Source organism: Vanessa cardui, chromosome 14 (assembly GCF_905220365.1).
Source record: "Vanessa cardui chromosome 14, ilVanCard2.1, whole genome shotgun sequence".
In the NCBI taxonomy this organism is placed as follows: Eukaryota; Metazoa; Arthropoda; class Insecta; order Lepidoptera; family Nymphalidae; genus Vanessa; species Vanessa cardui.
In genome coordinates, this window is record NC_061136.1 from 8,088,005 (window position 1) to 8,160,093 (window position 72,089).

Sequence of the window (72,089 nt, forward strand, 5' to 3'; positions counted from 1 at the left end):
TATAAACAAATAATTAAAAAAATACGCTCATGTGCGTATTTTAGTAACTTATTACGCTTTCATTTATATATCCCAATAAAACGAAACATGTTATTTGTATGTATTACTTGTAATTCGCGTCACCATTAAAAATAGATATTACAGGAAAAAAAAAACATCAACAGAAGCATAAATATGTAAATCTCACGATAAAACTGTTATTTGAGGCCACCTTTATAGAGCTTTTGGCCCAAGACGGCGCGTGCCTCTACTTTACATTATTGTCGGCGTGCATTAACAAATATAATCACTCACATAAACACACACACACACACACACACACACACACACACACACACACACACACATTGCAGTACCTAAGAATAATTAACATGAAGGCATTTCATTACACAAAATAACAATTTAAAAATAATCACTACGCAAATCGTCACCCGGTGGATTGTTGGCATGAATGCTAGCAATATTTCCCCGGTTAATCGGAATTCCGATGCTCTGGGCGTAAATAAGGGAAGGCGCTATGCTTTTAATAAAGATTTGAATATAAATTTTATTGTATTTTCTCGTTATTAACCGACTTCAAAACAGGAGGAGCTATTCGACTGTTTTTTTATTTGTTATATACTATAAAAATATACCTCATATATTCGACAGGGCGAACTTGATGATTGTCGGATAAAAGTTAATTTCAATTTCTATACTAGTAACATTTTTTGCTAAATATATTGTTACGAGAGTAACCTTAGCCTTCAATATGGTTTTATGAAATTTGATTCTATATCATAATTTATATTACATTATTATTGCATATTATTAATTGCGAGAAGCTACGCCCTGCGATCGCCAACCCGCCTGCCCAGCGTGGCGATTATGGGCACAACCTCCACATACAGCACACACGCAAGCCACGGCCCCCAGTTCCCGGCAGCCCCGCTATTCCTCGTCATGGTGGCGACGATGGTAACGGCGGGACGGGGGGTGCTAAGAATCACCGGGCTACGGGAGGCCACCACAACCGACTGACCCTTGCGACGTACAACGGACGCACGCTACGGCTTGACTCGCATCTAGCGCAACTTGAGGTAGAACTTGGGAAAATTAGGTGGCACATATTAGGGCTATGTGAAGTCCGTAGAGAGGGAGAGGACACCGTAACCCTCGAATCAGGCCACCTAATGTACTTCCGAGAGGGTGACCAACAATCCCAAGGTGGCGTTGGGTTTCTGGTAAATAAGTCCCTAGTTGACAACGTGGTGGAAATCTCCAGTGTGTCGAACAGGGTAGCGTACCTCATTATAAAGCTCACCGAGAGGTACAGCCTCAAGGTGGTGCAAGCGTACGCACCGACCTCGACACACTCGGACGATGAAGTGGAAGAATTATTCGATGACATATCGAGGGCCCTCCACTTCACCACGAAAACCCACTACAACGTTGTCATGGGGGACTTCAACGCTAAAGTGGGAGTACAGAACTGCAGCGAATCGGTAGTAGGACCCCATGGACTTGGAAGCAGGAATCATAGGGGGCAAATGCTTGTCAACTTCCTCGAACGGGAGGGGCTCTTCTTGATGAACTCCTTCTTCAAGAAGCAGCCGCAAAGGAAGTGGACGTGGCAAAGCCCCGACACTATGACGAAAAACGAGATCGACTTCATAATGACGGACAAGAGGCATATATTCAGAGACGTCTCAGTGATTAACAGGTTCAATACCGGTAGTGATCACCGACTCCTCCGAGGCTCTCTGAATATCAATTTTAAGGCCGAGCGCGCCCGTCTGATGAAGTCCACGCTCCGACCAAAGCTGCTCCAAACCATTGCGGGATCTGAAACATTCCAGTCAATCCTGGAGAACCGATTCGCTGCCGTGGAAACCACAACGGACGTAAACCAGAACCTCGAAAATGTAGTTCGAATTCTCAGGGAAGAAGGCACGAGATATTGTGGCATGCAGCGTAAGGGCAGGAAGTCGAACCTTTCGGAAGAGACTTTGGGGCTCATGAAGAAACGACGTGAAAACCCACCTGTCACTTCGTCAGAGAAACGGCAATTAAACCAAGAGATCAGCAGGCGCGTACGACACGACCTCCGGTGCTCCAATACTCTTGCAATAAAAAGAGCTATTGAGCAGAATCGGGGGTCTAAGGTGTTCGTACAATCTCTTGGAAGGAGCCACCTGACGAAGTTGACCACAGCAAGTGGAGAAGTCGTTTCTTCTAAGCCGGCAGTACTTTCGGAAGTAGACTTCTACGGCCGGTTATACGCATCGCATGCATCTCGACCTGATCCCGAAAATGAGGATCCTAGAGCTACATTAACACGCCATTTCTCCGAAGACCTGCCTGAAGTCAGTATTGGCGAAATCGAGACTGCTCTTGGACAGCTTAAAAATGGAAAAACCCCTGGAGAGGACGGCGTTACCACAGAGCTATTAAAAGCGGGAGGTAAACCGGTACTTAGGGAACTTCAGACGCTTTTTAACTCTGTCCTCTTCGAAGGGAGAACTCCGGAGGCGTGGAGTAGGAGTGTGGTCGTCCTGTTCTTCAAAAAGGGAGACAAAACCCTGCTGAAGAACTATCGTCCCATATCCCTACTGAGCCATGTCTATAAGCTGTTTTCAAGAGTGATCACGAACCGTCTTGCGCGAAGATTCGACGAATTCCAACCCCCGGAGCAGGCCGGGTTTCGGACCGGATACGGCACCATAGACCACATCCATACAGTGCGGCAGATTATACAGAAGTCCCATGAGTATAATCGGCCCCTGTGTCTTGCATTCGTGGACTATGAGAAGGCCTTTGACTCGGTTGAAATCTGGGCTGTTCTGGAGTCCCTGCAGCGTTGCCAAGTTGATTGGCGATACATCCAAGTGATGAGATGTCTCTACGAAGCTGCCACCATGTCCGTCCGAGTACAAAATCAGCAAACAAATCCCATACCATTGCATCGAGGAGTGAGACAAGGGGACGTTATTTCCCCCAAATTGTTCACTAATGCAATGGAGGATATATTCAAGACGCTGAACTGGAAAGGACGTGGCATTAACATCAATGGCGAATACATCTCTCACTTGAGATTCGCAGACGACATCGTCATCGTGGCAGAAACGCTGCAGGACCTACAACAAATGCTGAACGAGCTGGCTGATTCTTCTATGCGTATCGGCCTACGGATGAACTTGGATAAAACCAAGGTCATGTTCAATGAACATGTTCTACCGGAACCGACTACGATACACGGTACCGTTCTCGAAGTTGTTCAAAAATATGTCTACCTCGGGCAGACTCTGCGATTAGGTAGAAACAACCTTGAGGACGAGGTGAATAGAAGAATTCAGCTGGGTTGGGCAGCGTTTGGGAAGTTACGTCGAATCCTAACATCGTCGATCCCACAGTGCCTTAAGACGAAAGTCTTCAATCAGTGCGTCCTACCCGTCATGACATACGGAGCCGAAACGTGGACACTCACGACAAGGCTGGTCCACCAACTTAAAGTCGCTCAGCGTGCTATGGAAAGGGCTATGCTCGGCGTTTCTTTGAGGGATCGCATCAGAAATGAGGTTATCCGTCAAAGAACCAAAGTCATCGACATAGCCCACCGGATTAGTAAGCTGAAGTGGCAGTGGGCTGGTCATATTTGTCGTAGAACCGACAACCGTTGGGGAAAACGTGTTCTAGAGTGGAGACCGCGTCTCGGCAAACGTAGTGTAGGACGTCCTCAGGCACGGTGGAGTGACGATATACGCAAGGCGGCAGGCAGGAGCTGGATGCGAGTAGCCGGAGAAAGACCACAGTGGCGTGCACTGGGAGAGGCCTATGTCCAACAGTGGACAAAAATAGGCTGTTGATGATGATGATGATTATTAATATAGCAGGAGCTATTGAATTTACTTTATTATATATAACGCAGCAGGCATGTCCGAGCCCGTTTTTAAAAAACATGACGTCAGTATAGCTGACTTCACGAGTGTCAGAGTTTCGATCTTTAACCATCTTTGGTGGTATGAAATAAAACTCAGGAAATAATCCTCTCTGATTTATTCCAATATGAGACGGTCCGATCGCTCCGACGGCTCGACCAAGTCTATCGATACCGGCGGGCGCTTATTCTTTTATAACAAAAATAGGTGGCTAGACTTATTCACTCAACATAACAGCTGTTTACAAATACTAAAATATTTCAGACTAATTTGACATTTCAAAATTCATTATAAATTATTAATTTAACAATGAAACAGTTTTAAATTATTAAAATAATCATTTTTGGACACGTGTTTTTCTTAAATTCGTGGTTTCGCGCCGACATATACAATTATTATTGTAATTAATTGATAAATAATTGATAATAAAATAAATTGTAAAACTGTAATTAATATTATTTTATATGGCATAGCATTTATATACTGGCATGTAACACTATTTCTTATGTTAAATATTATTGAGCTGTCATTATTAAACAATTGGACTTTAGCATGGGGCATTCTAACAAAAGATAGAGACATTGAAGCATCATTGTAAAACGATAATATTATTTTGGCCATCCCGAACTACTGAAATTACAATATAGTAGTTTTTCCTTGGCGCCGTGTCCAAAAATAACAATAATTCTAACTAAATTAAAAATTATTTTGAACACACAAATATTTTTTACTACTAAAATAGTGCATATTAATTTGTTTTGAAATAGTGTTTTGATTGAAGTCGTTTTTTTTAACAACATTTTTGTTTCTACTCACATGAGTCTATACATGAATTGAGACATCATGTAAGCACATGAACTACTAATACTAATGCCCGCTGATGATTAAAATTGCGTGCATGCGCCTTCGTTTGTGCTGAGATGGCCCAGTGGTTAAAACGCGTGCATCTTAACCGATGATTGCGGGTTCAAACCCAGGCAAGCACCACTGAATGTTCCAATGCGAATTGGTGGAATATATACTCTCTCAAGGAAGAGGAGATATTAGCCCAGCAGTGGAAAATTGTTGTTGTTATTGTTATTGATATCTAATTATTTGTATAAAAAAAATTAAGCCTTATCTTAAAGTCTTGGTTTAACTTGTGCACAGAATTTAAATGCGGGCTTTACTGGGAAGGAATCTTGTTAGTAACTTAACTCAGCGGCAACATGCAAAGTTTGGTCTACAAGTAAGGGGATTTATTTGCGATTAGTTGTGATGCAATGCGGTCAATAGTTTGTATTATACTTTTCTATGTACCTGTACATGGACTTCGAATAAAGTTTAAGAATGACAAATGTTAGACGAACCAAGTATAATTCTGTTTAAAATATAAAGTCTGATCGCTGCTTAAGGCGTTGCCTGTGATTCAGTAAATTAAGGCTTGCAATATTTGATCGAAGTTCAGAATAGTGGAAATCGTATCTCTTCATGAGTTTTAACACAGGTATTCCATTATACTAACTAAAGAGCCCAGTGAAAGGTTTCTTTGACGACTCGCAATATTTTATGAGAAATCGAATTTTGAAAGTCATTTTCTCGCACGGACGAGTATATTCAAATAGTATCGTTTTCCTCGTGGATCTTATTTCTACACTTTGTCCCATCACACACACATTCACATACACACAAAAGCGCGCGTGTAATGTTACGAATGTATTTGACTATTGTAAGTATATGTCCGTTGAGTTTTTGAAGTATGAATATTATAAATTAAAAAAAAAGAATTATATAAAACAAACACACATAATTAAACTTAAGATACCATTTCATCATCTTCATTATAATATTAAGCTAGACGAATACTAACAGATTATGCCTATAAATATGCTGTATTATGCAACAGATACAGGTCTTGGTCAATATATCATTAGATATAATACGACATTATTCCTTTTCACAACTTATAATAACTCAATTTTAATTCCACCCCGACAGCTTCGCTGTCATTTAAAACGCCATTTTTTCACAAATCCTGACGCAGATAATTAAGATCTCGACCTACGATATCGGATCAATTAAATGTTAAAGTTGATCATTTTGCCTTATTCCTCTTGTTATTGGAATATACTAAAATTTATAGATATATAGACTAATCGATAGAAGAAAATACTATACATAAATTTAGCATATTAATTTAATTTCATGACGAAATTCGGTTTCTGCTTGTTATATAAATAATGCCGTACTTTCAAAATTCGATATCTCGTAACATATTGCACGTCGCCAAAAATCCTTTAAATTAAACTTTGAGATATTTTAGTGAAATACCAGTGCCAAATTTTATGACAGAATTCAGTGTTCACTATTCCGTAGTGTATTCTATATTCTTAGATTTGTTATTATAATGACATATTTGTTTTTATATTACTCATATAATTATGTATATACACATCAAAATATACTTTATTTAATAAGGCCTTTTTGAATCATCATTTTTCAAAATATATTTAGTAAATCTACCATCAGTTCGGAATGTAGATTCTACCGAAAAGAACCAGCAACAAACTCAGTAGTTTCTCTTTTTCAATATTTAAATTCAATGTCATGATGGCCAAAATATAATTACATGAGAATTAATAATGTTAAATGCTTGGATATATACAAATATGAATTAAAAATATTTCCTATATAAATCTTGACGGTGTGGAATGGTGGCAACAATACTAGCAGCATTTCCCATTTAAATCACAATTCCGATCCTGTGGGCAAAATCAAACCAGCTTTCCCGTCACTAGTGGAGGCAATATGTTTGGTTATCAACAAGTATTAGCTCCACGCCTTTCTATCATCAATATAAACCTGTAGATATTGAATAATTTGCTTTTTAAAAATACATTTTTACAAATCATTTGAATGAATATATCGGATGATTTAAAAATGTATGCGGATTTTATTATGAATACGGTTGAGTTATGAGTACCTTGCCCAAGAAGAATCTATTGACTTTGCAGAGTCGGAAACTTGACGTTATAACTTTATCCTTAAGTCTCGTACACATACAATGATTATCACTGATTTAATCAAAGTGATCAATGTTACTATGAATATGACAATGATGTTATATATATATAGCTTGATATATATATATATATATATATATATATATATATATATGTATATCTCAAGCTTATGAAGTAACAGTAAGGCCAAATCCGGACTTTACTTAAATATTTTGTAAATCTTATATGAATATACATATATATCATTCATATTAATTGAATGTTAATACTATAAGATTTACAAAATATTTAAGCAAAGTCCGGATTTGGCCTTACTATTACTGCATCACTACATCTTATAAAACAAAGTCGCTTTCTCTGTCCCTATATCCCTTTGTAGGCTTAAATATTTAAAACCACACAACGTATTTTGATGCAGTTTTTTTAATATATAGAGAGTGATTTAAGATTAAGGTTTTTGTATATAATTGTCCATGACAATATAGTAAAGAAATACTGATAATTTTAGAAGTTTGTAATGTGATATCCTCCTAATGTTATATCCAAATTCAGTAGTATATTTAGTATGAGTATTGCACGCGTGCGAAGCCGGGCTGATCGCTAGTTTATAAATAAAATAGGAGCTGCACACAGCTTGCTAAGATTACGTCTGTTTAAATGTACCTTTTGTTTGTATTGGAAGATAGATCTCGATTGAATCTTAAGTTAATTCCGTAATGTTGTTCCTCATAGCAATATAAATAAAGCACCAGCTATTTTCCTTATTAATATGTAACAGACATGATGATGTTATATTACGATTGCTAACATCAAATTATATATAAAATAAAATCATGGTGTATACCGCATTTAGACATTTTTTTTTTCGTAAATTCAAAACAAAATTGATTGCTCAGAAATAAAAGTTTTTACATGTTTATTTGTCTCTTCTCTTTTAAGATTTAAATACGCAATAGAATATTAATTTCATAATGCAACATAAATCTTAAGCATTCATTTTCTATTTTATGCAGCGCTACAACTTCTGCACAACACTTCATAAAATACTACTTAAAATATATAGTACCTACATATTTATATAACAGATTTATATTAAGATCATAATTACGAAATATTAGGAGAAGCCGTTATTTAAGAGAAACAATTATACTAACTGGTTCTCAGGGATAGGAATTTGATAAGTTTGTATCATTAGTTTATATTTTAAAAAGTATCACTATCAAAACGTATCCTTTAATACATAATGAAAGAGGAGCAAATATTAAATATAGTGTTTCTCTTTTATTTATTTTTTTTTTTATTTATTTATAATTCTTTATTGCACACCACACACAGAAACAAAAAAGAAAGTAACATAAAATTAATAAAATACAAAAAAAAAAGGATTAAAAAAAAAAAAAAACAAAACAAAAGAAGTACATTAAAAGTGTTGTACAATGGGCGGACTTATGGCTTTTTAGCCATCTCTTCCAGACAACCCAATCAAAGGGAGAATCCAAAACCATCGGCGTAGGCGGTGCAGTCATAAACTTACATACAAATAGTTACACACTAATACTTATACTTCTTATATATATATATAAATATATATACATATATATTATATATAAATAATATATATCTCTATCATACACTAATACATACTTAAGATAATAAAATGATATAAAAATACATAAAATTACATAATAAATGTTGTATAAAATAATTAATTAAAGTCGTCTGAATTATTATTTAGGTAATAGTTTTTAACGGCTCTTTTAAAAACTGAAATAGATGGAGCCTTTTTAATGTTTACTGGAAGGGCATTCCATAACCTTATGGCCTGTACAGTAAACGATTTGTTTAGAAATTTAGTTTTGTGTACAGGCATTTTAAGTGTTAGGTACCGCTTAGATCTTAAAGACAAAGGATCACCAAGAAATTCAAATTTATCTTTTAAATATGTAGGAAAACTATAGTTAAATAGCGCACAGTACAGAAGAGAAAGAATATGTAAGTTCCGGCGAAGACGTATAGGAAGCCACTTGAGTTTTGAACGATATTCGGAGACATGGTCATATTTTCGTAGGCAAAATATGAATCGAATAGCAATATTTTGAAGTCGCTCAAGTTTATTCAGTTGGTCCTCGGTGAGATCAGGATAGCTTGCATCTGCGTAATCTAGAATTGATAAAAGGAGAGAGTTTGCTAGCATAATTTTGGTAGGAATTGGAAGTACAGATTGGAGTCGTCGCAATGAGCTCAACGCAGCGAATATTTTCCTACTGACCTCTTTTATTTGTACTGACCATGATAGCGTCTGGTCTAAATACACACCGAGATCTCTAACGTTAGAGTAGTAGGCTATTGTAGTACCTCTGTATTCCACAGGTGGTAAATTTAATAAATCTACCCTAGAGATCATGCCTGGACTACCAATTATGATTGCCTGCGATTTACTTGGATTGATGTTAAGTCCGTATCGCTTGCTCCACTCAGAGATTGAAACAAGATCGTCATTAATAGCATCAATCGCTGCAGGAAGATCTTGAAGTGATGCATGTCGATAAATCTGGATATCGTCTGCATACATATGGTAGAGAGAAGAAATGCTTGAAGTGATAGAATTAATAAAAATTGAAAAGAGTAAAGGAGATAAGACGCCACCTTGAGGAACCCCTGCCTGAACATCACACCATGAGGAGAAAGACTCATTATGGCGAATACGATGTCGTCGGCCTTTGAGGTAACTTTGAAACCAATCTACCACTGATGGAGATATGTTAATAGAACTTAACAAACTCAAAAGGATGTCATGATCAACACAATTAAATGCGTTGCTAAAATCCAATAAAATTAAAATTGTGAGTTGTTTATTATCCATGGCTGCACGAATGTCATCAGTAACCTTCACCAGAGCAGAGACCGTACTATGACCCGCGCGGAAGCCCGATTGGAGAGAGTTGAGGATGGAGTGATTGTTAAGGAAAGTGTTTATTTGTTGAAAAACTATTTTTTCTAAAATTTTGGAAAGAAATGGAAGAATGGAAATCGGTCTGTAATCGGAGTTGTTAATAGGATTAGGTTTTTTGGGAAGTGGTATGATATGAGCACCTTTCCAAGCATCAGGGAATGTGCTACGGGTGATGGAGTAATTTAGGATGTGCACTAAAGTAGGAGCAATAATGTCAAGGATGGGAATAATCATTTTACGGCTTATGCAGTCAGTACCAACGGCATTCGAAGACGTGGATAATATGTTCTTCTTAACATCACATTCAGTGATAGAGGAAAATGTAAACGGTGGAAATATAGAAGTTGGTTGCGAGGAAAGAATATTAAGCGTGCAATGCTTATCAACACTATCAAGTACAGAATGTGAAGAGAAATGCTTATTTAAAAGCTCAACGTCAATTTTAATGGGAGAGTTATGTGCTGATTTACCAACTCCTAGTGTTTCAAGAAATTTCCAGATTTTTGAAGTGTCGCCGTTTTCGACAGATTTGTGAATGTAGCGTCGTTGAGCGTCTCTACATGCTGTATTGCATCGATTCCGAGCTTTCCTATATTTGTCGCGATTGATGTCTGTGTCATGCATCTTAAATTTGTTTTTAGCATGGTTTTTTTTTTCAATCATCTTTTTTAAGTCGTCTGACAACCACGGCGCTGGAAGGTGTTTCAACTTAACCGGTCTCAAAGGGGCATGGGTGTCGTATAATTGAGTAAGCAGCCTATTAAATTTATCTATTTTGTCATTAATTGACTCAGCAGAGAGTACCGACGACCAATCCAACTGGCGAGCATCATCACAGAGTCGAATCTGATCCATTCCTGCAAAATTACGATACAGAAGTGTTCTAGATTTAGCTTTAGGAGGACGAATTTTATACGAAAGAAAGATCAGGTCATGATAGGAAAATGCATCAGCAGGGCATTGGCCATATTTTGAAATAAAATCGGGAGAAGAAATCATAATAAGATCCAGAAGGGATGGAATACACCCAGGAGAATGGTGTGTAGACTTAAGAGGTAAAACATGTAAATTGTAGGAATCAGTTATTTCTAATAATTTCTTACACCGAGAGTCATCTTTAAGTAAACAAGTGTTAAAATCACCCATAATAATGGAGTGACTGTAGGTAGGGATAAAATTATGTAAAACGTTTTCAAAAGTGGTAAAATAATTAGACAGAGAAGAAGGGTTGTAAAATACACCTAGGAGAAGTTTAGAACAGGACAGACTTACTTCGATAAGCAAATGTTCGATCGCATCGGGCGAAGGTGGTTGGGCAGACGAGCTGAGTACTGAGAAAGGGATACAGGTGCGTAAGTAGATTGCAACGCCACCACCCCTCCTCCCGCTACGATCATTGCGAATCAGTTGGAAGCCGGGCAACGAATAAGATGTCGATGGTAAGCAGGGCTTTAACCAAGATTCAGAGATGAGGATGGCATGAATATTGCGGGAGTCAAATGATGCAAGCATATCAGGATAATGAGCCGGAACACTTTGGGCATTGATGTGAATGACATTAAAATTTTTTACACAGTCGGAAAAACATGAATCGAGGGTGACATTTAATGAAGGATAAGATGTACTGTGAAAGCTATCATCACTAGAGTATCCATCAGAGGATGGGGAGAGGAAAATATCACTATGAATACTACCATTAGACGACATACCAAAAAAAAAAAAAAAAAAAAATTAAGAATATAAATAATAAATAAAATAGTCTGATACTAAAAAAAATAGAAATAAATAAATATAATAAGATTAATATATAAAATTATAAATTATAATATACTAAATAAAACGACCTACTAAACCAAATAACCACAAAGCTAATATAGCTGCCAGCCATGATAGTTGTTACACTTAAAGCATAAATATACGTAGAACGAATTCAAGAATATGAAAGTAAACATATTGTAAAAAAAAAAAAAAAAAAGATAAACGTAAAATACAAGAACTGTAACAAGTATTATTGTAATTTAAGTAAAAAGATAAAATAAAAACAAGAAAAAACTATAATAATTAAGTAATATAACTTAAAATAAGTGAAGATAATGTTATTATATTTAAGGACTTAATATTACAGTGAGTACTCACTCCCTATTATTTAAAAACGTACTTATAAATTAGAATTGAAGCATACGTCAGCTGTCAAATGCCAGTGTAACATGAAATTATTGAATTATAATTTCTATCATTAAAACAAAAGAAAAAAAGAAATGTGGGTAAAACGAAGTTGTATACAAAAGGAATATAAAATATCTAATGAAAAGGAGGAGTTCTACAGATATAGAAAAAATATTGCTCTTACTAATATATAATATATATAATGATTCTTAGAAATAACGAGTTGATAGCTACTAAACATAAAAATAACGAGGCTAGTGCCTTGTTTTACTCGAGGATTGAATACAAATTACTGGTTAATGCGGTTTCCAGTAAATAACAACAAAAACTTAACAAAAATCGAGTCGATTCCATGGCGGTACTTCAATAAATAGATCTAGATTGCTTGAAACGATTACAAATATCGATTACAAAATATATCGAGTAAGATATTCGTTAAAACTTACGTCAACTTTATAAGATTGTCCTGTCAATTTTCATGAAAGCTTAATCAAATATTAAATCCAACACATCACAACAAAAAAAAATTAACTCACGTTGTTGTAGTATAACCAACATACATATATTACATCTCACACAATTCTACAGTCCTTAATACAGCGCAATCTGATAATTATAGTGGTAAGGCTTCAACCTGGAGCCATTTACAGGAAAATCTTGATAAACTAATGAAAAGGGTCAGCATTGAACCCTTCTATGTAATATAGTTCAGATTTTAATTAAATAATTTGTAAATTCATGATTAATTCGTTTCAGCCTTCAGTCGGGTTATTAAACTTGTATACAATTATTTGGAGACAAAGGAAACACTCACAAACGTGTAACGTATCTTAAAAATATGAAAGCTTGGACCCATAGATCAATATGATAAATATATGTATTTTTGTGGCTTTTATTTGTACAACAAAGGCACTGATTATTTTGGCAATGTCACGTGCGATGGAGAAGACACGATAGAGATATATAAAATATTATAGTGGAACGAAAAATTAGTGACGCCACCCTTGAGGCGTAGAAAAAGAAAGGTGCATCCATCTTAAATTGCTTTCTTTATTATTACATAATATTATGTTGGTATATATGTATAATTAAAGATTAGTTAATCAGTTTCAATTAATATTAATTTTCAATGTATTAGTAAATATACATATAGGTATGTATACTTATAGTACACTACACTAATCTTATAAGGTACCTAAACAAAATAGGAGTACAGTAGTGAACACTTTAAAGAGGAAAATTCCCCTCTTTAGATTTTCCCTCGACCTTGAGGACGAAAACGACTGAAGAACTTGTTATTTAATTTCGTTGTCACACGTACTTGTCGTTGTAAACGTAATTGTTCCTTTTTACAATTTACGAGAAAACTAATAAATGTCCTATTTAAAACGCATCTGTTTTATATTACTTTAGTATTAACTAAATTAAATTTCTAGGCTATGTCACCCGTCCAGGAGCAGGCTCGTCTTGGTGGGTACGAACTACTTAACAACTCAATCTCAAATAACTTTATTCAATATAGAATTACACTTTCTTATTGATGGTCAATTGAAATAGTACCACCGGGTCGGAAAAGAAAACACGCTGACCTGAGAAGAACCGGCGAAAGAAACTCAACGGGTTTTTTCTTGTCTCATATATTATATAAACAATTTTATATGAAATGAAATAGCCAGGAGTCGATTGTTTCATTCCCAAGGTGTGCGATCGATCATAAACTCATTATAACCTTTTGCACACAAGCGTTCCTTAATATATATTTTTTAATTTGGCAACAGAGGCATTTTGAACACTTTCCGAGATCCTATTGTAAAACCATATACATTGCCCAACAAAGGAGTTACTGAGTCTATTCAGTCGAGTAATAGAAGTAACAAGTTTGTGTTTGTTCGTTGTACCAATGCTATGGATATCCATTTTCTCATAAAACCATTAATATTTTTTCTTACATACATAACATTGCAGAATATATATAGAGAAGCAACAGTTAATATCTTGATTTCTTTAAATTTATTCCTCAACGATTCTTTAGCTGGGTTATAGATTGCGCGAATAGCCCTCTTCTGTAGCACAAATATAGTATGAATAGCGGCTGCGTTTCATCACAGCACAATGCCGTATGACATTATACTGTGAAAGTAACTGAAATATACTAAGCGAGCCGTATCAACATCGGTAAATAATTTAATTTTTTTGACCGCAAATGCCGCAGAACTCAGTCCCGCCAATCCGCTAATATGGGGGCCACATTGCAACTTAGCATCAACAGTAAGGCCAAGAAACTCAGCAGAATCATTTGGATCCATCGATTCCCCGTTGATGAGTACATACATAATGTACATTCGGTGTACTAAATTTCACAATTTTTGTTTCATTATTAGTTAGCCTGAGAGTTTTATTACGAAAAGGTATAGTTTTCAATGCGGGATGCACGTTTTAAATTGGTCCTGTTTTTTTAGATTTTTGTGGATGGCTGTAGTCCATTGTCTATGAGCGAAGTTAATAACAAAGTTAAACTTATCTGTCGCCTGCAAATCTAAAAAAATGTTTGAATTTTGAATAAGTGGACTTTTAAACGATCTTTAATTGACTTTTTTACCGGTTCAGAAAGTACCTTCTGTCGTGATAATCAACAAGAAAGTCTCAATAATGATTCTATATTTATTAAACGCGATAAAAATGTTCGTATTATTATCACGTTCAAAGATCCGTCTGATTTTATGGTAAAGCTACATACAAGATATCAATAACGAAGTTAATAATTTAGCATGATTGGAATATTAAAAAATACACAAATAATATTTCACAAATGATATGTCATGAATATGTTCCAAACCTTCTCCTCTAAGGGAGAGGAGGCCTTTAGCCCAGCAGTGGGAATTTACAGGCTGTTGTTGTTGTTGTTGTTGATAAGTCATGTCATGTCTTTTTATTAATTTTTAGTTAGTTATCAAGTATTTCATTTAGAATTTTGTATCACTTTGAGACTTGAATTTACCGAAATTAGTTTTAAATGCGGAAACGCAGGTGTTGCCATTAATTCTAATAAGCCTGGACTGTATCTGTACGGTTTCGCTTTAAATTTCAGGTAGTATATTTTGGAAAATAGCTTGACTATTTCTAATAATTCAAATATTTAGTGTTTAAGCAATATTTTGTGTTTAAGCAATATTTTATTTATTAAGAATTAAATTATTAACAAGTGTTAAGTTATTTTTTCAAACATTTAATTATCTTTACTACTGTTTATAAGCTATTCGAATCTGTGAAATAATAAGATTATTAGAAAAAAATAAACAGATTTATTGAAACTTTAACAATTATTTATTTCAGAAAAAGTTCAAATACATACAGAAAAAAGCATTTATATCTAAAATATCTACATATATTTTATATTGAAACATGTAAATGTAATGTAAACTTGACTGGTTGTCTATTTATTAAAAAAATATTGACAATTCTTTATTTCTATTTACTCACACACATTGTACTATTTGTTACAGATTAAATAAATTAAGTATATGAAATAAATTTTGTTTTCTGTTTGAACAAATGTATCTAAATTGTTGTAGTAAATATATTTTATTTTAGTCAAACCTCGTTATAATATTATATACAATTAGAAGAATAAAATATTTAACAAATTGTTTATTTTATCTTTATATTTAAATCTTAATCTATCAGTTTTCAAAACTGGCCTACATATGATACATTTTTAATCAAAATTTTAAGAGTTTAACCCTTGATACAAAAATAAGTATATACAAATGTTAAGTTTACATTAAAGTTAATTTATTTACAAAAAGGTTAAGTGATCTGCCGTATTAGTTTAATGACTTACTCTCTATAGAGTCATTAGCTTAAGATCAATGACTAATTACAGTAATTGGACTATTGTTTTACCTTTGAAATAGTTTTAACATCGCATAGCATGATAAGCGAATGACATAAAACCAATTAGGACATAATTAATGAATACACTTCAACATATTAGATATGAATTATCAAAATTAAAGTTCATACACACCCTTATAAGCCAAACCCCGTTTACAATTTATCTTCACAAACGCGATAATGTTGGTCGTCCGAGTCGCAACGGGGATTCGTTTTAACACCAAGACCATTTGTGAAAATCGATGTACCATTCGATTGATCTATTATGGAAAAAACAGATAAAAAATAATTAATAAAAAAGTATATAGTAATACAGTTAGAAATATTTAAATAAGATTGCGTCGTGTTGACCCAATCGATAAAAGTGAATCTAAACCATTGTGAGTTGTGCAAGAACTAATTAATTTTCAATTGCTTAATCTGTAATGTTGCTGTGAAGGCAAATATCGACGGAAAACCAGCATGCGTCATATGTAGATCTGCCACATATATATATATATCAATCAATCTGTATTGGAGCAGCGTGGTGGTGTAAACCTATAACCTTCTCTCATGTGAACATTAGCAGACTTATAAGTTGCTAAATGTTGGATGTGGTGGCGTTTGAAGATAAACATTTACATAAAAAATTTCGTAGGCTACGCTAAAGTCGTTAGAGAATATTAAGCCCTTGCCTTTTAAATGAAATATTATTTCGGGTTGTTCTTTGGTCACAAAGTATATTTTGATCGTTGAATAAAAATATAATCGTAACATATACGTCATGTTCAATCAGGATAAACAACAATGATGTATTGTATGGAGTGGGGTATTTTCTTTCTTCGATCTTTATGAATAAAATCTATATCACCTTTATTTTCTTTTATATAAGTCACCAGGCCGTGAAAGTACTGAAACGAATAAGAATTTTCTGTGTACAGTCGAGTATGTCTACAGTATACTTAAGTCCCAAGTTTTTAAGATGGAAATTCTAGTTCAGCAGCTACCTATAAATTCTAGTATGGTTAAATTTTCAAAATGTTTTTTTTTTTTTTTATTTGAACAAGATATGTTTATGTTGGCAATACTAGGAGACTACTTTTCGGACAGTAATATAGCAATTCTCTCTCAATAATCGGGCCAATATCGACTTACGAGGTCAAAAGATTTGTATTTCAATGTAATTTTTTGGTTGATGGAATATCGGATAGTCATATAACTTTATAAGACTCCCAGCCTTTATATACCTACCGAGAAATGGTATTTAAGATACAAAATAAATATTTAGATACATCAGATCAACGTTTGTGGAAGTAGTTTAAAAATGTACTTGTTGTAAATTAAATTTTCGATAGTATTTTTAATGATGATTAAATTTATTATTGCCTAGAAATATTTGATATGATCGTGCAGTTATTTCTTTGTATCGAATATTTATTTGATTTCAAATAATTAATATATTTAAAATTGATAGTTTTAAATTATTACACACGAAAATATATAATTTTAAAGTATTTTATTAATAACTGAAATTGCAGAATTATAATTACTTCCAGACTAAATTTGTTAATAAAAAAAAAAACTGAAATCGAAGTATTCGAAAATATATATGTAAATATTTAATGAATATAATTTAAATGTAAATATTTCTCTTCGAAACGTGACGCTAATAAAAATTTAATAAACTTTTAATTTTTTAGCCGATTTTGATTTTTTGGCCCCCGTGGTCGAAATTGTCGCTGACGGTAGAATGCAAATATATTGCATGGGTGGGATGGATGTATTAGAATTCTGGGTAGGATATCCGTCTAACTCAAAAATGAAGGCGCTCTAATACAAGGACTCTGGACGAGACGGAATCGATCTCAGACGAAAGATGAAGTTTCGAGCCAGTAAACTCGGAGTAAGCAGTTACTTAGCGTTTGTTTCGGTGAGTAGCACAGAAAAGGAAGACGGGAGATATCACTATCATATCACGAGACTGACAAACCGTGGTAGCGAGAGGTGCTGAGTAGCGCTCTTTTCTGTGAATGTATTGAGAAAAGTGCCCTCGCTAATTGCTCACTTTTTTTTATTTATTTTTTATGGTGTAGGTTGGCGGACGAGCATATGGGCCACCTGATGGTAAGTGGTCACCATCGCCCATAGACAATGACGCTATAGGAAATATTAACTATTCCTTACATCATCAATGTGCCACCAACCTTGGGAACTAACTAAATTGTGCCTGTCCACTGGCTCACTCACCCTTCAAACCGGAACACAACAATAAGTACTGTTATTTGGCGGTAGAATAACTGATGAGTGGGTGGTACCTACCCAGACGGGCTTGCACAAAGCCCTACCACCAAGTGAACCAAACTAAAAGAAGTATGGCATCAGCGCTATACACATTTTCTCCGCCACCGAAAGAATATCGCCTCTTTATACCACGAGAACCCTTGTAGCTGCAAGTACCACATAGGTAGGTACATCGTGCAAGACAAAAAATAAAAGTTTCTCTACTTATTAAACTGTCGTTCTGATCATAAGTACTGGGTTCGAATTCACATCAAAGTAGTCAATATTGAAAAGGCAAGTAGTAAAAGTGTATTTCTTTAACTTGTTAAAAATGTGAGTGCATCTTACAGTATATTAATGTAAGTTGGAAATGTATAAATAGTACGTGAAATTTTATAAGTACCATTGGCTGGGGAAGAGCGGGACAAATTGCTCCGCCTTCGTGATTGTCATGCACGACTAAACGACGACGCGTCGCGATGTCGCTGGCTCACTGAAACGAAATTGCATCTTAGGAAATAATAATAACATTTTTGAAATATACATTTACAAAACGAGGGAAATACATTTCATAGAAATAGCGCGCATTGGTAAATTTTGTCACGGTGACTGTTTCGTCACTCTTGTCGAGTCCATAAATATGTGGAGGTGCGCCCACATTACGACGTGGCATTTGTGTCTGCATCTGTACATATTCACGGACTTGACAAGAGTGACGAAACAGTCACCGTGACAAAAGTTACCAGTGCGCGCTAGTTCTTAACTTATACAATATTTAATAAAAAAAAATGAGTAAAATTCTAGTTCAACATAAAAGTAGTTCTAGTTCAGCATAAAAGAAAGGTAAAATCGAATAAAAAAAAAAAGATAAACCAAAGACGAATATGTCTGAACCAATAAACAATTGCAAAAAGCGATGTTATTAATCATTGTAATAATAATCATTTTAATATTAATTAATTTGTTAACATAAAAGTCTACCCTTTTTGTTCCAAAAATATAATTTTTATTTTAAATATGCTGTACAAAAACCTTTACCACAAACACCGCAACGCTTTTGTTTGGTTTCTTTGTTTGAGACTGCCTTTCTAAAATTATCGCCATATTTCGCTTTTTTAAGATTAATAAAATGTTGACCTTGGAAGTCCTTCGCCTACTCGGAAAAGGAATAGAGACTTACGTATGTGAACAAATTGAACCTTTTCCGTGTATTGTACCTTCAGCATAATGATTTCGTGCTGACTTTCTGTCTCACTATTCTTAAAAATACTGCCGAAGTTCCATAAAGTATACAATAGTACGACACAACTTAGATGTAGTATCGGCAAATTCAATAAAACCGATTGCTGCCGATGTATACAACCAACAGAAATAGCTCTTTATCGCGCCATTCGAAGCTATAGAATCTCACGTCAGTTCAACCTGAGAAAGCAAGTGCATGTAAATCGACGTGTCAAGTTGGCGAATATATTAGGTCATATGATATTACAAGTTATTACATTTGTGTAAAGATCATATTCACATGATAAATAAATATTGATAATTTGGGATAGTGTACTCAATTCGGATGTGAACGGTTTTACGAATTTTGCCGATGCTACATCTAAGTTGTGTCGTACTATACATTCTTAACTTAAATATAAATGTATTTCAATAACAATCATTCTTAGTATTATTAAACGCAAAGTCATACCAAATGTGTTTATAATATATGAAAATAAACTAGCCGTGGTTCCTAGAAAGCTAGACTAAGGATACTGTAACTCACTATAATTGACATAGAAATACCATTTTGCCTGAAAACAAAACCTTTTTTTTATTTAAAACTATTAAGCTATAGTTTGAAATCAAAAAAGTTTTTATTAAAAGACGAAATCTTTAAAAAAATTGGCGTTCAAAATTTTACAAGCCACAGACTAAAAATACTTACACAAACCATTGTCAGTGTAAACTTCATTTACACCGTGCAGATTGCATTGAGGTGAAGCCATTCTATTCGAGCTCTAGATTAATGTATGCAAAAAATACGTGCCAGGAATTATTTTAAGCTTTTGACGAACAGTGAATAAAAAGTAACAGTATTTACTAGATAACTTTTTCAATCATCAATCAAACATCAGCCAATTGTCATCTACTACTATACATAGGCCACTCCCATACCACATGTAATTTAAAAATAGGACCCAATTGAATAGTTTTAGAAGGGTAGGAACCACTATTATGATACGAGTAATAAAATGATGTCAATAATAATAAAAAGTTATTAATTACCATTGAATTATTAATTCATTAGATTCCAAATATGCCGCATTATATTAATTAATAACATTATATAATATCACAAATAAAATAAATTAGAGGACACTTGTAATCAAATTTATCAATATTATATATCTTTCTAAGTTACTATTACACGGGCACAGCTTGTGTACTATATAAAACAAATAATTAATTTTGCCATCGCGATGTAGAAAAGCAAAAGATTTGCCACAACGCCATCTAATGTTCATTAATAATAATAAACTCTTAAATTACGTGTACAAGCTCGTAAATAAGTTACAATTCGATGTCTAATCTCTTAATTGTTTACATACTACTCTTCACTACAGTGGCAAATCTTCCATCTATGTCGTTTTCCAGTATGTATTCTCTATCGCGACCGAAAATAAACTGATTATGCCGTCGCGCAACTCGCCATTTATACAAATCTATTATATTAAATATAAAGTATATAATACATCAATACATAAAACGGAATAATAATGAACTTCCGCAAGTTCGTAATTCATAAAACTTCTTAAGAGTACAAACGAAACTCAGTTTTAGGTTAATAACAAATAAAATCTTTTATATTATACCGAAAACACTTTGAAAATATCTAACTTTATCCAACTATAAGTTGATCTATGAAATTGATTCTTCATTTTTCTTGATGGGTGTATAATTTACATAGACCACACATATATCGCATATGTCACACTTTTTAAGTGTTTATGTGAACGGTAGTCGGATATAGGAATATTTTTAATGAACTTCTGATAGAATAAAATTGTCAGAAATGCCAGGTTGTGTGTTAGGATGGATTGGTGCAATGAATTTTATCATTGAAACGTGCAAAAGGGTTGTAAAGGCTTTTACAAATTTAAAAACAACGTATAAAAGGGTAGTAATAATAATAATATCAGGTCTGTTTATTCCATTATTTAAATCAGTACTGCTTTGCACAGCCGTCTTAAAGTACCTATTCAGAAAAAAGAGGCAATACTCCATCAAGGTGCTCCAGTGCTGGTAGAAGGCAAGAGATTCGAAAAGTTGGTGTGGCTTGAAATCTAACACTAGACTATCGCTAATGAAGTTATATCATACAAGAGTAAAATTGCCTTTATAATTCTCATAGCAAATAAGTTCCAAAGAATATCTTATCGATATTCGTACATAGGTCAAAATCCTTTTAGAAGTAATAAAATTTATTTCTCCGAACCAAACACGTTACATGTTCCATAGACAGTAATATTATTTAAATGACATCGTTCCATGATTAAATTATTCATGAACGCGGTTTAACGATGAACAGATTTAGATTAATCGATAATGTCGGTACTTACATACAATGTAATATATGAATTTCACTTCTCACACCAAAACTCCTTTTTGTTTTCTAAAAATTGTTAAAAACAATTTTTTATTTTTAAAATGAGAAGTGGAGTTTTTTGAATACTTGAAAGCTTCAACGATCCATGTTAACAAACAATATATTTATAAGTTTTAAACTCACGTGTTAGCTTTGAACTATATTTTTTAAAACAATATATATAAATGTATTGTTTTAATCTAATACAATATAAAGTAAAGTAAAGTAACAGCCTGTACATTTCCCACTGCTGAGATAAGGCCTCCTCTTCCATTAAGGAGAGGGTTTGGAACATATTCCACCACGCTGTTCCAATGCGGGTTGGTGGAACGCACATGTGGCAGAATTTCGATGAAATTAGACACATGCAGGTTTCCTCGCGATGTTTTCCTTCAACGCCGAGCACGAGATGAATTATAAACACAAATTAAGCACATGAATCAGTGGTGCTTGCCTGGGTTTGAACCCGCATTCATCGGTTAAGATGTACGCGTTCTGACCACTGGGCCATCTCAGCTCTAATACAATATATATAAATATATTGTTTTTGTTTCGCAATTTTTAGTAGAAAACAAGCATTATCTTTATTTAATATGACAAATTCACTATCCAAATGTGACAATTGGGGATTCGTCAAAAACAATTGCCGAATTGATTATTTACATCGTAACACATAATTCAAACTTTCTTCAGTACTAGGCTAGATATAAAGTCTTCGTCAATTAAAATATCAAGTATAAAATATAAAACAAATGAACCACTAAAATCACAATCGTTGGAGATAATAGGTAATATAATAAAAGAAAAGGCAAATTGTTTTATTGGCTTTTGGAACGAAGTTCTTTTACGTGGCTTACGGTAGCGAATGGCGTGTTCGTTAAATTTACTTGTAAGGAACAAGCGTTGTTAGACGACTTTTCCCTCCTTTTTATTTTCTCCCTATCTCTTTCTTTTATATGCACTATATCAAAGTTATATTTTGTTATTGTTTTAATTCATATAGGTTTTTAAATAATAATTTTATTTATCGTAATTTAACTATTCCCAAAAATCAATTATTAATTTCATTGTGATTATTATTGAATATCAAGTGAAAGCAAGTTCATTTAAATTATGTTCTACATTGTAAAACAGCGCGATAAGAATTTATTAATAACATAAAAATGCAATTATGTCCACTATGGTAACAAAAAAGCCATAAGTAATGATTAAGTACATAAAATTATTACAATAAAATATGAATTCTAAAAGACATTTGCAATTTTAACATTCTCTAGTAATGCATCGTAAAATAATTACAAATAATTGTATTCACATGAACTACGATTGAAAATTATAAATAGGCATGCACATAAAACCAAGCTAAATCAAAGATTAAGACAAGAACTATCACTAAAAGCAAGGACAACAAACTGCAAATTAAAAATATTGCATTGAAATAAGTACATATATTTGAGAAGTTAATAATTGGATACTTACCCTCACTGATTCTATACTAATTGTGACATCGTGTATTCAAACTGAAAAAATTACCTGAAAAGGATTTGTTCATTTCAAATTGCTTTTTCAGATTGTTAGGCGACGCTGTTTTCTTGGTGATGCACCAACACAGCACTAATTTGAAGTACAGCCGGAATCTGTATAAAATTAAATAATATTAAAATAACATATTTATTAACTTTCAATTATATAATATTAAATCTATACATATGATATAATTGCATTGTCTATTAGTAATATTATTACTAAATAGGCTACAAAAATAACTTTTTTGAGAAATTCAAACGAGTACAAAATCACTGTTTTATGACTGATGATTTCATATTTCAAAATTATACACAAACTGTTTGAAACGTTATAAAATATTAAAGCAACATCATTGGCCTTTCGGAGAATCATATTTGTAAGTTACTTTAGCGGATATTGGTTGACTATATTTTTTAATATTCTAAGTGGTATTTTATCGTTTAAAATGATAACAAACGGAATCAATTAAAATTTCCTTGAAAAGCAGAATTGAAATCCAATTTTAGAATATAATACTCTAAAAGTGTACATTGACTTTGTGGAGAACTTGATATTATAACTTTATTAGCTTTATAACTTTTAATGGTCGCTTTTACACAATACACGATAATGTTTCTATCAAAACTGTCATGTTAAAGTGACATAAATAAAGACATATCAATACTCCTAAGTAAGTAGTAATAAGACTTTGCTAAATTTTCTCTTTTGTAAAAATAGGAGTCGGAGTAGTAACTTTACTGACATGATCCACTACCATTTATCTATTTTATTAAAGAAAGTGCCCCACCTGACAGAATATTGTAAAGACTTAATTGTTTGGCAGAATTTTAGAAAGTATGCTCGAACAGTGTTTGGTTAAGAATATTTTTTTCCAGCGACTAGGATATCACTATGAGCAACAATAATAAATAAAGAATATTAGATATAATACTTCCATTTAAGGAAATAATATATGATATTTACTTATATATTCAAAAAGTTTATTATTTTGTTAGTTAGTTGACTCAAATATTACTAACATAAATATATATACAAAAAACATACCTTTGATTATTCTGTACGCATTAAAAGTATAGTTAGTAATTGATATTGTTATTACTTTCTCGGATTTCTATAGAAATATTACATATTATTATTGTAGACTACTGTTGTTAGAGTTGAAAGTTACTATTTATGGGATCGTAGAAACGTCAATATTATTTCAATCAAATATTTCTGATATCAAATCAAATTTGTATTAATATAATAACAAATCGTTATATACTGCGTATAGTTTGTAAAAATAGAGCTTTCAGATTATCAACGTACACACGTACCAGCTACCCGAAATTATAATCAAAATAAATGCCATAATATTATCTGTCAAATAAACATTACTGTTACATGAACAACTTCGTGGAGGTTAATAGCATTTTTGCGTTTTATTTTAAGTCTCTACAATATGTAAACGGTTACAAAAATTATTTTTTAAACGATAACATTCTAACATAACACCCTTATTTCGACAAAATCGTTTTTCAAAACTGTATCGTCTTTGATAATAAATTAATCTCTACATAAATTTAAAATGAATCTTCATTAATGGAATTTTCAATAAACAAAAGACTACGGACATAATAAAACATTATTCAGGAAATAAAGGTTTGTGAGAAAGGTGTACGAAACCTCGGGATCGAAATGAATAGAATCCCATGAACTAGATGAGAGACAAGTTAATTAATTATTTCAATAAGAATCTGAACAATTTTGCTTAAATATTTTATGCCTTAAAATGTTTCATTTAAATTGAAATTACTCCATACGAAAATATTTACTGTTGATATGTTTAAAATGTTTAATTTTTGTAACAGCTTGTGAATGTTTTAACAAACTTAATAGTATTAATTCCTGTATGAAAATCTCTTTTAGTGTAATATAATATTTGTATCGATCTTTTTTTTTCAGGGATCAAATTTAACTCATTTTCTATTTTTAATGCACATATTAATTGAATCGCGCATTCTACTTTAGTATCAGGTATTTAGATATAGTACTGTTTTTTGATGAAACGGCACTTTTACACAACTAAAACGTCAATTTTTGCTGGTACAATAAAATCAAATTTTACATGAAGACTTACATTGGCAGTATACACGATTAGAAAAATTTGAAAAGTTACTGACTTTTATGCATTCGATTATTATATTTTGCTTATTTTAGTATATTCATCTTGGGGTTTTAGATAAAAATATTGAGTTCATTTCTCAAAAAAAATTAGATCGTTATATCTGTAATATTGGAGCTTAAAACCTCCTTTCGGAATATTTTTAATAAAATGACATATAGTACATTTTAATTAAATATAAACGTTACCCAGTGATACTTACTTGTTACTCATCCAGTAGTATATTAGCGGATTAAACATAGAATTGGCCATGGCTAGCCAATAAAAACCAAGGTAAACATGCTGGGCGAACGGTGACGAAGCTAGTGATTGGTGATGATACACTAGCACGAAGTAAGCGTGGTACGGCAGCCAGCAAAGCGCGAATACCATCACCACCAGGACGAACATCTTCACCACCTACGAAGATACTCTAAATGTAAAATTATGAACACCACAATAAAAATATTCTAATGTACAGGCAGAGTAAAACTTCGTCAGTTTTCAAATTCATTCCTTTATAAAGTCTTAAACTCTTATTACCTTTTGAATCTAAACGTCAAATCATAGCGACGCAATATGTCATTCTCAATCGGTAAGGCAGATTATCGCTCATACTGAGCACACGAAATCTATTTTCGTAAGGTGACGAACCTTTTCTTACCCTGACTCTACATTTGAGGTCATTCAAATGACATATTGGTATTAAGTATATTTTTTTGTGTAGTTAATGTAAAATAATACTGCGGGAATGAGCAGCCTGTCGCATTCAGTGAACATATGCGTTAAATACGAGTATAATAGTCTGCCTAACGCTCCAGTTGCAAGGCTTATAAATTGCTACCGTTGAAAGCCAATTTGTGAAATTTTCGCGCGCTGCAGTCATTATTATATAATTATTAGGGAATTCTTATTTTGTAACGTGTCAATTGTAGGATTTGACAAAGACGTACGTACGTATTTAAATGACATAGATGCTATTTAGCAAATATATATCTATCTGTGTCTATCTATAACGTTAAGTTAGCAACCAAATTCTTGCAGTAGAAACTTTTCATAAAGTTACCCAATCCCTGAGGTAGTTTAACCGGAGGATATTGACCATTTTGGGTTTTCCCTCCACCGTCTGCTAAGTGACGGCCTCAAAGAAGCAGTCTACGGACCTTCACCCTTATTCTTGTCGTCGTCGCCGCTTGCAATGAGAAGTCTCGTCCGATTGCGTGATCCAGGATTTTCAGATTCTATCCCAACTTACACAGTTATTCTTCAAAACAACAATACAATCTGATTCGTCGTTACCTCTGTAAGTCGGAAAGTGACTCGCCTGGTCTCTCCTAAACCATAAATCTGGTTTACTGAAAATTTAGCGTGTGATTGTGCCTTTCGTGATGCAGACGAACTTCACTTTCACCATGAAATTATTAGGAAATTTCATCTTCCATGGGTTGGGATGAAATAGTGGAGTAACTTTGAATGAATTCTACCCATGAAGTTGGAATGGGCCATATATGAATTTTTAAATTCAGGATATTAAAGAATTCGCTTATTCAGATTATTATTTGCAATTCAATAATATTTTGATCGACATTTGTTTATTGAATCATATTGTTATTTTAAAACTTTTGCTACTCAAATCCCTTATATTGAAGCGAAATAAAAAATTGGTTTAATTGATTTACTACATTTTTCGACGCGAGCGAATAAAGTAATGGATTTGATAAGCTCGTGCGATTACCACCCACTTGTTCCGTTTAGTTTATTATTTCTAGTAAACGTCATAATAGGTACAAAAAATATGGAAAATAAGTAAATAATCTAAATTTGAACTTGTTGAATATCTTATTTGACTATATTAAATTAATATTTATTAATATATGTTAATTAATATCGAAGCTGTTATAAATAGTGTTATATTAGAATTCAAAGGCGATATGATAGATTTACTTGGTACAGGTGCCACTTACTCGACGTATATTCCACCATCTAGTTCTACCTATATTTCTATTTAGAATTGTTGTATTTTGGTTAGAAAAAGTGACCCAGTGTTACTTCAGGCACAGGTTTCTAAATCTTGGTTGCATAGTTTGGAGAAATCGGCGGTGTAAAGAATCGTTAAAATTTATTAGGATGACAATGTTTATGGATAGTGACCATTTGACATCAGAATTAAAAGGTTTATATTGGATACGTAAATGTCACAATTGCCATCTACTTATCTAACACTATAAAACATGACACAATCGTCTTTAGTACGCTAGTCACGGGTTGTAAGCCGTCAAAAATATATCAAAAATGTATAAAAGACAATAAACGATTCTTAAAAGATTAAAATAATCTTTGAGCTTGATACGACGTTTCGTAGTTACGAATCCAATGACGAGATCGTCATTTATCTCCATTATATAAATAAATACCTATTGATGACATATTGGTAAGTGTGAATGAAACTGTCATTTTTTACTACTACGTTAGACAATATGTAATAAAATTTAATTCAATACAAAAGAATTAGATCAATAATGAAATCAAAAGTATCAGTCCATATTTTATTTTCAACTTAAGAGGCGCACAAAGTATGCTTATTGTATTGGTAATATTTATTTGTATAAAGGTTTATTTTCATAATTCTAATATTCGTGATCTTTTGGGCTACGATCGGTCGTGTATCGGAAATGATGTGTATCCAGCTGTGTCTAATGGACAGCCCGACCCGGATATGGGCCTCCGCAGGCTACAAACACATATAATTCTAGGTATTCTTATGTTAAACTGTGTTGTATACAGTAAAGTTGATCTTGTTATTTTATTTTACAGACATTACACCAATTGCCTAAATATTGTTTAGGGTTTTACTAAACATCGAAATAAAATCGACCTAAAATGGCATCGCGAACCATTAAGTTTTATATTATTAAATTGATGTCTTCAATCGACGATAAGTATAATCCGGGTGCTATCAGAAATTGATGGAATCTTGTCAAAGTAAAAAGAAGGACCGTTAACAAAGAAGTGCCGACTTCTTTATATTTAAAGAAAAGGCTAAAAGCGGAATATGAAGCAAATTATGTTTATTTATGATCATCGATTGAAATTATATGGCGATTAAAATAATAATTGCATTAGAATACCCTTTAAAAAATTACAACTCTTTCTACTTATTTTTTAATCATTAGGAATATCATAAAACCCCAATTCTCTCATATTTATTATAATATTATAATTAAATTGCGACAAATTCACACGAATAAATACGACTCGCAAAGATCAACTTTAATTTGATGGACTGCGTGGCTCTTGGTCCCAAAAGATCGTACCCCTCCCCGTACGCAAATAAACTTTGCCACGTTTTGCTTGCGAACAAATGAGAAATCGTTAAACAATTGGCGAATCTAGTAAAATAGAGATAAAAATAAAAATTCCATATTGATATCCTGTACACCTATTTAAGAAAAGTATTTATTTATATAGATGGACGAGAAATTTTGTATAATTTATGTTTAATTGTTTATTTCTAGTAGACGCTGTTCGCTGACACAAATATTATGTAAATGACATTCAATACCAAAATAATATAGTCGTATAGTATAGATGTATTTGCTCATGAAGGCGCGCCCCTCCACGTAAAATTATCATCGGCGTATAGTATGAGTGAGGCTTGTGCTCACAAAATCTCTCAAGAATGACGATAATTTAACGTAGAAAGGCCTTCGTGAGTGAATACATCACAGATATGAAGTAGAATAGATGAATATATTACTAACCCTAAATATTTTAAAAGATGTATGCGTTTTATGTTCCATTATTATATATATGTATTTGTATAATTATAGCACACTTCTTATTAAGACAGAGGGTGACTTTGTTAAATTTGTCATGTAAAATGTGAATAAATGTTATGAAAGATAAACATTTTACTTACCTTCCGTTTGGACCTAACCACTTGCATCTGGTGATGAGTGCATTCCCCTATCGTTCTTCCTTGAAGAGCTGCGCTCATTTGGACATAGGCCCACACCATCACAGACATAGGAACTACGTAAGTTACGGCCAAGAACACGAGGTTGTAACTGCAACAAAATCACTATAAATAAATAAATAAATATGAGACAACATCACATACATTACTCTGATCCCAATGTAAGTAGCAGAAGCACTTGTGTTATGGAAATCAGAAGTAACGACGGTACCACAAACACCCAGACCCAAGACAATATAGAAAACTAATGGTAATCTACATCGACTCGGCCGGGAATCGAACCCGGTACCTAAGAGTGGCGTACCTATGAAAACCGGTGTACACTCGACCATGGAGGTCGTCAAATCACTCTCAATATAATTTACTCTCGGTACGTTCTTCGTAGATAAATACTATAATATTGGTCGTTTTCTAAATTAAATGCCAAACAAAATTAAATCTTAAGTACGAACAATCAGTTGGAATAGTTTTTTTGTTTATCTTTTTATAACAAACACTATTGTATAATTGAGTTTATCTTAAGCTCAGATTACCAAATTTCAGGTTCAAAGCAAGCTGTACCACACTATGTATAGTGCTTAATTATAATGTCGTGCTAGTGTTGTGCCCATACATCGTGAGGAAACCTGTATGAGCTAAAGTTCTGCCACATGTGCCTCAACCGAATCTTATTAGAGCAGTGTGGTGAAACAAGCGATAAACTTTCTACCCAAAACTGACTGAGGATTAACTACTAATTTTCTTGCCAGTATTTCTCAGTATAATCTGCTTTCAGAACGAGATAACTAAACAGAAACTAATCAAAACTACTTCTAAGCCTACTTGAATAAAATATATTTTAATTTTGATTTTGTTTTTGGGAAAAGGCTCTGTAGTAAAAAAATCATTATAAATTATATCGAAAATTTATGTTGCGTAGTTTCTAAGGTCAGTCTTTGACTAAAGATTGACTAGTGTAATAATTAATAAGTCTTACCAGTAATCGGTCCGCGAAGTAGGGTAACTGCCATCTGGCCATTTTATGAAACATATTTCTCGTTCACCATTTATGTACCTAAGAAAATATATCATTAATAATATAAAGAAACATTTTCACAAGCAAACGAGCGTATGCATGAAAATATTGTGCGCGCAAATTACATAACCATTTGCATAAATAGCTCTTTTATGTGTTTCTTTATTTAATGTATGTCACATGATATGATACAATGAGTTATCATCAAAGCAAATTAGGGTAGAGAGGGGTTAATAATTTCTAACAGCATTTTTATAATGAGAACCTTGCTTTATATGTGCCTGATATTTATGAAATGCTTACATGCATAAAACAAAAGTGTATTTAGAACATCGTCATAACTAATATTCACTATTGTTCAACGAACATTGAAAATTATAAACAATTACAAAGAAATGTATATTGAATCACAAATAGTCGAATAATTGTAAACTTTAATTAGATTATTGATTGCTTTAAGAGAATCAATCTATGTAAGTGAAAAATTGAAATACTATGAGAGTCTACAAAGATTTTTCCTAGCAGTTTCCTTGATTGATTGATTCTTTTTTTTAAACTTTAAATGACATATAATTCCAATTAAATTTTACGAAATACAAAACAAAATAGATAGTATGTTTATTAGTTATAAACTCATTATAGAATCACGCATTTAAATGATTCACGAATAAATAATTGGACGATTCGAATACATTATGTTATTCATAATTTAATTAATAATTTATTACCTATATAGGATGTTTTCTATGCCGTAACTTATTACAATATAATATTAATTAATATAGAAATTATTTACATTAAAGCCTTAATTAATTACATACAAAATTAAAATTAGCGGCGGAAAATGGTGGCCAAAATGCTAGTGGCATAAAACCGTTGAATTGCAACCGATGGGAAAAAAATCGACCCTCCTGCCACCAGTATGTAATAAAACGAAGTGTTATGCTTTTAAGAAAAGTTTCTTCACTATTATTCCAAGATTTATTTAACTGTATGATCGATATTATTATAATCATCATCAAGATAATACGTGCAGTCAAATATTACATTATACAAAACTAGAAGAAGTTGGCCCTTTTTGGGCTAACATTATACAGTAGTATAATTGTAACTTCGTATAAAGATACGATAAGCTGTTTGAAATACGGTGATAGTATATGATATATACATAAATCTCCTTTACTATATTTTTAATTTTAATATACATTAATTAGTATTTAGTTTTGTTTAACATGTAGATACATAACTAATAGCCATGTTCGTTTGCAGTAAGCATGTAGCATCTTTATTGATAATATGTTGTTACCTTTCTGGTGGTGGGTATAAAGAAACAATATTAGGTTATAAAATTTTTAATGCCCAGTTACATAGTATTATAAACAACCAATTACTTAATTTACTAGTTACTTATGTTACTTCTTATAATGACTATTATATAAAAATTATGCCAGCTAGACTCAGCGTGGGTCACTTGGGATAAAAGGCAAGCTTGAAAATTCAATGTAATTCAATGCAATTCAATATAAGGTTGAAAATTAGGCGCCACTGACGATTAAATTAGTTGTTGTGGTTTGAAAGAATACACCGTTCGCCAGACCGGTGTAAACAAAATTTATGATATAATTAAAAGGGGGTACACCACCAAAGTTTCCAGCTACACGTGGATACCGACAACGGCTTAGGGAACAGGCCTGCCGTCCTTGGAGTTGCACCAGCCGCTATCTGGGCACACTCAACCAGGAACCTGGAGCCGTTCACTCTTAATATTTCCATTCAAGAAGTCCACGTGGTGGGTAAATCCGATTAAAAAAAAAAACCTCCTTCTGGAGGTTCAAAGTCCTGCTTACACAAATTGACGATCTCAACTCCGGAGAACCATTTCAAAGGGTCAAATTTCTTACGAGTCGGTTAACATGATATAAAGTTCTGTCAAACTTCAAAACTTCATTGTTAATATAAATTCGATATATTCACTATATCGAATTAAAAGTTTGGATTCGGTGTGAAGGCGATAGTTCCAAAATTCAAAAAAAACGAAATCGAAAGTTCACGAACCTTTGAAAGGTTAGCGAGTGTGACCAGTATCACTACCAACATACCCTTAATGAAAAAGGAATTATATCCATAATTAAATCAAGGAAATAATTTTGGAATAATTATTAAAATTAAGAAAAGCCAAATATGAGGCAAAGTAAATTTATCATAACTAGACTCCGACACCTACATCGAAGAACTAACCTTTAAACTGGAAGACAGCTATTAAATTAATCTGAAACGATGTGAAATGACCTCTAATCAAATTCAGCAAGCGAATTAGATGATTAAAATCTTATTTTAATAATTGTTTTAATGCACCTATAAAATAAATGTAATTTATTTTATTAATTAAAGTTATAGAAAATGCCAAGTTGAAGCGTTATACTAGCAACACCGACATAAATTAAGTGGGAAATGGGTCAATGGCACGGAATTTAGCGAATTGACACTTTTTTGACGTTTTATATAATTATAAAAAAAGTTAAAATTATGAAAATAATTTTTAATGTAACAATGTGTAAGAATTATTAATAAATAGTGAAAATAAATTAAATAAACTCACTTAATAAATTATATTATTATTTATTTCTAGTTCAATGAAGTATTAATCTTCACTTGGTAATTAATGGTATCAGTTCTACCATGAAACATATATGTACATTAGTATACAGGATATGATCAATACAATCTGCTTGTACGTTCTCAAAACGAAACGATGTCACTGTTGCTGATAGTTGAAATATTGATAATTATACCATTAAATCTTTAGATTTATCTACCCCGTAATTTATTGCAACATGTCGCAATTTCAATGACTTCAATGTATGCATTCAGCGTGACATGTTCTACTCTATTCAACTAGGTATGTACCTAAAATTCGAATTAATCATAGCAAACCTAAACGATGATACCATAGGAAATAAATACATGGTAATATAAAATAGAATATAAGCTATCCCTATCCGTAAATATATCTGTACCATGGCAAGAGAGCCCACCACATTATAACTCTTTGGAACAATATACGAGGTGCTAGCATTCTTGCCACTTTAAAAAAAAGATTATTTGTACGGTTAAACTAAAATTTTAAGAATATTTTTTTAATTTTGTACCCTTGTGTAATGTTTTTTTTTTTAATTGTTTTGACGTATAAAATAATAGTTTTTTTTTTTTTTTATTCTAAAAAAAGGGCTTTTTCGCATAAGCGAACATGCCGCCCTGGTTGAGAATTCATAGAAGATTACAAAATATAATATATTAAACTTAAAACTACCTTAATTAATCACAGATCTAATACTTAATTTGGACAACATTTTTGCGAGATTTGACGTCGGATCTGACAGAATGACATTGCATTGTCCAACAGACTTTATATCTAAATTAAGTCTAGTTCTAAGAGATTCGTTCTGAGCACATTCCATCAATACGTGCAAAAGATCATCAGGTACATTACACGTTGAGCAGTTCGGAGAAGTTGATTTCCGCATCAGAAATGCAAACTTATTGCATGGGATGTACCCAGACCGAAGCCGCAGAATTAATTTCGTTTCATTAAAATTCATGTTACTATTCTCAATCCAAGGATATCTGCATGGATGAGGCTGGATCGTACGGTACCAAATACCTTTCTCCTTAGCTCTTTCGTCAAAGTACTCTTTCCATAAATCATAGCAATGCACTCTTAGATTTGGCAAGTAACTTTCAAATGAAGGTGTAAAGAGGACTTCATCACCGTCAGATATAGCTTCTTTGGCTAGTACATCTACTTGTTCATTCCCTTCTATGCCTACGTGAGATGGTATCCATTGAAAGAAAATTACTTTGTTGTCTGATTGTAACTTAGATAGAAGCTTTAGAATCGCGTAAGCTACAGGTAACCCTCGACAAATCGAGGTACACCGAGCTAGGTGTTGAAGCGCGCTTTTGGAGTCTGACAGGATAACTACTTTACTGTAGCTTGTACACTCAATATAGCCCAAAGCCTATAAAATAGCCACAAGCTCAGCTTCCATTATAGATACCTCTACTTTAATTTGGAATTTAGAATAAATGTTCAAATTGAAATCCAAAAATGCAGCTCCTATTCCATATTTGTCTTTCGAACCATCTGTAAATATTTTTTGACAGTTGGAGTAATTCGAATTTAAGAATTTAATACAAGTATTTCGCAAACTAATTTGATGATACTCTCGCTTAGAACCGGTAAATCCTTCGATATTTGTTTTTAGAATGCTTGACAAATCAATACTAGTTACCCATTGATCTAATGAAAACATGCCTAAACTTGAGAAAGAGTTGCATGGTTGAGATTTGTACATCTCGGAAATTTGTGTAAGTAGAGGTTTTTTCTTGTTAGTCCAGAATCTGTTATGTGTTAGATCTGTTAATTGATTAATTAATCTAAAATAAGTATTATTATAGACTGATCTGTTTTTAAGCCAAAATTTTCCTGCCAAATATAATCTTCTTAAATACAAAGGAGGTAAACAAAGTTCACTCTCCATCACATGAATGGGAGTGGTCCTTATAAACCCTCCAATGTTTCGCATTGCTTGATTTTGAATTTTGTCCAATTTCGATAAATTGGTTTTACAACAGTTGTCATACAAAAATGAACCATAATCTAATCTACTTCTAAGTAACGTTATATACAGCTTACGAATATGTTTTGGATGGACTCCCCAACCTGATCCTGTTAACACCTTAAATATATTTAAAAACTTAGACACCCTAGACACAATCTCCTTAATATGCTTAGTCCATCTAAGACCGCGATCCAACCACATCCCCAGGTACTTAACATTATCTACGACATCTAGAACTACATCATTTAGAGTAATAGTAATATTGTGCAATTTGTGCCCTCTTGAAAAAATACATATTTTGCTTTTTGTTGATGAAATTTCTAAATTAATATCATGGAATTTTTTGGCTATACAATCAAAAGCAGTTTGTAATCGGCTTTGAATGTCAACTAAATTATCAGAAGAAGTAAATATTACAAAGTCATCGGCATATTGCGAAAAATTAATATAATCCATCGAATTAATCGTTTCACACATATCAATTGTTGCAACATTAAATAGTAATGGAGATATAGGATCTCCCTGTGCAAGGCCTACTCCCGTACATCTTACAATTTTAAAGTCTTGGCCTTCAATAATCAGAAATCGTTTATGTAAAAATTCCCACAAATAATTACAAAGCATACTGCCTACACCTAATTGATCTAATTTACAAATAAGATATGTAACATCAACATTGTTATAAGCATTTTCTACGTCTATAAAACACCCCACTGTCATTAGATTTTTACTAAATCCAATCTGTACACTAGATACGAAGTCTGTTAGATTATCTAAGCAAGAGCGGGTTTTTCTAAACCCTTTTGTTTGTTCGGAAAATATATGATTTTTTTCAAGATACCATTCGATTCTATTCTTTAAGATAGCATGAAAAATTTTGCATATACATGACATCAGGGATATTGGCCTAAGAGATGATACTTGGTTACAGTCCCGGCCAGGCTTAGGAATGAGAAGTATGCGAATGTATCGCCATTGATTGGGAACTATATTACTATTGAGGAACATATTATAAATTTTTAGTAACGTAGTCTTTCCTATAGTAGGTAAATTAAAAATCATTGAATATGAGACATCGTCTAATCCTGGTGCAGTGTCCTTAGATTTTAAACATTTTTCTAATTCATGTGTCGAAATGATGGATTCTAATTTTAAGTTTCGAGATGTACAGCAAGGGTGGCATGGAGTGACAAAATCGGGTGTGAGGTTATTTAACATCGTTTCGGCTACAGTTTTGCCTACCATTCGCTTAGCAAATTTGTGTCCTTTTATCCATCTCATTCGCATCCACATTTGATTAACAGAAGTTTCCTGATTTATTGAAGAGCAAAAGTCCCACCATTCCTTATTCTTTGCTTTTCTAATGAGCCTTTGAACGTCCGATATTTTGGCTTTCAGTTCTTCTAATTTAATAGGTATTGAGTTTTTCCGAAATTCTGATAATGCCAGTCTCCTTTCCGCTACGGCTTTAGAAAGTTCCGGTTTCCAGTAGGTTTTTGAGACAAATTTAGGACTAGGGTTGACACATACCTTAGTATATGGAATGCATAAATTTGCTGCTTTATTAATTATGTTAAAAAAGCATCGTAAGCTTTTTGGGGTTCAACTGGCAAACTTATTTGTATTAGGTCATTTTCTATCGATTTCCTATATTTTTCCCAATCTGCTAATTTGTAGTTACGTTTTTTGTTAAATATAGGGTTATAGTTAGAAGATGTTGATAATTTTATGATGAGGTGGTCGCTGCCTAGACATTCATTGGTAACATTCCAGGAGAACTCCAATGCAATATCCGACGAAACTATAGATATGTCAGGACTCGAATTTTGTAATACACCATTTGCAAGTTTTATGCGCGTATGTCTACCATCATTAAGCGTAACAAAATCATGGTCCATTAGTGCGTCAAATATTTGCATTCCTCTAACGTCAGTTTTATTGGACCAGTTTGGGTGGTGTCCATTGAAGTCCCCGAGTATTATAGTCCTCCTATGAGAAATTGAAAATATAAAATCCCAATCTGCGTTAGTTGTACAAGCACTCGGGGGGCAGTATACTGAAATTATGTTTTCTAGCCTTTCACAGTTCAATACCCTAACAGAAATAACCTCAATGGCTGTATTTCCACTTTGAATTGACAGAGGCTCCGTTTTAAAGGATTTATGAGCCACTATAGCGACACCCCCATAAGAGTCATCCCGGTCCAACCTGTAGATATTATAGTTTGTAAGTTTTAATGTATTTACTGAACTAAGCCACGTTTCACACAGTGAAGCAAAATGTATTTTTTCCAGACACAGTAATTGTTCCAACTCAAGTATTTTTGGTTTTAAGCTTTGTGCATTCCATTGCAATATGTTAATATTAATACTGTTCATAATTAAATATTAATCCTTGAAAAAAAGGCAAACTTGAGATGTTTTGTAATATCCAAGAGATAATCCACTCGACACATAATTTTGCTAACTTTTCTATTTTATCATTTATTGAAATATTGCTGCTACAAAAAATATTAATAAATTCTTTGACTAGACAAGTAAACGGTATATCTCTTGAAGGTCTCTTTCCCTTTCGCCTACTTTTTTCCCTTTTCGAATAATAAGACACACTTTCCTCGGAGTCTGTAACCATCATATTTTCTTCATCGCTGTTTGCTTCCAGTTCTTGTTTTTTTTCTTTTTCTTTGTTCTTCTTTTTAGCGTCACTTGTCTTTCTATTTTTCTTTACTTTATTAGTAATTTCTGTCTTCCTCACACGAGTTGATGCAACTTGTGCATATGTCAGGGCTTCTGTGGTAGATTTCGCCGGGGATTGATGATTTGTAGGTGCCGGCGTTGGAGCACGAGAATCAGAATAATTATGGTTCGCTGGGAGCGTAGCCTCCTTTGCATTGAGTTGCGGCGGAACATACATTGTAATAGCCTTTCGGTATGAGACATTAAACTCGGCCATTATTTCCCGTATCTTTTTTTCCCTACGATATTCCGGGCAGCTACGATCTAACGCCATGTGGTCTTTAGAGCAGTTAATGCACTTGTACACTGTCGCTGGGCAGTTATCATGTTTCCCACCACACTTTGGACAAAAAACTGTTTTCGTGGGACACATCTTAATAGTATGCCCGTACCGCCAACATCTAGAGCATTGCGTCACTGGAAACATATAGGGCTCAACTTTCACTTGCATGCTATAAATGTGTATGTAGGCAGGCAAAGACGGCCCTTTAAATCCAAGCCTGACTGCTTCACTGTCTGTCCAACCTCCCTCTACTTCAGCCCGGCGCTTAAGTCTTTTCAAACTAGTTACCTCATATACGCTAGTGATCGCATCTAGCAATTCTTCTTCCGACAAATTCAGCTCTATATGTTTGATAACGCCATAGGAAAGTGCAACTTCCATCGGTCGTTGAAATCTCCATCCCAAACCGAGAAGGTATTCGCATGAAGTTAATTTCTCCATACTGCACACGTTAGTTACCTCCACGATTATTTTATATGGGTTTATATACTTAACGCGGCTTATGTCGGTAATTCCCTGATCCCTGAATATTTTGGCTAAAGCAAATTGTTTGGGTAAAATATTTTTTGAGGTAATGCAAATATCTATAATACCTCTCACTTCCCTTCGCCTTGCTTTTCTATTTCTGATTTCAACCCATTCCTCATCCCCTTCATCTTCCCTGCTTCTTTTAGCTAGCCTTTTTTCGCCGTATTCAATAATTGGTGACGGTACTGTTATTTCTTCCTCGCATACTTCTCCCACTTCACTCAAGATTGGATCCACACTCATTGCGATAAGGTCTAAATATCACTAACCGGTCCAGTCCACTAGAACCGGCCGTTAGCAAACAATTCCGAGAACTGATAAGCGATACTCACAATATAATAAAAACAATGAAACGCGTCCAAGCAATATAACAATTACTCGCACACTGAAAATAATAGTTAATGTAGATATTATATTCCTGGACCCAAATTGTTATCTTATTTTGTAGGTGTCACTGAAGAGGCGCTGTTGCGGCACCTGACAAGCTGACGACGTTTGTAAGTTTTGTTTTTTGTTATTGTTTTTTCGGTTCAGAACGTATAATCTAACTGCGAACTACACTTTGTAGTAAAACAAATTCGTGCTACTTTCGAACGTATTGAGCCTGGACTTGCAACTTTATGAAAATGCACTTATTCGAACACGTTTAGGAGTATGCGAGCATGCTACTAAATAATTTATATTTTTAATGCACCGTTGGACAATTACATAATTTATAAGCTGAAATCCTTGGTTCAATTCACGGATCCCAGAGAAATTCTCGATAGCAGAGTTTGTTAATTGGTTTACACTCCGGTGACTTAGAAAGCTCTTAAAGTCGTTAGACCTGCGCTTTAACCCTCGCCAATCGAGACAATTTCACGATGGTGTTGTTAACAAATCATGTGCGAAGTTAGAAACAAGATTACGAATTCAAGATATCCAATGTATCGTGTTAATTTTGGTACTAAGAGTGGAAATATCAAAAATATAAATCATCATCATCATCATTCTCCTGCCCTTTTCCCAATTTTATTTGGGGTCGGCGCAGCATGTCTTCTCCTTCCATACTTCTCTGTCAGACGTCATCTCACAAGTAACATTTTTTCTAGCCATATCGTCTTTCACACAACGAAATTATAAATCAAAAATATAAATATGTAATATTATTTAAGAAAAAAATTATGTAGCGAAAACTTTTGTTTAATATATGTTTATTTTATTAAATAAAAATAATTATTCTTAAAAGAAAACAAATGATTAGTGTATTGCATAGTGTGATGCATGCTTCCAAGATACGAGAACTCTAAATTTTGTAATCTAGTATATAATATTTTATAATCTCATTTAAGTGAATTGTAAAATTCTTGTGAGAAATAAAGTTCTTTAACCACATTAACAAATAAATAGTGATTTGTTTTTATTTTTTTATCTGTAACATCTTTCCTCTCACTTTCCTGCAATCTATGGGATTCGTGAAAAGAAACGGAAGTATGTAACAGGAAGTTGGGGAGACGCGTGCTATTTAATTTGACCCATGAGCAATACCGACCTTTCTCTGAGAGGCTATAATGTTAATGTTGTTTGTTACCAGGACGAGAGGTCAGACGCTACATTTCATACATGACTACAGCTGTGAGACTCATTGTTTTTATTCAAGGTCACACCAAAAAATCTCTTCAAGACTTGCCCATAAGTTTTAAAGATAGTTTTCTTGGAAACTTTCGTCATATTATCTTATAATGAAGTGTTAGTAAATATAAAAATATTTTTACATTAATATTTGTCGATACTAAATTGTTTGAGTAATTACATTAGCAATGTATTACCACTATTATATTGTAAAGTACTCTAAATATTGACTAGTTATATTTTATTTTAAAATGTATGTATGTATGCTATAGTAGGCGTGTATTCGATTCTTGAGGGTCTCCATATCCAAAACGGAGGCCCTCGTCTTCCACGGTCCACGGAAAGGACCACCCCCACGAGGGGCGAGTATCACCGTCCAGGGGACGGCGATCAAGGTGCAGGCCCAGATAAAGTATCTGGGCCTGATTCTGGACGGACGATGGAGCTTCGGGCAGCATTTTGTCCATCTCGGCCCGAGGCTCATCAACGCCGCCGCCGCTCTCGGTCGCCTCCTTCCGAATGTGGGGGGGCCGGGATCCCTATGTCGGCGTCTATATTCCGGCGTAATGAGGTCGATGGCGCTGTACGGTGCCCCGATCTGGATAGACGCCCTCACCGCTAAAAATCGGGCCCTGCTGCGAAAGCCGCAAAGGGTCATAGCGGTGAGAGGCATCAGAGGGTACCGTACGGTGTCGTGGATCCGCCCTGGGAGCTCCAGGCGGAGGTGCTCGCGGAAGTGTACCGGTTTCGAGTCGAGGCGAGGGACCGCAGCGACCGTCCAGGGTCAACGGAGATCGGGCAGGTCAGGGCTCTAGCCCAGCAACCCCTGATCGTCCGATGGCAGGAGGATCTGGGGTCACCTACAGCAGGCCTGGCGACAGTGGAGGCGAACCGTCCCCACTTGAGTCGCTGGGTTGAAAGGAAGCACGGCACGCTGTCGTACAGAATGACACAGGTACAGGTGCACGCGATAGCGCGGCGGGAGGAGACACCCTCCTGCCACGAGTGTGGTGCGCCAGTGGACACGGCGTACCACACCCTGTACGAGTGTGCTGCCTGGGGGCCCCAGAGGCACATCTTTGCGGCGACTATGGGTGGAGACCTCTCGCTACCGAGCGTTATCAACGCCATGCTCAGTAGCGAGATGTGCTGGTCAGAGATGCGCTCCTTCTGCGAAAGTGTCATGTCGCAGAAGGAAGCCGCGGAGCGGGAGCGGGAAAATAATGCCGCCGCCGACTCGCTCCGCAGAAGACGACCGGGGAGGAGGAAAAGGCGCTACGCGCACCTTCTCGCCCCGCCTCAATAGGCGCCGCAGGGACCCGGGGGGGTCCCAGTACCCCGGGAATTCCCCCTAGGAGTAGGAGGCCCGCATAGGCGGGCCGACCGTCAGGGCGTCACGGTAGCATGCGTAAGCGATCCCGTGGCGTCCGCCGAAAGACGGAGAGGGTACCGCTGGTTTTTTAGTGGGTAAACCCGGCGTACTTGGGCGCACTAGGCGCCCAAAGCTCTGGGGAGTCCCACACACCCCCCCACTTTCCATCACGTGGGGGAAGCGCGTAAAGCGTTTTTCCAGCGAGAAAAAAAAAAAAGGCGTGTATTCGATTAGATACACTATCGGAACCATTATTAAAAAACTACTGAAGTCTAGGGTAAATGATGCTTAATTTTTAAAACACGGTCACGGTACTATATCGGTATCTACATCGCACATATTTTGATAGCATAGGTAAGTATAGTAGGGTGGGCAAATGGGCCACCTAATGGTAAATTGTCACCGCCGCCCTGTGACATTAGTGTTGTAACTGTTATCATTCATTTTACATCGCCATTGCGCCACTACCCTTGGGAGCTAAGATATTATATATCATGTGCATGTACTCTGGCTCACTTACCCTTTCAACCGTAATTTCAAACCGTAAAATAATACTAAAGTATTACAGCTTGACTGTACAATACATGGGGGGGGGGGGGACACTAGATTTTACTTCAAAAAAATCTTAAACTTATCTTCTCTCTCTTCTACTTTCAAAAAAGGTTTAATACGTTATGGTATCATTAACAAAATGAGTTTTGAGTTAAATACCAATGGGAAGTATGGAGGAAACATACAACGTATCTATACCTACTCTATACAATAGTATAGAAAATCCACACTTACTAATATCAAACAGTAAAACCCTATTAAATATGAATGGTTTGTTCACGATATATAACCTTCAAGTAGGACAAACATTGTGTTCGGTTAATGGTCACACCTTGTCAACTTAGTTCATAATTACAAAAACATTGATATTATTACAAAACTAACCAAAATATTCATAAGTCGGAATGAAATAAAATAAACACATGCAATTAAGATTATTACTGTTTTAACGTTATGTCGCTTCTATTCCAAATAAATAATTTGAATAAGTATTCTACCACACAAGACGAAAATATTTGTAAACATATTTTGTTTCATAATAACGAATTTTATAGTTTTACTCCAGAAAAATGTTAATTAACGTGTAATTTGTATTCAGAATACTTATTAAAAATAAACAACATCCCAGTAGATGAATAGAAAAAATACCTTAGGAAAATTGAAAGCCAAGAATTTTCATAATTTCGTTTAATGTTTTTTGTTTTAGATTATGTAAGTTTTATTAAAATTCCGTGATGTATTGTGTATTTTTTTAAGATTTCGTTTTATAATTATTGAAATTGAATAAAAATATTTGGAGAAACAAATGTTCAGTGGGTTAAATATAATTAATCTATTGGAACAGAGTTCTCTTACGCGACTTACGGCAGAGTGAACTGACAGTAGCGATCACGTAAGGAAAAAGCGTTATTAATCCTTCAGGAGACACTGGGCTTTACATAAAATTACTGAAAGTTATTTTTGGTTATTTTTTATTATACTGTATTGGTTTTAATAAGATTTATTTATTTTCGAAAGCTATTCATTTATTTCATTGTATCTGTTATTAAATACATAATACAATATACAGTAATAGTAACTTAGACCCACAATAAAACATTTTTTTTAATTTTATTTATGGTTGAGATGGGTGATGTTTTCAGCTGCACGAATAATTGTTGACTCACTAGGTCAAATACAATCAAATCTAAATCTTTCGTAATCTCCTTAATATGCCAAGATGAATTATTTAAAAAAATACTATATTCATATTTATTTTTAAAAAAAATACTAAATACTTTTTGATAATTCGTAATAAATAATAATTTATGTTTAACCCACATTGCACATACTTTTAAATTCCGAAGCATAGAATAGAGCTTTTAAAACATATTGACAAAATTAATAAAATTATTTAGTAAAAATAAATGTGCAAAACAGTTATAATGATTTCGAATTTTCTTACATTATTATATTATAAACCTCAGAGTTAACATCACGTTAAAATAGTCATTACATTGTTTTATAAGTGTTCGATTTGCTTTGGCAATTAAATGACTGATGTTGACTCGGCTCGACGAGAATACATTAGTTATTTCTACAATATCAAGTCCACTGGTATTCTACTCTGCTTAATGCATCCTATATTAATACATATTTCGTATTGCAGTAGATACCTCTTCGTGTAATCAAAACCTGGGCTGAAATGATTTGTAAATAAATAAAATAAGTCAATTTTAAGAAACTATAACAATGACTATCGCTTTTCAATATATTTTTGATAATTTTATTTATGCCAAAACATAAACAACTAGAAACATGCTTAAACTTTTAACTTCAATTACTCATAATACATGTTTAGGGTCTTCTTTGTGAAACAATGTACACATACATACAACAAAAATATCATTAGGTACATGTTAGACAAAATATCCCGCTGAGTTTCCTTTGTCGGTTCTTGTCAGGCCCGAGGTGTTTATATCCGAACCGTTGGCGAATTGTTGACGATCAATAGGCAAATGGAACGCTTCTATTTTGTATAAGGATTTTTTACTGTGACTGAGATTATGTTACATTTTTTTGAATGCTGGTTTTAAAAAAATCTTTAAATAAATGCGTAACTAAAAGTCCTTATCCTATATGTTTATTTAAAAAATAATAATTTTGCTATAATGTAAATCTGAGTAATGACATTAATTTTCCGTTTTTTCAAACAAACTGATGTTTTTCAAAGTTTTTTTTACTTTTATTTATGCCAAAAGGCACAGATTATTTGACCAATGTGACGAGCAAAAAGATGTTGTTATGTATCAGTAAACAAAATTACTCATAGATTTAATCAATATAACATCTGGGATTGCACATACTTTTATTAAGCAAGTACCACAAATACTTGATCGTGTTGACCTTTAATTTGAAGTAAAAATATCGTAACAAATAAAAAAAAACATGGTGCCTACCTTTTACAAATATTAAAGGATTTAAATATTTTTTTAAACCTTAAATATTTCATGTCGTTTTGTTCCAAGAAAAACCGTGTTATGAAGTATCAAGATAAGGCTTTCCTTAAAAATCTTAAACACACTTAATATTATTTTCGCAAATTCCAAGCTTGTTTTTCATAGTTCTTTAAATGTTAAATACTGTTGCGTTAAGATAATTTCATTGGGGTAACAAATATGTTTATTGACATTAAAGTTTACGTCCTAAGCTAACGGAATTTGAAGGACAGAGAAGATAATTCGTATAAACCATAAACTATAGATAATTTTCATTATTAGCCCGATCGTAGAAATTTGTAACCATATACCTAAATAGGTTTTGGCTAAACACATGTAAATGAATATGAGCAATTTCCATTAATGAAATTACTGTGAATTTATGGAAAGGCATGTTTTTGTTGGTTTAAATACGTATTAAATTATTCTTAAACTGTATTATGATTAAAACGAAGGTGCTTACCGGTGTATGTGTATGTATGCTTAAATCTTTAAAACGCAACGGTTTTTTTTTAATAGATAGAGAGTTTCGAGAGGAAGGTTTTTGTATGTATTGTATACATGGACAATGTAGTAAAGAAACTATGATAATATTAAATGTTTCTAATGTGATGTCATAAATAAACAAATTCTGTAGTATATTTACTATCAGTATTGTACCCGTGGGAAGCAGGGGCGGCGATAGTAATTAATATTAACAAGTACAATAAATGTATAACATAACAATACTTACTTTTTTGTATACGTGTCTGAGTAGAGTAAGCTAGGCAATGCTAGCAGCACGCTGGCGAACCACACCGTGAATAAGGCTGCACGTGCGACGCTTCGGCTTAATCGGTGTTGTAGTGGTTTCACTATCGCCACATACCTATACACAAGAATACTCATTACATATAGCTTGCTATATATACAATTAAATAATAATCCATAAATATCCTATCACTGATCAAACGCATTCCCTCCGATTGTAAGTGTCATAGTGCTTATTTCACCGCGATGCTTTTAATTTCGGAAATATCCAATTTGCAAAATTAAACAAAAACACTAATGAACGTTTGTGTGTCAGAGTTAACGATATAAATTTTTCTTACATGATCACACACTTAAACCGAAATGATGGCCTCAACAACATTATTTGTTAATTAGTTAAAAAAATATTGAAAGTTAACGTAGCGTAAACTTCCATATTTAATAAAGATTTTGACAATGCGGATTGTTACACATGTAGCGTACGGTCCGGAAAGTTTCCTCTGTCAAAGTTATAATGCTATGCTATCATTGGATTATTATGTTTTCTAGTACTATCAACTGAAGTGGAACTGGAATCTTGAAACACTAATCGTACATATAGTACGCGAACTTATCTATTCATAGCGAGTAGCAGATTTCCATTTGACACGTGCAGGTTTCCTTATAATATCTTCTTACCACCAAGACCGGAATTAAGAGAATACTATGTCCGATTGACTAAGAAATAAATGTACAATAAATGATATGAATTCCCGACTTTTAATTACAAAGAATAACAACAAATTATACAGAACTCATTTAGAAAGTAGATATGTTTTTTCTACGAAAATATACTTTCTTCTCTTAATGAAAGTAAAACATTAATAATTAAAACGGTATTGTCCCTTTAGTCATGTCACTAATTGGTAAAAAATAAAATAAAGATTTTGCTATTAAAAAATACAATCCCAAGAAAATAACCTGAAAATTAAATTCTATCGAAACGTTACAAAACAAATATCATAATAATGAATAAATAACGCTTAAGCTATAGTAGTGATCAGTCAGTTAAATGTAGTTTCCTTTAGTATTTATCTTTAATCAGAAATACTTTTAATGTCCACCTCGTTTCGGTCTTTTATATCTGCCAATCTTAATTGTTTACTAAGTATTGTATTTTTGTCTGTTGATTTTAAATTAAAAATAATAATTTGTTGTATGTCTATTATTTACGTTTTCAAAAGCTTTAAATTAGATTTGTTCCAAACTGAGTATCGACAAACCAATCTTTTTTGTATACAATAATAATTTCTATGGTTTGGTTTCGCTCCCCCATGTTGAATAAAATTTTTTGACGTGACTTTTAGAACCTGCTATGATAAAACAATGAACTAAACGCAAAAAGGCATACTCCGTCTATACCTGTTTGCCTGACAAAGGCATTATTTACAAATATGTTCGTTTTAAAAAAAATCTAGGGCTAAAACCTAAATTTAAATAAAACGTATTAATAGAAATGGAATATTATTACAAAAAGGCCGTTTCTAGAAAATTGACGCGAATTGTTATCCTTTCATTGAAAACGGACAGGAACATGATCAGGATTTAGGAAAATCTAATTGCAATTTACGAATAGCTTTACGGAATTAAATTATCAAATACAATATTATGAGACGTATAAAATAAAGATTCTTCCAGTGAAATACAGTGGTAACATTTTAATTTTACCTCAACAAATTATTAACTTGAGATATAAATAGAAAAGTCTTGCCGACAATTTCTCGGAATTTATTGGACTAACATATAAATAATTTCTCAATATATTTAAAAGAAACTCGCCTCGCACCACCTGAGTCCCGTTACTCAAGAACATTTTCCGACATGGACACAGCTACAATGCGATCTCTTTAATATAATAATACGAACATTTTGTGAAAGAATAGCTGTTAATACTAGTAATATATTACTTCTTTTGTTTTTTTTTTTATAAAATCGTTGGAATAACAAATTGGTCACCTGATAGTATTAGTCATCACCGCCAATAGACAATGGGGCTGCGAGAAATATTGACCATCAACTGACATCATTAATGAGCCCCAACCTTGCTAACTAAGATATAACATCTCTTGTGCTATGCATATTTAGATAAGAATTATATAAAGGAGCCACGACTAATATTCTCAAACAAATAAATAAAGCAAATATTCGTCTCGCATTCCAAAATAAATATTTGTTCATGTTTATATTTGCAGTTGTAACACTTAGACGTTGGAATGCTAGTGGAGAAACTTTTAAACATATAACAGCCCATTTATTTCCTATGTTAGTGACAGGTGGGTATTTTTGCCCAGAGAATCGTCACTTTGATTTACTGGGAAAATGCTGCTAGCATTCTTACTACTATTCCATGCGCATTTGAGCTGTATAATATATATAGATATGTAACAGTATATCTATAGGTGTACCTACTGGTACACTATCTCCTTCACCTACCAAATCAGAACACAATAGTACTAAGTGTAACTGTTTGGCAGTCAAATACACAATGACTGGGTGGTGATAACCCATACGAGTTTGCACAAAGCCCTACCGCCGAATACTATGATGTCCATTATGATGACACAGCAATTTTTGAATTTCTATTAAAAATAAAATGTGCTGAAATGTGCCCAGTATGTGCTATGATGTGTATACTGACCACATCCATTCTTTTAAAAAAAATATTGATTTCATTTTCGAAATTTTGGTTTTTAGGTACTTGTAGAATTTCAAAAAAAGTTTGTTTTTTTATTTAAATCTGCACATGACAGCACATGTCGAGCACATTACGACACAATTTTAATAAATTCGATTCGAAAGTAAAATAGCGGTGTTAATCGGACTTGAGAAAAAGGACGTCCTCATAAAAATGAGATTTTTTGAGTAAACTTATTTTTTCAAGCGGCAAATCATAGCACATACTGGGCACATTTCAGCACATTTTATTTTTAATAGAGATTCAAAAATTGCTGTGTCATCACAATGGACATAATAATATGATGTTGCCACCCTAAAATAATTATTCATTTCGTTTCACTTTATGAAAATACTCCATGATTACCAAAATTATTGGATTATTTTATAGAAAAAAAGCTGTGTCGTACTGTGAAACGAGAATAATCCTATGAGACTTTGATTTATTCGGCAAATATACGAAACTCCAAAAGAAATTTTAAATGGCTTAATATACATACATACATATTTACGATCGTAAGAGCCTGGTAACCTAGATATGGTCTTCATAGACGGATAGGTGATACCTATCTGATAAGACTCGTTTATTAATTTTATAGGGGAAATAAATTAATCCATTCATGCATTCAACTACGATCGTTTATCCTTTTTTTCGACAGACATACTCTTTACGTAAAGGTACCTATAACTTTTCAAATAAAATACAGTTTAATACTATAATGCCCTTTAAAACTAGCCCATATAAGCAGTACTATTCTGTTAATTTTGTAAATATTTCATATAAATTAAAAAGAAGAAATATTTACAGTCTTTTAAAAGCATAACCATAATATAAATTACGCCAATAGAATTTGTTAAATAGTTTTGCATGAGTATAGGCTCCAATCTCAATATAAGTTTAGTATGTATCATATTGATCTGTTATAAGCGTTCTTCATAAATTAATATATTATTTATAATTGGTAAGTTCTTTCAACTTTTAAAATAAATATTAATTTAATCAATAATGTTATAAGGAACAGCTGGGACGAGATCAATTTGTTCTCAAATCGACTGATTATCCCTCGATAAGGTAGAATGTGGCCCTTAGCCCTTTTAGACAATTTGGGTCACGATTGATCGTACAAAGAAAAAGTCCAAATTGGTGTCGGAGACAAATTAGATTTGGCATTTCCGTAATATTTTGCAAAGGTATTGTGTTTCAATTAAATGAACCTTATTTAATTTATGAAATCTAATAATATTATAACAGTTGAGCAGATTAACGACACAGTAAACGAGGAAGCTTTTAAAATTGAGCGTTAATAATAGCGTGGGTTGTTGTTTGAGCGATGGCTACAGCTCGAAATTTTCAAAAGTATTTTCGAACAAATTCAAAGAAAACAATTGAATCGGTGAGTGGTTCTGAAAACTTCGTCACGAACTTACGCTATTTAATAGGAAAACAGAATTTACTCACACTACCTTACGTTTTTAAAAACGTTGTTTGAAATAAACTACATCACATTTTGGCAAGAAACAAATATGTGCATAAATATTTATAATTTTTACCTATCAACTTACCTGTCCACGGTTATAGCAACAAGTGTGAAAACGCCAGCCGATACAGTCAAGTTTGCAGTAAAATTACTGGCGGTGCAGGTTACTGATCCGAAGGGCCAATCCGCTGTCACCAAAAATATGAAGTTTGGAGCACCATTCAATGTTGCCATAAGAAGATCAGCGAACGCCAGGTTCACGAGAAAGCAGTTTGTCACTGTCCGCATACGACGGTGAGCTGCGGAAATAAATTTTGCATAAAATGAATGATCACATACATATTTTTATCACAAAATTATTTTTCTAAAGGTCTTTGAATAAAATTTCGTACTTTGTAAGAAGATGAAAATTTTATTACGAAACATTTATTATACTTTCAATTACCTTTTATGTATCTATAATTTAGTACAATCTTATCAATCTAACAAAATAATTCTAGGTTAACAAGTCTGATTTAGTAACCAACCAGTTAGTTAATTAAGTCCTCTTACAAAGACCTTCAGACTATTCTCAGGGTCGAAGTACGTGTTACTAAATCCCTTATTTCGGTAACTCAAATAAACATATATTTTTGACCTCCCTTATTCCTATTAATAATTCTAAAAATATAGTTACTGCATGTAACTTGTTATCATATTTTAGAGGGCGACCAAAATTACCGTCAATTTTAAAGTTGGCATTAATTGAACTTACACAAATATAAATAAAGTATCAAAAATACCTATAAAATAATATATCTAATGAAATTTAATTTAGTAGTTATGTTAATAAAACGAGTAAAAATTATTATACTAAGGTTACCAGTACGAAAAGTCTTCGCAAAATTTCAGCTCTATCAATAAATAAGAGCTTCTTAAATATGGAAGGGATGTGTTGGGGATGACAGGTAAAGATAGATGGATGAGATTGGAATAACTGACTGGATTATGTCCAGACATTGAATGGATTGGAAAAAGATACCGCTCTGACTCCAAAGAAATATTGCAGCGTGCGAAAGAATGATGTTTAGTGGCCGCGGACTTTTTATTCTATTTCATCCATTTCGTTTTAGTTTTAATACAATGATAAAAAATGACTTTAAACTTCCATATTTATATATGATAATAACAATCGTCACTAAAAAAAAACTAGAAAAAAATACACATGCGTTCACGGTGTTTAAGGGTGAAATATTACAAATTGGGTTATAAGTAGTTGACACAAAATTCTCGGCTGTATTAATCCACCCACGTAATATATTGTTGCCCAAATATTAACATATTTATAGAGAATGGATTTTTCTTGTTTTCCCGGGAAAAATCTCCGAAAAGAATTATCGAGAAAAGTTTAAAGGAGTCGGTAAAAAATATTATCCGTCCTATTCTAAATTCCAATATTTGATTAATATATTCTAATCGAATTCGATATGGTTATAATTAATGCAATACAATTCTTGATATATATAATCCAGTGATGCATTAATAAGCAAGAAACATGATTTCGAACAATTGCTGAATTTTCTGTTTCAGGAATTTGCTGTTCATAACTTCCCAGAAAATCATCCATTTTAGCAGTATCATAATCATTTCATTTCACTCATGGCTTGAATCCTATCTAAAGATAAAATTTTAAGCTAAAGATAAAATTTTAAGCTGAATTATTTAGTATATTTATAAAAAATGGCCTCTTGCTAAATCATTCCTTATAGAAAATAAACCGAACCTTTTCTTCGTAATTTATTTTCTTAAGTGTAATAACAATATTTGTTTACGCTTAAAAAGTCAATGTTGAATAAAAGGCGTCAATGTCGCTTACTTAGCAATTTCTTATGTCAAACTAACATTTTCTTTGGAATATTAAAAAATCACAATCTGAATAGGTAGTGAATAAATTTATCTAAAGATATATGTTTGAAGATATCCCAGTATTTATTATAATAATGAAAAAAATAAGAACGATATATTGTTTGAGACATACACAATGAATACATATTATTAAGATTAACATTAAACTAAGATGTTAAGTATAAAAACTATATTTTTCATAGTTACGTATAGCAATTAATTAATTATATGTAAGTTTGTCATCTCCAACTGTATCTTTGCAAGTGGTATTCACCTTAATAGGTAATGCTTTTAGTTTTAAGTTGTATTAAAATTTTATAACTTTGTACGTGTTGATGTATTTACCACTGGTGAATCTTAAATAAATAAACTCGCGTTATAAACAAACCTAATACAATCCATATGACCAAGGTGTTTCCCAGCACCGCAAGCAACAGCATCACAGCGAACACTACAAACCAGGCCAGCTGTCCCCACCAGGGCGGACTGTACGGTCTCTTTCCCAAGCCCATGCAGTTGCCAAGAGTGATTCTGTCAACAATAATTAAAAAGAATTAAAGAAAGAAGTATTTGTGAAGAATTGTGCGTTTTATTTAAGTAGTACCAAATATCTCAAAATATATAACAATGTGAATAGTTATTTTTAAAATCTACTACTTATGTAATTGTATGTAATAAACAAATAATAATAGGTTGGGAAAAGTAGTTTCGGTTTTTCCTAACATACTTACGTAAAGTAACTGGTTTCTGTTACTACATATTTAATAACTCTATACGGTGCGCATTTGAAAACTTAGTTTTCAAAGAACATTTAAATTTAGCTTCATTCGTATACTTAATTAAACTGACTGTACTTTTAAAATGTAGATTCTAGATGGTAATTTTCTGAATATTTTACTGAGGAATTGTCCATTATTAGCAGATATTGATATTGATTGATAACAGAAACAGGACACAACGGAGTTTGGAAGGGAAGTGTTGATGTATATAGCCCGGAAATAGCCCAAACTGACTGCCCTTTGTTTATATCACTGCAGACCTCTCTCAATAGCGTACAGCTTAATTCAAAAGAGGCCTGTAAAGATTATTTAGTTCAGTTTTTCGGAGAAAAATCTATGAAATTCAAAAGTGATGGAAAAATTGTTTTTTGAGAAAAGTGGTTGGTGAAAAATCGTCATCAAAATGTCGTTTACTATAAATAAATTAGATATTAAAACATTTTAAAAACTGAAATTACTTTTTTTGAATTGAATTACTTATTTAATTAAATTGAATTGAATTAATTATTGATTTGATATGCATAAATAATATACAAAATTAATAACCATAAAAAATTATGTAATAATTTCATAGTCATATTAACATTCAAGGGTCTTTTTTTTTATTGTCTTCTATTCAAATAAAAAGAAATACGAATGAAATTACTTTATGAATATATAACTTTCATCAAATATGATAGATTTACGTACTTAAATAATAAATCGCATGGTAATAGCAATATAATATAACTGAAGGAAAATTGTCGTAATAATAAAGCCATAACTTAATCGTAATATTATTATATTAATATTTAAAATAATCATTTCGTTTCTGATTTGTCAATAAATCGCAATAACAATAAAAAACGTATCACCACTACTTAGCAGCTGTTATTAATTGAACGCAGTTGTATCTCGTTAAATTAACACGCACGAATTGTAGAAAGATATCAAATAAAAGAACACGTAATGTAAAACATATAAATATTGGATTTTAATACAGTTACAATAATGATTATTATCTAACAAAATTAGTCGAAAACTTTCGTCTTTAAGGTAGGTTAATATTTTTTAGTCATTAATTATAATGTACATGTAACATATTGAAACAGTAATAAAACAAATTTTTTTTTTTTTTAATAATTAATTTTTTTTTAATACACTATAACTTTTTCATAATCAGACTTTTATAATCAGACAGATTAGCGGCGGAAGATTTTGGGTTTAATTAAAGTGTAAGCTAGAAAATCCTATCGCCTTTATCACTTCTGTTTTAACACTTTTAGTTAAAAGTTACACCTACAAAGTGACCATAAGCAAGAAAAAACAAGGGCTGCTTAGTATTGTCAAATGAACTTTAAAATTTTAAGCCTCCAAACTTACCGTTGTGTCTAATTAGAAAGAGTTACATGAAAACTTTGTTGGAAATTTAATTAATGTTTATAAATACCATTATAAAGAAGTTGAATCCATTTTAACAAGTGACACCTAATTAAAACAAGTCCCCTTCCTTTCTCTTGACTGTCATCAAGATACGGAGCTATTCTTTTAAATTAGACATTTCATAAGATAGGCCGGAAACGTTCGGCTCGTATATAATTGAAATTGGATCACTTTTAATAAAAATGATAATTTTCTTTATTATGCACTCAAAATTAAGAAAAAAAAAACAGAGAAGTCTTAAATTGTTCTACTGAATACTATCAATATAAATAAAATATGAGTCTTTTTAGTAATTACTCATTTACAAATATAATTTTTGCACATTATGTTTAATCTATTGTAAGGATCGGCTAACGTTGTCCTCTCCGTTAAACTGCGTGAAGGTAAGGGGAGTATGAGGTCATCGGTAAGTACTTCTCCCCTAACCGCAGCGTTGCTGAGTTCGAACCAAAATTTTCCATGTCTTTTTTCCTTATGTACACCTTCTATTGGGATTATTTAGAATACTTAAAATTTTAAAATAATACATCTAATTCAGTTGAAATATTCAACAACATTTTTTATTTTCTGTATAAATAAGTATAAATAAACATTAAAAGTAAGCACTACTGATTAATTAACACGACATGTTAATAATATTTTTTTTCTTCATTAAAATAATCATTACATGTTCAAATTTCTACAAAATGTGATATGGAAAACAGATTTTTAATATCGAATAAATATGAATCGAATCGGTAGCGATGAGAAATTGGAAGAGTAATATTCAAACTACGAATTTACAACTATGGATTTCGAAAATTCCAAGAGAATATAGCCAACTACGCGGACATATTATAGAGCATAAATAAGTGGACTAACAAAGGATGCACTATCTTTATTCCGTTGCTCTCATATTCGGTTTGACGGCGAATTCAACACGACCGGAAAGAGTGTAAAACCAACAGCTTTACGTTTTGTTCGAGGAATATCCGCCAATTTTCAAACTCCAAACTGAAAATTTCTTGACGGAAATTTTCATTCGATTAACATTTAACGATTATAAATATGTATTTCATGTCAAGTAAATGTACACAATGAAAATAAGACTACTAACCCGATTCTAGGAATTTGTGAAAGCCTATCTACGGAGACACCATCCACTCCTCAGATATTCTTATGCCAGACAACAGTACCCAGTATTACTTACCTGGTACAAGGGATACAACATCTTAGTACCCATAGATGGCACATTGGCGATGACCATAAGGAATGGGTAAGGCAAATTTGTATTTATTAACATAAATTTTAAAACATTTATTGGACATGTAATCATCTATGTTCAATGATGAATTTAATCATTTTTTTCAAATCTATTTTGATAACTTGATTTAATATTAGAAAATAATGAATGTATGTAAAAATAACGTTAGATATATCTCACTTCTTATCTTCATTAATAATCTAAAGTTATGAAGAACAATATAAGATTATAAATTAATTCTATAAGAGCTATTTTAACTTTTTAAATTATCTACCATTTTAATTATCAAGTATGTTTGATAATAATTTACTTTATGCGTATCAAAGATAAAACCACTCTCATTTTTAATTATAATTACTACGGGTATTTTACACGTCATCAAAACGCCCCCGCATCACTTGGGAGTTAATATTCGTTAAACTCATTCAAACCAAGTCTCTGTGGTGAACAACACCTACATAAGTCTTAATGCCTTTTAGTTACTGACAAATTGAAAGTTCCTATACCTTTGAGCCTACTACTATTAGTGTGCTTAAATATAGTATTTCTAAGTAACTTTAAATGTTCGTGCTCTTGCTTTATTCGTTGGGTCTTCATTTAAATAAAATATTATCTCTTATGCAAGGAAGGCTCACTCTTGGCCAAAACAAACGACGGTGAATATAAAAAAGCGATCATAAAAATTTAATCCTAAAAACCATCTGACCAACAACATAAAAATAAAAAACTGTGTTATAAAGTTTGAGTTTAATAAATAACAATGCCCGATTCTGTCCCACTGTATTCATAAGTGACCCATAAATAATGTAAATGAACAAATACATATAGAAAATAATTAATTAATAGTGAATAAGTTAACACCTAACAGAAAATGTTTTTGAAAAATCGTTTTTATTTGGCTACAGATTTATTTCCCGTTTTTCAAGCGAACCCTGGTTATGTTTCTTTGCGCATTACACACGACTGATTAGAAAAAAAAAAATCAAAAAATGTTATTCATCCATTTTAATATGAAAGTTTCAAATACGTAGTACATACGAAAATCATAAATGAGCGACATTAAGATGTATTATTAATACAAATATTAGTCTGTTGTCATAAAGTCTCCGTTTTATTATCGTTTGTCTAAAGAACCGTAATTGTGTTTCATTTTATCAATTCAGTAAATTATTACCGTTTAGGGAAAACGAAAAAAATACGATGAATAATCAATAAATCAATTTCTCTCTGTTTATTAAGATACATTTTTCTTCCGATTTTCTTTTTACATTTCCTTGTTATCGTGTTGTTAACACTGTTTGAACTGATTTTCTGAGGTAATGATGTTGAGGATCGTAAATTGTCACCTGTGCACCAACAGAATTCTAAAAAATTGGTAATAATTCATATAATATAATAAATTTTACTGAATTTAAAACAGTCATAACCAAAAAGTAATGATGTTTCTTAGGTTTAAGATGGCATTGGATACAGCAAGTTATAAGGGCAATAAGATACATTTTTTTAGATCATCAATAAGACTACTGTAAAATCGTGCATAAGGTATGTTTGTTAAAACGATTCGACTGGGACAAAAGCTTTGTGTGACAAAGTTTTGGAGATTTTCCCTTATCTAATTTTTAGATTAAAATAATATCTCTAAATCTCTTAAAGTCACTTGTTTTAATCAAACAAGGCTAACGATATTCAAATACGCATATACATTCATTTGCCGTGTTTGCAGGGAGCGCCTTCGACCTTCGGGTGACCTTCTAGGCTCTTTTTGTTTCGTTAAGGTTTCGAACAAGAAATTTTGTAGGAAATGGCACGATAAAAATGCCACAAAATATATAAAAGACTACTCTACCTTCACCTGTTTGATTACGTTAAAAGCCCATTCTCTGAATGTATGAACCTTATTATTTACAACCCTTAGAAGAGCAATAGAAAGTTTTGTATCTGTTTTTCCGCACTAAATAAAATTAATTTGATGCAAATAAAATTGCTACCTATTTGTATGTATTAAAATTGATGCCAGCGTGACAGCTGGAAGAGATTAATGGACTTCGGCATCCTTTGACCAATCACCATGAAATTTAACACATATGACATTCCTGGAGGGGGGAGGGGGTCCCATTTTATAGTATAATGTGGCTAGACGGCCCTGAAACCTATATTTTTTTATAGTTTATATTACATATTGCAATGGAAATTAAAAGAAGCCAAACAGACACCGAATGAGAATATTATTTACGATGAATAATTTGAAATCTGCTTGAGACAAACTATTTTTTATCTCAAATGATGACAAATGATGTTTCTGTTTGTTCATACTTTTTATTAAAAGTTAATCTTATTAGTGATATTTTAGCTAAACAATTATCACAAATTGTATGAAGAAATATTTAGTAATTTCATAGTTGTTTTTTTTAGTACAAATGAGTCCACCTCATTTATATATCAGTCTAATCCATGTGTATATCCATATATGACCGTTTTACGTTTTACTGTTTGGTTGGACTCGTCCTTACTAAGTGAGAATTTTAGGATAAGAATCAAGTTCTTTGGTATGCAATATAATAATATGTCATTTTTATCTATGTATGTAATAAAATATTACGATAAGAATTACTGAAGTAAATATAATTAGATTATATTTTAATTTCATTTGACAACAAATAAACGCAAACGAAGTCGTCGAGAATATTAAAGAAATATAAAAGTTGTAAAATTTTATAATTCCAATAATTCTAAAACTTTAAGAGAAAGTACATTCACCCATTCAAGGCAATCATTAAAACTCGCTTGCTGTTAAACTGAATTTTCTTTTTATTTCTTTTATTATATGCTAGAAAAACCGAGGCCTTAGTAGTATCTACGAGCCTAAGCCATATGAATGCCATTGTGCTGTATACTTTATGAGATTTATTCTTCTGGAGGAATACTACTAGTTTTGGCTTGGAATAACTTGTGAATAAGGCGACAAATTAGTAGCATTAACGTGTGTTACAAATTAGTATAACAGAAATAATGAAAAGTATGAAAAAATAATATAAAAATGGTAAATGACGTAAAAGTTTCCTTTTGTCGTCTGAGAAATTTAAGTTTTTTATAGTTTCCAGAGACGATTTATCTTATCTTGACTATTTTTGTTCACAAATTATAAATTTATACAGTTGTGATCTATTTTGTTTGTCTATTTACTTGCCAAGTTATGTCAGGACTCATATTTGACCATAGGTCTATATCAAGTAAATACATGTGTTATATTCGTAGTATGACATTAAAGGAATTAAGATGAGATTATGATGATAATCATATGATGTAATCCTTTTGAAGTTTATCAGAATTACAATTATTATAGTATCGTGTCAATATATGTATCTACAATTATTTTGTAATATCGTTATATATATTGAATAATTGTCATTTCTGTTACTGGTATTGGACATTAAGGTTGAATTGTGCAGTTTCCTGAAAGGGCTGATCACGACTGCGTCAATCCTTCCAGTTCGTTAGTCGACTTTGGGCTGACTCACGAAAGTGTCGACCGTGATGTGTTTGGGTCAATGCATTCAATTTATTCCGTTTGGTGGTTTTTTCATAAGATAAGATAATAAAGATACCTTAATATGGACCATAGAAAGTTAGTATTTTCTTATTTTTAACTATTGTTAGGTATATATGTAGCATTTAAACTTCCAAATGCAAGTTATACTGATAGTGTAAAATTGAAAATTCTTTGTTATTATTATTGGCATTAACTATTACGCTCCTTGGATTTAAAGCGATTTAAATTCGTATGTTGTATAGTCACGAACGAACACGAACTATGGCTATTTCGGTTTATTTTGGGTTTTGCAGTTTTGCAAGAGAGTGCCCATGAGTTTTTATCTACCTCGAGAAGTCCTCTTACTTAGATGACCACACAGCAGGCAAACCGCCAGTGCCTCACGATAGTATGAGATTCCAATATCGGCCGAAGAGCTGAAGTGGTAACTGCTTGGAGTTAGTAAACTAGTATGCCGTGACGGCAAACGACATGACGTTCTTTACGCTCTTACAAGAGTAACTTTACTAACAAAATGTTTCTTTACCATACTAATCTATAATTCTCGATATGTCAAAAATATCAATAATCATATTTTGTTCCAAATTCCATATATGCATTAAATTTCATCAAAATAGGCCTCAATGACATCGAGTACTTTTTTCATAACCCACTGTAATCTTAAATGGGTCAATCACATACACTCGATAAAAAAATCAGATTTGATGTCATAAAATATACATATATATATACACGACTTTGATTAAAATTCTGTTTACAATTCGTTTCGATGGTGTGATGGAGGAAATAAAAAGAATTATAAGACCAGAGAAATGAAATAAAATAGCGTAACAGATTACATTCCATATTCCCCCTCTTTTGACGCTTCATTGCCATGTAACGATAATAGGCAATGACTTTTTCCTTTAATTCACAATTGTATTTATAACGAGCCCTTATAACTCTGAGCTAAGACTTAGTAGATCTTAATAAATATGTTTTCAATCCAAACTTCAAGGAAATTCTTTCTAAGATAGAAATAAGACAGGGAGGATTTTCTAAGTATCTTAATATAAACTATCGTTCTACCCTTCCTATATGTTTCGAGAAATTTAGGTTCTGCTTACACTATGAGTCTTATAATACTTGCATCTTGTGCGGACGCTTAGAGCATGGTGTCTCTTAATCAAATGATATCATATAGACTTATGATACAAAGTTTGTGCTATTTTAAATTTTCCAACTTAATATCTCCTGACTCAAACGTCCTACCTATAAAGGATATATTTCAATACACTACAGCGTGCAGAATGATGCAATTTCAACATTCTCTTCCGAACGTTAATTCAATACGACTGCAAAGAGATTATTCGTAAGACCAACGGCTGCACGAGCATTTCGAGGCACGGTAGTGTAGAACAGCCAACTTCACAATCCCTGGCTGTTACTGACAATTTATACACTGAAAATCCAAATAACATTCTGCCTGTTCCAAAATTTGATCCCGTAGACCGACCTACAATAAACCAACTACCTTACCAGTCAGACACTACGAATATATGTAGATAGCTAAAGATAAATAATACTGCTTTCTATACGAAATTGGATAAAAATACCGACACATATGAATTAAGTATTATTTTAGAATATTAACTAAATCTAAATATATCGTTGTTAATAACTAGATAGTCTTGATTTTAAAATCGAATTGTATCAAAACTTATAATTACTGTTATCGAAAACATAAACTTAAATTTAATCTGTAATTAACAGCCGATTTGACAGCTATTATCGTTCTAACTTAAGTCTTAGGTTACTCAAACGAGACGCACCCAATAATTACCTCTGACAAGTTTATCACTGAAGGCTCTCTTGACTTATTGTATAAAAATCATTGGATCAACAACCTAAACATAGATCGAATTATGGTTTGACTAGCGGCCCATACCGGCATTTTTCCCTTCTATTTCTATATTTTTGTTTATTTTTTTCCGCCATATTGTCGCTCTATTACGACTTATTTACTTAAAAAATTTAATCAATTATATACCTGAACCTTCCTTAGGAATCCCTTTATTTATTAGTGAAAACCGCATGAAAATCCGCTTAGTAGTTTTGAGGTTTATAGCGAACATAAAGACAGACAGACGCGGATTGACACGCGGACTTTGTTTTATAATATGTAATGATAAATAAAAATTAAACAACAAAATAATCGGATTCACTTACGTTCTATATTAGACCGAAGAAACAAATTCAATTTTTATTTCAACTGTTAGGTTTTCTGTTTTTAATTTACATTAGGAAAACAAAATTAACCCATTCGTTCAGGATTAATCAAAGTGAAGACACAATCAATGCGCTACTAACCGTGACTAAGATGTTACTATTATGGGACTCGTGCCTTTAATTACACTGACTCAATCACACTTCAAATGTTAACACGGCAATACATTTGGGGTTAGAATAAGTGATGCGTGGGTGACTATTTAAACAAGCAAGATACCGAGTAATATTTTTCTAAATTTGGTATATTTTGTTTCCATAGCACAAGTGCTTTTGCTACTTTCATTGGGATCAGATGTATGTGATGTTGTTCAATATTTATTTATTTTTAAATTTTATTATGGAATAAATAATTATTCCATAACTCATTTGAAAAAGATTTTAATTTTCAATTAGTTAAATGTGTGTTTATATACTTAACAGCTATTACCGAAACAACAACAACAACAGCCTATAAATTTTCCACAGCTGTAAATACATATATAGCTGGGAATTCACATGTACCAGAATTTCGGAAATTAGAAGACACAGGCAAGTTTCCTCACGATGTTTTCTTTCACCGTCGAACACGAGCTGAATTATAAACACAAATAAAGCACATGAATATTCAGTAGTGCTTGCCGGGGTTTGAACCCGCAATCATCGATTAAGACGCACGCGTTCTAACCACTGGGCCGACTCGGCTCATATTATCGAAAAAATACCAGTAAAATTGACGTTTTACTAAAAAGGTCATAAGATTGTTACTTTAGTTACTTTCTCCCGTAGGTTCTGACACTATAAAAAGTAATAACTACTTATTGCAGGGCCGATAATTACATCAACCTTGATAACTAAGTAAATTTGATGTGCTTTGACTATCCGGATTATTAACCGGCTTCTAAAAAAGGAGGTGATCAGTTCGACATGTATGTATGTAACATTGTTAGAATTTAATAATCCTTGAGTCCATTTAGACTTTCAAATATTAAATTTCATAAGTGTATGTTTATACTTTTGTCCATGAATATTTCGCAAACTAAAGTATAACTTAATCTCAATAGATAATCATTTTTTATCTGAGTTAGGTACACTTCAAGGGTGGAACACTAAGTTTCAATAAACTCTGTCTAGTAATTTCTTAGACATATATGAGCGTCAAAAAGTCTATAATAATAATCATGTCTGATAACGAGCTGATACCTGACTCCTCGTTATATATATTTTAATTAACTAGCTTTTTCTAATTTTGAAGTGGTCTCATTTTTTATAAATCATTTTTATATTTTGACACGACTTTTTTTGAATAATCAACGAATCTACAGCCAGGCTAATTCGAATGTCTCAATTAATATACACAAATCTTTCTTTACATTCGTACGTGCCTGCCAAATATCACACGAATTCTAAATTTAAATTAGTTCAGTCATCAAGGAGATTAACGACGTCAATATCGCTTTCGATGAAATGGAATCAGGTGGTGGTCAGTAGCTGGGATGGGTTAATATTTATGAATAATTTGAACACAATACGTTGAGACAATATTTTTTTAAAAAAATTTTTTCGTGATTCTTTTCATCACAGACAGATATTGAAAAATGGCCAAGTGCGAGTCGAATCCGCACACATAGAATTCCGTGTACTAAAAAGACAAAAACTCATATAAATATTTATTTTATTCAATTTTTCGTATTGGTTTTTTTAGCGGCAACAAAAGTACACCATCAGAGAATTGATCTAAATTTTAAATGAAATTTCAACTGTCTTAGTATCACGTTTCATGAGATATAGCCTGGATACAGATAGACAAACAGACGGAAAGACTTAGAAATAGAGTCATTTAATCAAATGGATACGAACCTATAAAAGTTTAAGTAACAGCCCATAAATGTTCCACTACTGCGTTTCTTTTAGTGGAAAAATTTCACACCGATTTCCTCACGATGTTTTCCTTCACCACTGAACTCGAGATAAATTATAAACGCTTCAACACGTATAAACTCGGTGGTGTGTGGCCGAATTTAAACGCGGAATCTTCATTAAAATTCACATACTCTGGAAAGAGTTTGTCAATTACATCCACTATCTCAGAAAAAAAATGCATGCGTGTGCGTTTGCGTGTGTGCGTCGGCGTGCGTGTGCGTGCGTGCGATAGTGTGCGTGCGTATGTATGCATGTGCGTATTGAAATTAAATTTTTCGTTGTTGAAATATGATGATATAAATAGCTTAATTTTTACAAAACAGTTTCAATTCAAAGCTGTTATTACGTCATTAATATTGTTAGTGCTAATCTCGCCTAAGAGGCTTTGATGTTACAGTACTTTTACTTTTTACGATCACGATAACTGATATTTTTACGGGAGTCCATAATTCAATCTTAACAATTTTATCACTACCTTGTATTACAGCTTTAGCACGTTTGTAATACTTGATGTTTTAATATAGGTATTTATTACAATATATATCCAATAGATTATACTAATTTAGTTCCGTGAACGCTTTATTTATCTTAACTATTACAACAACAACAACAAGACAACAACAACAGCCTGTAAATTCCCACATTCCCAAATTCCCAAAGGCCTCCTCTCCATTTGAGGAGAAGGTTTGGAACATATTTCACCACGCTGTTCCAAAGCGGGTTGGTGAAACACACATGTGGCAGAATTTCTATGAAATTTGTCACGTGCTGGTTTCCTCACGATATTTTCCTTCACCGCTGAGCACGAGATGAATTATAAAGACAAATTAAGCACATGAATCAGCGGTGCTTGCCTGGGTTTGAAGCCGCAATAATCAGTTAAGATGCACGCGTTCTAACCACTGGGCCATCTCGACTCACTCATTACTCATTATAAAGAACGGAGAACAGATAAAGAAAAGCCTTTCGAAATCGATAGTAGTTTTAAAGTATTGCCGGTTCAAAAAAACTTTTGTGAGGTTATAAGTTTCAATTCAATTCAAGTCATTATATTTAAATTGATATACGAACTAGGTATATTATACTTGTATAAATTATGAATACACATATACTACTCAACCCGAATAAGGTCAACTACTTTTCGCTTAGGTACGGTATGCAAAACAAATATTTTTATTTAAATGACACTCAAGAAAAAATAATCTCTTAATATATTATAGCTTTTCAATTCCGCTCATTTCCATATCACTTTAATTTAATTTGCGGAAAATTCATCTAAAACGATTCGTCTAAAACAATTTGACTAAAGCAATTCGACTACAACAATTCGACTAAAAACAATTATACTAATAGTAATTCGTCGAAAACAATTTAGCTGAAATAATACGTTGAGTATACAAAAGTCAAGTGGAACACGAGTGTCTCTTTCACTTACTCTTAAAGCTGTGTTCCGTTAAACTATTTAAAAAAATCCTATCGTGTAGGTGTATCCACGATTTTTGAGATATCTTTATGAAATAGGCATGATCATCCTTCGTTCATCCTCCCCCTCTCCCTTCACCCTCTCTTTTATGACGTGACGGGGATGACTGACTCCAATTTTTTAGTTATTTTTTTTTGCTTTTCCAGTTTTTTTATACTTTCTGTTGTTTTTTGTACTAAGTTTATTACTATTTTCTTGAACGAACGATGGAGACAAGCTGATTTCAAAGATGAAAGAAAGAATAAAATTAAAAAAGAAGAAAAATATAAAATGATGAAATAAATTCTTCATATCGACAGACTCTTCGCAATTGATTTGACGTGTACAAATCTGACTGTATATATCGGATCGTCATAGTTGGGCGGGTGTGGGGCATCTCGGATGGTGTGTGGGACATAGCCGGGCCGGGCCGTAGCCGTGGGGAAGACAGAAGGTTCACAAGAGGTCGCAAATTTTCAATAAGATCGATGAAGACTGCAGAGTCGCAAGAATGAAGTGTAATGGGGAATGAGCAATGTTTCTAGTCGATTTGTTTTTAGTCGAATTGTTTTAGTTGAATTATTTTAGACGATTTGTTTTAGACGAATTGTTATTAGTCGAATTGTTTTTAGTCGAATAGTTTTTTAGACGAATTGCTTTAGTCGAATTGATTTAGACGAATTGTTTTAGTCGAATTTTCCGTAGACGCGTAATTTAGTAGACATTATCGTCAACATTGAGATCATGGGTTTTGTGTATTATATATATTTACACTAAAAATATATTTTAACCTCAAACGAGACTTATTTTTTAATAGTAACAAATGCAGCTTATACCATTAAATACCGTTATAATCAAAATGAGGCAAAGATTGCAATCTATAAATAGTATAAAACTGCGTCGCTTTCTATTTTAGTCTTTTAAATCTAAATCACTCCAATTAAATACTGTTTACTTAATATAAAGGGTGACTAACTAGAAAGGTTTTTATGTATTTATTATACAAAATATCTGAACTTTACTGATGTCTTATGAAACAAAAACTAAAACGTATATATCGTACATGACCAACGCTGACCTAAATATTTTAACGTTAAAACGTCCTGCAGATAAGTCTACAATAGTCTCTAGAGTCTACCTGTATCTTTCTTAAAAAGTACGCTCATAATAACTTTTAACATATTAATTACTAGCTATACCCGCCCGCTTCGCTGGGCATTAGTCGTAGAAAAATATTTTTTTAATTTTTCATTTTGTAATTAATTACCGATACAATGTACAAATAATCAAGAAATATGCGAGTTCTAATCAAATACTTAAAATTATTTCATTTAATAGTCGTCAATGATGTTCTCGATAGGCTGCAGATTGGTCATAACACCCATAAACTTATTTATCAAGATCATATCTTTTTTTTTTTATCCGGAAACAGATATGATTTATGAGAATGTTTTTGTTGGTATAATCTCGATGTAAAGTTGGTACAATGAAAATTTTAATTAAATTTCTATAGTCTAGAAAAGTTTGTATCACAAAAAAAACGTCCTCTATTATCCGGTTCTATCAAATATCGATGATATGATTTACAACCTTGTCATCTGTATGTATCTCGTAAATAAATGTACCCTTTGGCTCGAAGTTTTGATTGGTTGCATCGAATGTAGCTTAATCCTTCGTTCTCGACCATAGCGTGTACGCTATCGTCGAGAACGAATGGTATGGTATGGTCATTGTTGACATGACATATATGTCGTAATGAGTTGTTAAAACATTTGACGATACTTCAAAATATGGTTAGATTAATTATCTCTAATTATACGATACGCATAAAAATCAAACTCTTCGATGTCACAGAGCCAGTCGTGAGATTATTTTGATACAGTCCGAGATGATATCCATCTTCTGCTCGCATAATCATAATTGGATAATCATAATTATTGTCATACGATTGATATTTCTCAGCGACACCTTGATTGTTTTTGTGTCGCTTAGTGATAACAATACCTCGCTTTGTAATTTCTGTACCGACAATTACAGCTGTGACTTCAGGAGCTATGGAAGCTTTAATACGCCTTTTATGCTCTGCGTTCTATCTGCATTGATAATTACTTTGAATCATTTGTTGTTTCACTATCTAGAGCAGTTTTAGGCATAATCCCAAATTTAGCGATGATTTCTCGATTAGTTGTGGTACTGAACATGAATCAAAGATCAATCTTTTTCTACGTTGTCCGTGAAATAAATGTCCAGAAATTGGGGATTTTATTTAGATACTGGAAGAAGTGAACCAATCATATGATACACTTTAAACGTAGACGCGAAATTATTGCATTGTACAATATTTGTTACTCCAAAAGACGTCATTTAAAAGCATGAATTGTAATTTCTAATATACTGAAGGAAATATTTAGACTCCTTAATAGTTCCCGTAACGTAGGTAAGAAGAGGTTCTGGTGGTTCAACCAGTTTTGCTAAATACATTTTACCAGTGGAGTAGCATATACCAGCAGTTTATTTAGTGTGACAATATGGGCATACTATATTCATTGAACCAATTATCACATCAGGATTAATCTTGTTATCATAACCTATATAGTAATTGAAGGCTGATTTATTGAGATTGGTTCTAGTTCTTGACTTAGTCTTTTTTAATCATTCATCATCCAGTAATTGGGCTTGTCAGGTTTATCAGTATCTCTTGATAAAGATGCTTGTTCGAAGATCTGGAACTTGATAATTTCGTTGACTAACTGTTTTGGCAGCTCTTAAAGTAGACATTCGGATTCTATTTGTTTCTAAACGTATTTCTTGTTGGTGTGTTGTTTCCGTAGCTCTTTTGGATGACGCTGCGCATATATTGTTGATATTCCGATCTTTTGTTTCTTCAATGGCATGGTGGTTTCTATTTATATAAATAAATTGTTTTTTTTGGTTATGTGTCTTACGTTTACATTTTATACTAAAGATTCATTGTTATTAGAGTTATGAGTATACTTACCAATTATGATTATTGATGACTTTCTTATAATCAAAACAGCTAATCACTACTTCCCATATATGTAATTTATAATAATTATCTCATTTTCAAAATGACAATTATTATTGTTGTGATTATTTTATGTTTATTGGCATATGACGGAAATTAAGTTAGTTGTTATGCTTTTTGAATAGATTTTCATTTTTTATTTCATATTTTATAATTATCGTTTGATCGGAATATAAGTGTATCGTTATACACGTAAGAACCATCTGTTGGTTATTTTTAATGATACGGATGAAATAATTACTTTCTCCATAAAATAACAGATAAACATACCAATTTTCATAATGATCGATCAAATAGTTTCTGAGTTTATCGATGATGACACACATTCAAACACATCCTTTTGTCTATCTATATATACTTTTGTATGTATAGATAGCCAATGATTTGCGCAAGTACATGTTTTTCCTGTATGCCAATTTTTATAATGATACAGACACACAAAAAATTCAAAAATGGTAAAAACTAAGTCAGTCAAAGAACACCTGACGAATTACGACACAAATAAGTGTACAGACAGACTCTAGAGATTTGTCTAATAGTATAGATTTAGTACTCACGTGCGATAGCTTTATTATTAGCGTATTTTATGTATAACTGTGGTGTTTCTATACCGATTTCTATGATTTTTTTATGGAATAGTTAATACTGTTAACTTTTGTAATTTGGGATGACTGAGAGTGTTATAAACGTAGGAATAGACAAATATAATCAGAAAGCTTCGAACTACTAAGCTATTGGGAGTGACACGTGTTATTGTGAGTCAACCATAAAAGATAGACATAGGCTGTCATGGGATATTTTTTGTATAATTTTAAGGAGAACATTTCCGTAATACATGATTTCTGTGTAGCTTTAACCATTAAGGCTAAACACGCGACAGAAGCTCAAAATATGGGATAACTTTCCCGTTTTTCAGATATTTCCCTTCAGTGCTCTGCTCCTATGGACTTTAGCGTGATGAAAAGTATACTATAACCAGCTCAGGAGTATGGAAAATAATTGTACCAAGTTTCGTTAAAATCCGTCGAGTAGTTTTTGTTTCTATAAAGGTTATATGGACAGACAGACAGACAGACAAAAATTTTACTGATTGCATTTTTGGTATCAGTATCGACCCCTGATCACCCCCTGATAGTTATTTTGTAAAAATATTTCATGTACAGAATTGACTTCCCTACAGATTTATTATAAGTATAGATTAAAAAAGACTACAAGTTATTTGCGATGTGATTTTCAAGTTTAATTTAGGTTATTATAGTTTTTAAAAATTTTGTGCAACGATTGCTGCGAAACGGTTAATCAATACTAGGTTTAAAGATTTTATTCTCAAAAAGACATAGTCACTTACATGAGAATTCATACATATAATCTATTTTGTTAAAAATAGTCGCCAGATTATTTGGAACTCAATTAACGATAGTAAGATATAATTACAAGTGTGTTACATCGTTAGTAAATCAATTATTTTCTAAAATATGTTTTGAAAGCTGAGATTTAAATTCGTTAATTGAGCTTGCATTTTTTATAGTAGACAGTAATTTGTTGTAAAGTTGTGCTCCCTCAGATGTGATATCCTTCTTTGCAAATTTTGTCCTTGTCTTTGGAAGAACTAGTAAGCTAAGTCGACGAGTGCTGCGCGTACTGACTTGTTTCATAAATGACAATTTAGAGTGTACAGATTTATTAATAATTTTTCTTATTAGAATGCAAGAGTTGTATATATAAAGTTGTTTTAAATTCATAATCTTCGTTTCTTCAAAAATTTGAACTGTAGATGTAGATAAAGGATATTTAAAGAGTATTTTTATTATTTTATTTTGTTTTCTTTGAAGTTCTTGTTAATTTTATTATTTAATATAAATAATATTTTACTGCAATCTGTACTTTTGAGTGTAAGATATTTGACAGGCTGAGGTCATTGACGTTTCTATTCTTAACAGAATATCAGTATAACATACTACAAATATATTAATTTACGATCCCGAGTACAAAATAAGATCCTCTGAATTACATCTATTGAATGTGGTTACTATCACTACCTACGACTATGCGAGATTTTCTAGGAAAATCATTCAATCAGCAACGTTTATATTCTCCAACCAAAATTATCCCACATAAGCCTGTAACTATAATCTTTCATTAAAATTTTTCAAGAAATGTAGTTTTTTTTAAATAAAAATCCAAGTAATTTTTAAATCTTTATTTAAATCAAAATTAAATGTACGACTAATAAAAAAAATATAATGGGTGGATGGTACATATCCAGACGGCCTAAGTTTTTATATTTTCTTTTTAAGTGATCATCGTTTGGACTTGGATTTGAAAAAAAAATATTTTAATTTAAACAAATTTAGAAAGTTTATTGAACCGTAATGGTATGGTAGACGAATAATTATTGTTTAGTGTTTAAAAACATATATTAAAATAAGTAGTCTCAACTTTACCACATAATAACAACCTTTTATCGTAGAGTTTATGATTAATTATATACGGAACTCTGTTTGTATTATTTTAATGTAATTATTTTGATTCTTACATAACAATAGGACAATCAAATGATCGATGAATTCAATAAAGCATATTTTTTTAAAGAAAAACGAATGAAAAACTAATGATAATAGTTAAATGACAGGTAATAAAATAACAATATACAACATATGTATAACAACAATTCATTTCATTATATTTACAATTATTTTTCTTATCATTACCATATATATATATATATATATATATATATATATATATATAAATTTTGCCACATATAAGTATGATTCGTACGGTACAAATCACGATCGTATGAAATGGTAGTAAGAAATCAAGTAACATTTCGACGTTGATCGAAATTCAAATTCTCCAAGCGGGAAAGCTTGATGATACATTGTCAACTTAAGGAAATTGGTTTTTCTTTTACAGCTTAGAAAAAAATATACGTTGTTAAGCTGTAAGAAGAAATTAAAAACTATTTTTTGTAAAATATACTTTAATAATTATCGTTTTTTTTTTTTATATTTATGTTGTCGGTACGGTTTTTTAAGTGGGCAACATTATAAAAAAAGGAAACATTGGCGGGAAATTGAACTCTCTATGCAGAATACGCTGGAACATTGTAGTAACTTTAATTTTCATTGCTGTATCGTTTTATATATTCTTTGCTTAACTTTAAAAAAGAAGAACGTTATTAATTAATATCAAGGGTGTGCCTTCAACAATTACTTAACAAATTAACTTTAGCTTTCATTTATCAGTATTATATTTATATCTTTATCTATACATACAATTAAATTGGAATGTCTGTTTGTAATATTATAATAGCCCTTTTTAACTCAATGCATATGTATGTATACACGGTACATATAACTAAATAATTTTTTTTAATGTTCGTCTGTCTGTCTGTTTATTCAGGCTAATCTCTGGAACGACTGGACCGAGTTTGATGGGACTTTCAATGGCAGATAACTGATATAATAAGGACTAACTTATGCGGTAATAATTTGTTTTTAATTCATACGCGTACAAGGTCGCGGGCACAGCCAATATATTATAATAGGTTTAATGATAAGTTATATTTTAAACTCCATCAAATGTTTAAATAATTATAATAATATCGGTATAAAAAATTTTAAGACGTCTCAATTTATTATAAGTAAAAAATAATTATATACAACTTACACGTTTAATCACACACAACCACATCGAAACAGAAACTGTGATTGTATCGATTTGAATGTAATTATATTATTAAAATTAAACGGGTGCACCGTTTAATATAAAGAGGAATTGAACAATTAGGCTAAATAACCGACACAGAAACGCTGCAATTTTAGAGATAAAAAATACCCAGTTGCTACAAATTAAGCTACAAAGCAGAATCGCGGAAACCATTAATTTTCAAGTAGAAAAAATATTGTGCTTAATTAGACGAAAACAGAACCTACTGGAATTCTATTCGATATTTTTTATGGTTTCTTTATATAAATGACTATTATATAATATCATAAACCATAAGTGCAGAGTTAATTCGTAGGTTTATTTTATTTGTTATAATAACAGTTATGTTATAAAATGTTATATCGCCATCAAGAACACAAATATTAGTATGACATATTTCGAATAAAGAATGATTGATTCGATGCAATTAGACCACACGGGACATCGTGTCATAGACACCGAGGCAAGTTAATAACTGATATTTATGATATTTATATATTCTAAACATCAACTAGTCAAATAACAAGATTTAAATTCCACAATAATTAATAATATTTGTTATTAAAACTTTCATTATTTTAGACGTAAATGTGTTATAAAATAAAATAAGTAGGCTTACTGTAAGAACTTGACCTTAACCAAAAGAAATGCTGCTAGCATTCTTGCCACCATTCCACGAGGTCAAGATTTATACAGTAACTAGTTTTAGTACATATTTGTATATATTGAAGAATTTAACATTTAATGTTATTAATACTTAGATTGAAATATTTATTTTGAATTATAATATTTTTATGTTCGGTTAGGTTATTATTTTGACTCGAAATTGAACTTATAATAAAAGTCGGAAAACCAGTCATTCGTTTAGCTGCTACAAATAATTACCGATTATAGGACAAATAAATACCTATATTATAAAAGTAGTAAGTGGTTTTAATTCTAATTAAAATCCTAACGTCGAAAAGTAAAAAGTGTATTAGTGAAAATAAAGCGTTGTGCAGTTTATGTGACTAAGAAAATAAGAAAAGGCCGTAACAGAAGGGTGACTGAGCTAATGTAACTGCAGGCCCTAAGAAAGTGTATTTAGGGCCAGCAGATACATAACCTTATCCATAATATGACATCTTAGCTCCTTAGGTGGCACATTGGCGAATCAATTACAAAACGAGAGAAATCGGTGTTAAACTATTCATTATTACATTACATTACACACACTGAACTT

General features: G+C 32.5%; 1 protein-coding gene across 1 annotated transcript; it reads right to left on the reverse strand.

The window, feature by feature from the left end:
• Positions 1–15,489: 15,489 nt before the first annotated feature.
• LOC124535341 (tachykinin-like peptides receptor 86C) lies at positions 15,490–52,012 on the reverse strand. Its single transcript, XM_047111532.1, has 9 exons — positions 51,876–52,012; positions 49,689–49,902; positions 45,397–45,531; positions 30,445–30,522; positions 29,412–29,559; positions 25,716–25,912; positions 23,356–23,459; positions 18,595–18,684; positions 15,490–16,192 (listed from the first exon to the last, which is right to left on the reverse strand). The coding sequence occupies exons 1-8, from the start codon at positions 51,997–51,999 to the stop codon at positions 18,641–18,643; spliced, it is 1,044 nt and encodes a 347-aa protein (XP_046967488.1). The 5' UTR covers positions 52,000–52,012; the 3' UTR covers positions 15,490–16,192; positions 18,595–18,640.
• Positions 52,013–72,089: the final 20,077 nt, after the last annotated feature.

What these genes read in the sequence shown, in the direction of transcription:
- LOC124535341 (XM_047111532.1), bottom strand. Translation starts at nt 51,999, where the DNA reads ATGGGCTTGGGAAAGAGACCGTACAGTCCGCCCTGGTGGGGACAGCTG. An exon ending in GTTGCTATAACCGTGGACAG is followed by an intron (nt 45,532 to 49,688) that starts GTAAGTTGATAG and finishes TCTTGTGTATAG; the next exon opens with GTATGTGGCGATAGTGAAAC. An exon ending in TGGTTAGGTCCAAACGGAAG is followed by an intron (nt 25,913 to 29,411) that starts GTAAGTAAAATG and finishes GTATCTTCGTAG; the next exon opens with GTGGTGAAGATGTTCGTCCT.